At 34.2% G+C, this 72,089-nt stretch overlaps 1 protein-coding gene across 2 annotated transcripts; it reads left to right on the top strand.

Annotated features, from left to right (window-relative positions):
• Positions 1 to 27,507: 27,507 nt before the first annotated feature.
• Positions 27,508 to 53,953, top strand: LOC125812148 (protein ALWAYS EARLY 3-like). 2 transcript variants are annotated; one of them, XM_049491631.1, is made up of 21 exons: positions 27,508 to 27,678; positions 28,352 to 28,481; positions 29,466 to 29,564; positions 29,691 to 29,753; positions 31,445 to 31,522; positions 32,654 to 32,828; positions 33,305 to 33,564; positions 33,656 to 33,992; positions 35,284 to 35,361; positions 38,843 to 39,096; positions 39,178 to 39,234; positions 39,377 to 39,682; positions 39,762 to 39,940; positions 40,065 to 40,347; positions 41,042 to 41,269; positions 50,125 to 50,286; positions 51,267 to 51,410; positions 51,489 to 51,704; positions 52,587 to 52,691; positions 52,778 to 52,876; positions 53,665 to 53,953. In XM_049491631.1, the coding sequence occupies exons 2-21, from the start codon at positions 28,371 to 28,373 to the stop codon at positions 53,827 to 53,829; spliced, it is 3,399 nt and encodes a 1,132-aa protein (XP_049347588.1). In that variant the 5' UTR covers positions 27,508 to 27,678; positions 28,352 to 28,370; the 3' UTR covers positions 53,830 to 53,953. The 2 variants fall into 2 exon arrangements, with proteins under 2 accessions (XP_049347588.1, XP_049347589.1); XM_049491632.1 differs by lacking the exon at positions 27,508 to 27,678 and adding an exon at positions 28,053 to 28,074.
• Positions 53,954 to 72,089: the final 18,136 nt, after the last annotated feature.

Below are 72,089 nucleotides of genomic sequence, written 5' to 3'. Positions count from 1 at the left end.
ATTACTTTTTGCTTATGAACATTTGACTTTAATTCAAGAAAAATGGAATCTTGGTCTTGCTTCTTTTTTACTTCTGACACTAATGATGACTCAGCCCCATTCATCATCACCACTCCTCCTTCTGTGGAATCCATTAGTCGGACCCCCAAGCGTGCAAGTCTATGCACATCTTTCGCTAACCCTCTCTTTTCTTCCTCAACATGGGCGGTACTACCCATAGACAACCTGCTTAAAGCATCAGCAACAACATTAGCCTTACCTGGGTAATAAAGAATACTCATGTCATAATCATTGAGTAATTCCAACCACCTCCTTTGTCTGAGGTTAAGATCTTTTTGAGTAAACACATATTGAAGGCTCTTGTGATCTGTGAACACATCCACATAAACATCATAAAGATAATAGCGCCACATTTTCAAAGCAAAAACTACAGCAGCCGACTCTAAGTCATGGTTGGGTAATTATTCGCATGAACCTTCAATTGTCTGGAGGCATTAGCTATAACTTTGTCATTCTGCATTAGTACACAACCCAAACCAACTCTAGACGCATCACAATATACAACAAAGCCATGCGTACCTTCTGGTAATGTCAAAACTGGCAGTAGTCAACCGCTTTTTCAATTCCTGAAAGCTTTTCTCACAAGCTTCTTCACTATTTTGTGAGTCAACTTGGTCAAAGGACATGAAATAGATGGGCACCCCTCTACGAACCTTCTATAATAGCCAGCCAAACCCAAGAAACTCCTAATATCAGCTGGAGATGTGGGTCTAGGCCAATTCTGCACTGCCTTTATCTTCTGAGTTTCAACTTTAATTCCCTCTCCTAACACAATGTGGCCTAAGAATGCCACAGACTTAAGCCAGAACTCACCCTTAGAGAACTTGGCATACAACTCTCCATTTTTTAAAGTTTGGAGAACTATTCTGAGATGACTAGCACTATATTCTTCATTCCTTGAATAGATTAGTATGTCATCAATGAAAACGATAACAAACATATCTAAATAAGGTTTGAAAACTCTATTCATAAAGTCCATGAACGTAGCAAGCGCATTCGTCAAACTAAAGGACATGACCAAAAACTCATACTGACCATAACGGGTTCTGAAAGCTGTCTTTGGAATATCACACTGCCTTACTCTTAACTGATGGTAGTCAGATCTGAGATCTATCTTAGGGTGCCAAAGTTGATCGAAAAGATCATCAATTCTCTGAAGAGGATATTTTTTCTTGATGGTAACCTTGTTCAACTGACGGAAATCTATACACATCCTAAGAGAACCATTCTTCTTCCTCACAAATAAGACTGGAGCGCCCCAAGGTGAGACACTTGGTCGAATAAAGCCATTATCAAGGAGATATTTCAACTGTTCTTTCAGCTCTTTCAACTCTACTAGTGTCATTCTATATGACGGAATAGATATAAGACGAGTGTCTGGAAGAACATTTATACCGAAGTCTATCTCTCTCTCAAGAGGGACTCCGGGAAGATCATCTGGAAAGACTTCTGAAAAACTCTCTTACTACTGAAACTGACTGAATAGGAGGTATCTCAACACTAGAGTCATTAACTCGGACTAAGTGTGTAACACCCCGTATTCAAAATAGAAAAAAAAATGCAGATTTTGAGAAGTTGCAGGTGCAACCCACGGTTGCCATCCACGGACCGTAGGTCAGACCACGGTCCGTGCTGGTGGTCCGTGGTTCACCACTGCAACCCCTCCCCAGCTAGCTCAGAAAATTGGTTAAGTCTCGACTCACGGACAGACCCACGGTCCGTAGATCAGACCACGGTCCGTGGTCTGTGTCCGTGGATCAAGACCTCTTTTACCAGCCTCTGACACAAACTACGGTCGACCAGCACGGACCGTCATTCGATCCACGGTCCGTAGGTCTGACCGTAGATCGAAGGATAGCAGCCAGTTAGCTGAAAATTCTGATGGGTCAACTTCAGATGGTCATAACTTTTAGCACAAAATGAATTATGTGTCCCATGACCTATGGTTAGATATATAATTGAATTACCTTTCCAACGCCACCGAGTTTGCTAAATTCCGACCTCCGAGTAAAATGTTATGCCCGTTTTAGTGAAGACCTGTCGGGCAGACTCGAACTACGGACCCAATCTACGGACCGTAGATTGACCTACGGCCCGTAGGTCCAAACCGTCGGTCACTCCGACAGCAGTTAATTCAGGGGTCTTTTGGTCTTTTCCTATTTCGTTTAACCCCTAAGATACGTCGTTTAGACCCTAAATCATGAGGTTTTAATTAGTTTAAGCCTAGAAACATAACTAGAACTTACCTAAGTCAAATCATTAATCAAACTTAGAAGAATTAGAACGCTAAAAGGAGAAAAGAGGTCAAGAACCCTAGTTCAAGAACGCAGCAAGGTTCCATCAGTTCCAGCCCCGAAATCGAAAGATTTCTCCGTGGAATTCGTCACCAGGTATGTGGGATTTCACTAGTGGGTTCCTTTCCACCATTAGGTCCCTAGAATTCAGTCAGATTCTTGATTCCATGATTATGAACAGACATAGGGTTTCTAGAATTCGAACAGATCATCATGAGTTAGTTATTTAAATGTTCCAAATCAGATTATCATGTTATTGCTCAGTTTATCGCATGAATTTCAGAACCATAGCTATGTATTTCTTTAGTTCTTGAATTACACATGCTAGGTCAGATATTTCAGTATTCAGTTTTACATGCCTCAGTTTATGAATGCATCATTATCAGATTAATTGTTGCGTTCTCAGTTTGCATGTTCAGTTTCGAGCTATCCAGTATTTACAGAAATTCAGTCATAACCAGTTAACCACTTAATTCATTGGGAGTAGCATAATACCGAGTTGGACTAGGGTTTCAGCGTACCCATATACTCCCAGAACTACGAGCCACGTAGGTGTAAGTCCCCTCTGTGGGCAACATCAGTTTAGTGATCACGCCAGCATGCCTCTATACCTCTGGCAGGGTATATTGGGTCCTTTCGATGGGGCGTATACATCGGACTCCACATTTAGCTCATGTGGTTTTATGTCGGTTATTAGTAGCTCCCACAGTTCAGTCAGACTCTATTGCATTGACCATATTTCAGTACAGTCAGTATTCAGTCTCAGCATGTTATAAATTTGTTCATTGCATCAGTTAGCTCAGTATTCAGTATTTTTTAGTATCTATATCATGTTCAGATTATTTCATTGCTTTATTGCTTTGTTCAGTTATATGTTCTTTCAGCTTTACTCTATCCTACATGCTCAGTACCTTTCAAGTACTGACGCATACGTGCGCTACATCTTCTCGTGATGTAGGTTTAGGTTCTCAGTATCCAGATCACGCTTAGATCGGTTCTCGATCTTCAGTTCAGCAGAAACAGTTGGTGAGTCCTCATTCTTCGGGGACAATAGTCATGAGTTCTTTTCAGTATTTTAGTCCTTTAGTTTCAGTTTTGCTAGACTTAGCTGGGGCCTGTCCCAGCATTTCTAGTCAGTTTAGAGGCTTATTTCAGACATAGTTAGATTCAGCTTAGTATTTGAGTTTGATATTTCTTTTGTATTAAACTCTCAGATTTCATATATTCAGTTATAGTATATGGGTATTCCCCATCTTTTCAGATTTATTTATGATTTAGCTTCCGCATCAGTTTATTTTCTTTAGTATGCTCATGATCATGCCAGCAGGGTTAGCTTGGGATCACTTGTGGTCCTAGGTCCCGTGTTCGCGTCTCGGGGGTAGCTCGGGGCGTGACAAAGTGATAGACACACCCCTTTAGAAACTAACTTCCTTGCCTTAAGGTACGAAATAAACGACCCTTAGGCACTGTTGAACTGCTTTTCCACTCTAAGACTGGCTCATTTGGAAACTGAAACTTGACAACTCGAGTTCTACAATCAACTGAAGCATAACAGGCATGAAGCCAGTCCATACTAAGAATGACGTCTAAATCTACCATATCTAACTCAATTAAATTAGCCATGGTACTCTTGTGATTGACGAAAACGAGACAATCACGATAGACTTTCTCTGCTAGAATAGACTCACCAACAGGTGTAAAAACACTGAATGGTTCACTAAGTTTCTCAAGAATAACTTTATAATTCATCGCAACATAAGGAGTTACAAAGGATAAACTCGTTCATGGATCTAACAAGGCATAAACAGTAAAGTTAAAGACTTGGATCATATCAATGACAACATCTGGCAAATCCTCTTGCTCTTAGCGACTTATGATAGCATATAGGCGGTTTGATCCTCCGCCAATACCGAAAGTAGCCCCTCTAGGTGTAGCTTTATCTGGTGGAGCAACTGAAGAAGACTGGGCTTTATTGCCCCCATTACCGTTACCCTGTCTATTCTTTGGACACTCTCGTATGAAATGTCCACTCTGGCCACACTTGAAACATCTTGTGGAGCCCTCACGACAAGTACCTGAGTGGTTCCTACCACACTTAGCGCAGGCAGAAGGCTTAATACCCCCTTGTGCCATACTACCCTGGGAATAGGCAGGCTTGGCTTTGAAATTCTGACTATTGTAGTCACTTTTGTTCTTAGGTGCAAGTGCACTAGCAGATGATGGAGCAGGTCCATTCTGTTTCTGTTGGAAGGATGAATGGTTGGCATTACTCTTCTGCTACCCGGACTCATTCCCTGTCTTAGCTCTCTTGTTCTTAAACTATTTTTTATCCCTTAGCTTCTATTCCTCAACCTGCTGCACATAGACCATCAACCTTGATATATCCATGTCACCTATTAGCATTGCAGCCCTACCTTCCTTAATCAACAGACGAGACAACCCAGCGACAAACAAGCTCATTATACTCCATATATCCGCCACCATCTCCGAAGCATAACGGGATAATTGGGTGAACTTCAATCCATACTCATGAACGCTCAAAGAATCACGCTTAAGTGTGAGAACTCTCGTACCTTAGCCTCTTTCAGTTCTTGGGGGAAGAAATGCCACAAAAAGGCCTTATCAAAACAAGCCTAACTTGCAAGTGGTGCATCATCAGCTCGATTCTTCTTCCACTGATCGAACCAAATCCTAGCGACACCTTTCACTTGGTATGCAGCTAGTTCCACCCTCTCAGTATCAGCAACGCGCATGACATCAAATACCTTTTGCAGCTCCTCGATAAAGTTCTCTAGATCCTCAGTAGTACTTGAACCAGTGAAACTTTGAGGGTTCATCCTTAAGAATTCGTGGATCCTCGAAGCGTCAGCCTCTTCTTGTCGAGCCTCTCTTTGTTGCCCAGCTTGGTTGGTCACAATTAGGCTCAACATACGGATAGCCTCACAGAACTCAACATTGGTAACCTTTTCTTGGGGTTGCACTTCAGGTGCATTGGGTAACCCTTGCTCCTCAACATTCCTCCTAACAGGACGACCTCTGAAAACTTTTTGTGGAGGCATGATTATCTGAAAACACGTGCAAGCACGAATTAGAAGGAAACTTTTTAGAGATCAAACTCTAACGCACGAAATGAGTGTGAAAGAAGTGAGATAATTTTCCTAAGTGTTGCAGCCTCCTAATTATAGATATGGGCGTTTCACACCGATAACAAGGACTCTACAGACACGGCTTCATAAACTCCCTAGGACTCCTGAAATTTGTGCTCTGATACCAAGTTTGTCACGCCCCGAACCTACACCCTAGGCGGGACTAGCACTCGAGAACCATTGTTGGCCCTAAGCGAACCATTGGCCTGGCTTACTTACTCAGCAGAAGACTCTATGCATATTTATAATGATCAAAAGCACTATACTCACTTGAGTAATAAAATACTGAGAATGCTTAAAAAGTCAAACATTCAACTTGGCCAAAATGGCAACTCAAGTCTTAACATATGAAATGATAATGTAAAGACAACTGAACTACTAATTGTCTACGAAGCCTCTAAAACAAAGAGGGATGTCGGGACAGGACCCCTGATCATCCTAACAACTGAAAACTAGAAAGCAAAAGATAAAAGAGCCCTCCGAGTGCTCAACCTGATCAACGAGGCGTTGGATGCTGATCTTGGTTACCTGCGTCTGCATCATAGTAAGATGCAGGCCAAATGGCATTAGCACATTAAATGTACGAGTATGCGAGGGAAATTCTAAAATAAGACATAAGCTTGAAAGGAACAGAAGAACTTACATGTCTCAACTCAACTAAATATAACTGAACTCATTTCAATATAAAGCAGCTTAAAAACAAGTGCAATACAAAGAGAAGTTGTTTACAACATGATGTAAACTCTGTGTGTATGCAAAGATACAAATGTATGTAGAAATACAAATAACTATGTATATAAAAATACAATTTCTTCTGTGGGAGTTTCTCTAACCGACAACCATCACGTAAGAGCTATTGTGATGATACAACGTTTTGCCTCACGCTGCCAGGGTCGTCATATACCTTGCCGAGGGTATAGAACCTGAACTACTAAGTGGCTCCACTAGTCTATGCTAAAAAGAACTAAGGAATCATCTAAAAAGTATGACTATTTTCTACCCATGATGGCTACATGGTTTATAGCGGCTCATAGTTCTCTAAACTCTCCCATATATCGGTGTTCAATACTACTCCTAAAATATACTAGCTCTTTATGTTTTAAAAACATAACTTCTTTCTGTGATTTGAGATAATTGTTCAAAACTTAGCTCAAAGGCTATATTGGAAATCTTAGTTTCCCTTCTTGATTAATTGTGAAAGCATTTACTCTTTTCTGAAAACTAGCTCAAAGGCTCTTTGGAAATCAAAGCTTCCTTACTTGTTTAAATGTGAAAACATTTTAAACTCTTTGGGAATACATAGTCCCCATATACTTTTGAAGAAATAAACTTCAACTTTACTCTTTACTGAACTCAAAATTCAAGTCTTAAAACAAAGTTAAATCATTTGTAAAAGACTTTTGGAAGACTCTAAGAACTTTTCTTGATTTGGCTTTTAACTTCTCTTGACTTGACTCTTAACTTCTTTGACTTGACTTTTAACTTTCCTTGAATTGAATGATGGATTTCAAGGATTGAGATTTGTGATATGAAAGATCTCATGATGTTTAGGAGTGTTTTTAGATAGCTAAACATGAGAAAATATCAAGAACTCACTGTCTGAAAGCTGGTCCGCGACACGAAAATGTATTTAAATTTTGGTCGCGAAAATACTTTTTGAGGCAGAACGGTCCGTGACGCGAAATGATTATTTCCAATTCGCCTAGATTCGATTCTTTTTCTCCATATCTCTTTAGATTCAGGTACCCACAACATATACACAAGAATCTAACTCAAAACAGCTCTAATAATAGATCTTAAACTCTCAAAAACTCATCAATCTCATCCCAAATTCAAGAAATAAAACATGTTTGGTGAAAGGGTGAACGAACCCAACGTTGTGTGAACTCACATACCTCGTAGGGATCACCCCTTGACGAAATCCACAAGCAATTCTTGAAGATCTTGACGGTTCTTGCTCCTTCTCCTCTTCTTTTCTCTTCTGTCAAAACCCTAACTCTTTTTCTAATTTGCACAAACTGGACCAATTCAGTCTTGACTTAATTAATCTACTAAAACGAATTAAAATAATAGGGTATGGAAAAGACCAAAACACCCTTTAAAAATCCTGGTTGGACATTTCCTTATTTGAACAGCCCAACTTCCAATGGGCATAACTCACTCATACAAACTCGGCAGCGTTGGAAAGATTATTCCAAGATCTTTCCTACGATGTCTGGAAACACACCTAACTCATCCTGAGCTAGAAGTTATGGTCGTTTGAAGTTGACCAAAAACTCAACTTTAACACACTTACAAATTTCCAGATTTTTATATTCTTTCCAAAAATGACTATTTCCTCTTTTTAATTCCTTTCTAGTTTTTTCTAGTTTCAGGGTGTTACACTTCCCAATACCATTTTTATCCAGCTTGATCTGGAAAACAGGTAACTGACATAGTGTACTTAATTTTGGATCAAAATCACTTGAAGAACAGTAAAGTAGGTAATAAACATGAACAATACTTAGACTCTGAAGTCTTAGTGATAGTTAAGTAGTAGAATGAGGAAGAGATTATACAAATCAACAGAGTTCAAACAACAACATATCTTTTTAGATCTTATCACTACCTCGTGGAGGAAGAGACACTCTTTCCGAAAGATCAAATCGCTGGTCCCGATAGTTATTGTTGAGTAGTTAATCTGAACTGCAACTTTAAGAAATCAAGACTAAGATAAAATCAAAATGAACTAACCACATACATCCAGGTTAACCAACACTCATTCTAATACATAAATCTCTCCTGAGTAACAAAAAAAGGGCAGATAGGGATAAAAAGAAATTAAGAAAATGAAATACGATGCTACATTTACCAAGAGTTAAAAAGAGGGACAACCCATTTGAGTAGTAGATTTAGATTGATGGTGATCTACTATACAACTAAACGTTGCAACAACTCAAAATCTCAAGGAAAACAAATCAAGACATTCTTGCAAATTAAAGCACAAATAAAACTGTGGCAGAAATTCTCGTGACTGTGTGGTTCTCTATGGAAAATCACTTGCACATGCTTGGTCTTAGCAATACGCCATGTGCACAAGGAAAAATATATTATAACCACGCGTTTCTTGTTACCCATAAACATGACTTATGAGAAAATCAGTTATTAAGAGAATTCGAAGAACAACAGGATAAGAAACTACCCTTTCATTTACTTTCTCAAACACTTAATAATGCTTTCATTTTTTTTTCAACATTCTTGCAGAGTTAATTGTGGAGATCAGCAAATTCACCCATTTGACCATTATCACTTGTAAACACACTAAACTGATAAAGAGTTTTATATGAGGGGTGTATAAATGAAAATCCCTTCTTTTCATATCTATTTGAACTGATTAAACATGTCGCACAACAAATAGGATCAACGTTTTCAGTAATCAAAGGAAAGAAAAAAATCTACATCAAAGGCATGTTATATGAAGTATGTGAAATAGGATTGTAGAAATGAAGGAGGAACAAAGATTTGATTAGCTTACCATTCAAAGTAATTGTAGACACACAAAGAAGAAGTGAATATTTGATCACCCCTTACCGTTCAACTCAACTGTAGACAAACGAAGAAGAAGTGATTGACCCTTAATTAGGAATCAATTGATTTTTTACTATATCTCGATAAAAAAATTAATTTATATAACTCATTTCTATATAAACAACCAAGATGATTAGAACATACATAACATATTCAATGTGGCTTACTTCTATAAAATTCATAAATAAAAGGCCTAAGTCATTTGCAACCCCTTAAAGTTGTCCGCATAATTCACTTAGACAACCCAACCAAGGCTAATACATATTGAACACCTAAAATATTTAAAACGTGTATCTATTAAGCACAAAATACTGATGTGGCAAAAAAAGTGTTCTTTACTTTATACCCAAATAACATTTTCCTTTTTCTTTTTCCTGAAAAAAATACACTTTTTTGCTTTATTGACCCTTGACATTAATTAATAAAGAAACCAAAAAAAAAATTAACTAACAATATAAAAAAAAGCAGGACGTTTTCTTCTTCACAGGATGATGTCTCAACTATTTCCATCCAACATCACTCCACCATCTCTGTACTTTCCAGTTGCCTCTCATGCCACCCCACCCTTCCAACTTTCTCTCTCACCATCTCCAATTATTCTTCTATTTTTTTCTTTTTTTTTTAGGTTTCAAATACTCCAGCGAAACTCCATTTATTCCAATGTAAGAAAACTGAATCAATTATTTTTCAGGCAAAAAATTGTTATTATTTCTTGTAACTGTGATAAATATTTATTAATCGAAAGAAAATGATGGCAATGGTAGGAGGTGTTGCCGATGAAAGGGAATGAAAGAGTGGGGAGATGATTTATTTGCGTGTCGACGCCGACAAAAAGGGGAAACGGTCTCAAGACGGAGAAGAAGACGTACGGATGGTGGGGGTGTTAATTAAAAGAGTTAATTTTTATTTTCTTAAAATTCTTTTTGGAATATTTAAATAGAATATTTTTTTAATTGAATTCAACTGTCACGTGTCATTGTTTCAGTATATATTTGCGTTTGAGTTACAAGCAGTTTTGTTTTTCAACTAATTATCATTTTGTGTCTAATAGATATAAATTTCTTAAGGTTAAAGTGTTCAATAGGTACTCGTCCTAGTTGAGGTGTCTAAATGAATTATGCGGACAACTTTAAGGGGCCGCAAATGACTTAGGCCTAAATAAAATATAAAGGAAAGCTTCAAACTCTACCTAATTAGTTCATAGGGAAAATGCATAAGTAACCCCCAGCCTATGCCCAAAATTCCTGAGACACACCTAACCTTTACTAAGGTCCTATTACCCTCCCCCCCCCCAAACTTATTTTTTAATTAATTTTCTACCCCTTTTCGGCCTACGTGGCACTATCCTTGAAAAAATTGTCAACACGCGCTGGGCCCACAAGATAGTGCCACGTAAACCGAAAAGGGGTAGAAAATTATATATAAAATAAGTTTGGGGGGTAATAGGACCTTAGTAAAGGTTAGGTATGTCTCGGGGATTTTTGGCATAGGCTGGGGGTACTTATATATTTTCCCTAGTTCATATGATCAGCAAAATCCAGAAAAACTTGAAAAAAAAAAACAAATTTGTACTCTCTTGCAGAAATAAGTTTGTCTTTTGGAAACATTCTCTCTATCTCCACGAAGTAGGGGTAAGGGTCTACGTACACTCTACCTCCTTAAACCTCACTTATGGGATTACACTGGGTATGTTGATGTTGTTGTTGAAATAAGCACAAAAGAATGGACTCACACTAATATAGCTAAGGCAAAAGATAACTCAAACTCTGTTTTTCAAGAATCTTAAACCTCAATTCACAGCCTCGGGGGGGTAGAGTTATCTGATGCCTATGCTCATGAGAGGTAGCAAGTACCCATAAAATTAGTCGAGGTCCATGCAAGCTAGCTCAAACACCACAATTATCAAAACAAATAAAATCTTAAACTTGGATAATCCCTTGTAGAACTTCTACATAGTAAGCCTAAATCATTACCAGAATCCACTCAAACTTCCGTAAATATCAAATTCTTACGTTCATCTGCAACTAAAAATCCAGAAAATGAAGAATCAGATTGCTAACATTGACAAAAGTGGGGTAAAAAATAACTCGACCTTTGCTATTCAAAACATCAACAACAACTTCTTTAATCACAGAAAGTCTTTTAATTACCTTTAAATGCCTAACACTATTTTTTTTAAAGAAATTACTAAGCAATCTTAGTGAAAATTCCAAATTTTCCATTGCATCCAACCCCCATCCCGTCCCTGGACTATCCTACACCAGCTACCCCTAAATCCTCACCCATTGAGTTTTGTTACATGACAGATACAAACCAAGTAGTGTTACACTCCCAATTTCTTTCAGGACACATAGTATTGATATTTGCGAGTATGAAAGACGGAAGGATTAAACAGAGGAGATAACTCTTAAGAGAGACCTCATCAAGAACTTAAGAAAATTTGTGTGATAATTTAACAAATTCAGCGAGACTAATTGATGAAGGAAGTTTATTCACACTATATTCATTTTAGTGCACTTATTGACTTAATGTTTCTCTGTGAGGCCTCTATTTGAGGATGTAATAAAACAATATTTACCATTAGAACTAATTGAGCAGCTTGTGTTATTCCTCTGTATTTACCTGAATCACCTATGACTGTCGTGCTATGCAAGTTCGATTACGCTTTAAGGTGGAGGAATTTTTTGCAGTAGTCTTTTATTAAAACATCATTTACACTACCTAAATGAATAGTCAACATGTAGTGTTTCAATGCAGAAACAAAAAATCTACCTAATAAAGAGACAGATAAATCAAAGAAGCCACAGGTCGATAATTAGAGTGTCCTAAAGAGTTACATTTACAAAAGTTGAGGAGACTGGACACGCTGTCAAACTAATTCAACACTGATGTTGCATTGAAAGTGAAAGAGTCCATGTAACGTGGATACAATTCATCAAGTATACACAAAACAGTCAACAGCTAATTTCAGTGATGTCCAACAAAATTCATATAACATAGCCACCAAGTTGACCATAAAATCCATCAAAACACATTAATGAGGAATTCATCTTACTTCAGTTTTGAATTCCCCCGACTTTAAGTATCTAAGCCACATTTTTACTGAATTTTCTCCTCAAGTGTAGTAAAGTAGCTCAAAGAACAAAAAGCACAGTTACAACTGACAACTACATCGAGAAAGAGGCTACTACGGACTGTCAATTTTTACATGTGAATCAAAAAAATAAAAAATTAAGCTCGCATAACAACGGGTAATATACCAAATTCATATTAAATTTCAGGTCGAACAACATCATTTATCATGCCAAAACAGTCTAGCTGTGCAGCTTTTAAGCAATTTGGATACACTTATATCTAAAAATTGGCTAAACTATTGATAAACGTACTATCTAATGCTGGAAATATGACATAGTACAGTGAAAATTGATCAATTTACTACTATCGCTGCATTTTCAAACTCCTTGAACGGAGAAACAGATGGAAATGAACCAGCCAAGCTATGCCTAATGACACCATCTCTATCTTTTAACTACTTTTGTACTTGGCTTCCGATTGACGCTCAGCTCAAGTAAAGCACAAGGACAATTAGGAGTAAATTGAAATTGTATATTACCAGTGGTCATATACTCAGGAGCAGCACAACAGAAGGTACCCATTTTCTGTTGATTGGCTCAACTATGCATTGTAACTCTGTCAATTCATGGTATGGACAAATCATAAGAGGACAACAGAAATATTGTTAAAACTTGTAGAAGACTAAATTTTAAAGTTGTTTTACATACAACATCAAGCAAAATGTTAGATGATTTGAAATCCTGATATATAATTTTAGCTTCTGGGCTGTGGAGATATGTCAGTCCTTTAGTTGCCTCAAGAGTAACCTTCATTCGGAGATTCTATGATAGTGGTTGGAAATAAGCACTCCTCTGTTCAAGATGTACCAAAGGTTAATTCAATGACATTACAGGGATGATATTAGTGAATGTCCTCAAATTAGATGTGGATTCAAGATCTCGAGTTTATGGATTTCTATAATGAACTAAGTTCATAGTAAAATAAATTTCTTATACATGGTTTAGAAAAAGCAATTGGGTCCCCATGAATCTACATATCATATTGTGGATCCGTTCTTGCATCAAATATGCAGTTATGGTTTCACACGAACTATACTTACTTCTGAATAGATGATTTTCCAAACTTCCTCTCGGCATGAATTCGCACACCAGAAGCATGTGTTCGTTTTCTAAGCTGGCACAGGTACGCAATTTTTGCCTGTAGTTTAAGTGTACAGAGAAAACAATTAATCAACTTATAGGTGTGTCTTTGATATTTCGGGCATAGGTTGGGGGATACTTATGCATTTTCCCTAATTATTATCATGACTATATTATTATATTATAAGTAAAAGTGAAAATCTATTTTTGAAATAATGAAATTAACATCAAAACTAATGATTCAACAGACTACATTGACGCCCGTTGATTGAGCAAAATTAGAAAGAAACTCTTTCAATTGAGGGTAAAAAAATAAAAACAAAGAAGAAATATCTTACCCAAATCATGTGACTTTTTTTATATTTGTTTATTATTATTGTCTTTCCCGCAAATTTTCGTCACTATTAACTCATGGGAATCGTAAGAAAAAATACGAGTGTGAATTTATGAATGATTTGCTACAATTTGTTCACCAACTCTTTCCTATGCGGTACCTCGAATTTCGTTGAACTTTGAACTTAATCAACCATTGCAAATAACCCTGAGATTTTTTAAGAAGAAGAAGAGTAGAAAACTTTAAAAAATCGTAGTTTAAAAGTGAGAGGAAATCCCTCTATTTATAGCTAACAAATAGTAGTATGAATAAGTGTTAATTGTGCCTTATCGGAAAAGCTACAACCTTTTGAAAAAGTCATTACTCAACAAATTAATAGTAGTATGAATATGTGCTAATTGTGCCTTATCTGAAAAGTTACAACCTTTCGAAAAAGTCATTGCTTATCGGAAAAGTCACAACCTTTTGCAAAAGTCACAACTCATCGAAAAAGGCACAACCCTTTGGAAAAGTCACAACCCTTTGAAAAAATCACAACCCTTCAGAAAAGTCACAGCTCATCGAAAATGTCAAAACCCATCAAAAAAGTCATAACCCTTTGAAAAAGTCATAACTCTTTGAAGAAATCAAAACTATTTAATATGAAAGGGTATCTACTTTTAATATAATACAAATAATTAAATTAATAAATAAAATAAATTGAGTATTTTTAATTAGGGATATTATAATAATTTAATATTCAGTTTAGGAGTTCATGCTTTTAAGGTAGTATAGAAGATATATATATATAAAATTTGGTAATTTACTAAATTTTTGGGCCAATTGAACTTGATCTTTTAGGCTTTTTAAGTGATGGACACGTGGAGATTTTGAAAAAACTTCCTCATATATTTTATTCCAATTATAAATAATAAAAAAGATTACATTAGGAATTTTACATATAAAACATTTTTGTGCTCTAACTAAATTGAACTCAGGCATCACTTTTAAAGTGCATCTTTATTCTATTCACTCCATAGTTACTTAAAAAATTTACTATAAATTACAATAATTAATAATTTAAAATTTTAATTTAGTTAACTCTTAAAATTTTAACTATGCGACGGGATAAATGAATAACATATATTATTTGAAAATTACGTAATAGGTATTATGAATCACAATATCTAATTTTTAAAAATATATTAAAATTTGATTGACTCTCAAAATTTCACATCTCTCACATACATTGACAGATAGAGAGTAACATATATTATTTAAATGGTTGACTCTCAAAATTTCACATTTGTCACATAAATTGACAGATAGAGAGTAACATATATTATTTAAAAATTACGTTAAAATTACTATAAATCACAAAAATTTAAAATTTAAAATATTTAAAAATCAAACAAAATTTTAATTGGCCCTCTTAATTTTATCAGTGCTACATAATTTAAACAGAGAAAATTGTTAGGGTTTTGCCCTGATTTTCTTTCCTTATTTGAAGTTTATTTATTTCCTTAAAGAAAAGTCAAGTAAAAGAAAACACATGCGAAAGGCAAGACATTGAGAAGGGCTTGTTCTTGAATTAGATGGAACATTAGCGGTCTTAGGTGATTTATCATTGCCCCCAGGAGAGGATTACCATAAATACTTGAACTTTTTCTAAAAGGAAAATATAATTTTCTTCCATATTTGGTTTATTCTTTCCTTAGAGGAATAGTTTGGAGATCTATAAATTGAAGATCCCTATTCTCATAGCATCACATAATAGAATCCACAATGTAGTCGTTTAGTGAATTTTGTTTATGGGGAGATTTAATCTCTCAACAGTTTTAATATTTTTCTTTATATTAGTTTTCATATAATAATATTAGTTTTTAGTATAAGTTTTTGTCATCTAATTTATCAATCATATTATTTGCAATTGTAAGCTTCCGCATGATGCCCTAATCACCCTTCAGAACCCAACAAAAATAACAAGCACGGGCTCTTTGTGTCTAGTATATATATATATATAATGCCATGAACTTATTGGATTATTGATGATAAAAAGTTTAAGGAAATTTACGTTCAAACAGCTAGTTTGTAAGTAGCTCATACTTATAATGGCTTCATGAAATATGTTGAGTTTTGATTCGTTAAAGATTAAGCTTTAAAAATAAGTTGTAAGGTAAATGAATTTTTTTTTTGAAGCTAATAGAAATTTTCTCCTTTTTACTTAGATCAAATTTTAGGTTCAGTCAGTGTTTTTTATTAATAATGATAAATTAAGAAATTAAATGGCCAAAGGCCCCATCTGAAAATAAAAAAAGAGACTATGGTTCAACGCATGATTCGATCCAAAATAAGAGAAGAAAATTTTCTAATATATACAATAGTCCGATCTTTGTTGAGGAATATCCAGTACTCCTTCTATAAAAGCTTAATCCTAGCCTGTTGTAACATAATTATAATATCTGGCGTACATTGTTTATACTGTTGTGTTATGAGTTAGATAGATTTTGTCTTATGAGTTGGAAGATTTGAATATCCCTCAAGAACACTTATGAACAAGATAAATATTCAAAATAAAACTCTTAATGATTTTGGCTCAGATCTTCACAAAATTTGAGATAGAGATTCCCGTTGATGTAGGAAACAATCCCCAGCGTTTCTAAACAATAATCAATCAAAGCTTGTACCAAGCTCTCAACACTCATACATGAGTTTCTCAATGTCAATATTCAAAAATAGTCTACCTAAAATGAGAACTCAAACTAGCTATTTATAGTTTTAGGTAATTATTACAAAAGTGGCCCAAAATAGGAAATGGGCAAGCTGGGTCGCCCTCGTCGAATGGACTCATCGAGTCGCCGGTCAAGTTGGCGAGCTGACTCTTCTCTTGGGACTTCTGGAACTTTAGGCGAGCTTGGAGCCCTCGCCTAAGCCATTAGGTGAGTCACCGAAGTAACCTCCAGCTCGCCTAATGTGCAACTTCATCCACCACCTTCCCTTCAACTTTCGAAGTGATCTTTCAAGAACCTCTAATTCATGAACAAACCCTGCATTTTTTGAAGGCCCTGAGCATGACTTCGAGTGAACGGTCTTGGTGCAATCCGAATTGCATCAAGGCTAAAATTCACAAAATGAATATAAATCTGAGTTGTTCTCTCTTAATTCACAACAAACTGAAAAGAGATTGTTTGTCTTTGTTAAATATCAATGGAGTCTCGAGTAGAATAATGTAAACAAGAAAAGAATAAAGGAAATAAAAAAATAGTTTGCTTGTTATAAAAAAAAACTATAAAACAAGTTACCACCAGGAAATAGTTACATCATCACATCTAATGGTCCCCTTCCAATTAACTACAACTTCAAAGAAGGATGACTCATCCATTTTAACCAATAGATACCCGACCACTCACCTTGAATAACAAGAGTACCAACAATTTTATGAGAGGGCATAATTGAGAATGATTACCTTTTCGGCCCACTTTATACGAACCTGCCTTGAAGAAATAGTAATTATGTCCGCCTATCATATAAACAACGAGCAGTATATTAGTGCATCGACAATACCAAAGCTAGCAAGATGATAAATCAGTCAGAATTCTTGTCCAAAATGAAAGTAACAAAATGTTGGAAATCTTATGAAAAATACTTCAACACGAACACTTGTAGGGAATTTTCATAACTTGAGGCGTGTCAAAATACATTATCTTTAAGGATATTTCACGCGGTATAGGTGTATCCCTCAAAATTCAACAAGCTCTTCTTATATAAAACTAGAAGCACAAATATTAACTAAAAGAAAACCCAACACAAAAAGTATATAGGAGGAAGAATTTCTCTTAAACATGTATGTGGTTCTCTTCCCATTGATACAAGATGACTAGATTTATATCAAACTCACAAGGCTAAAGCCTCCAACTGTCATAAAGACAATAATGGGCTAATGATTAATGGGAGAATTAATGAGGCTAATGAAATGTATGATATAGTTGGCAATATGAGATTATTTTGGGCTTTTTCTCACAAAAGGTTCACTTTGTTTAGTACCATAATTGTGGCACCTCTCATATATCATCAATGACTTCTTTCCAAATAATGTTCAAGAAACAACATCACTTTTTTATTTATTTTTCTTAATAATATAACCTCAAATAAGGCACTGTGAGGACCATCCTAACCATTTTTTAAGGCATCTCAAGTCTATAATTATTGGTGACTTACCAAATGACACACTACATAGAATACTAGCGAACGCGTCCGTCAAAGATGTCGTAATAACAAGCATCTTATCAAAGCAATGGCTACATATATGGTTCACACTGCCACATCTTGTGTTTGATCACCTGTTCTTCCATCATGTTGGGGCTTCTGCGGTTAGCATAATTCGTAAAATTCTAATGCAACATATTGAAAATATTCAAGGATTTCATCTTATATCGGAATCACACGCACTTTTACAATCAAATGTGGATTAATTCATCATTTTTGTCTTGAAACATGGTGTCCATAATCTCACTCTGGAACCCTAAAAAAAATTATTTTAACATTGTCTATCATGATGCCCCTTGGGGTTGTCTATCATGAATTTTTTGGTGTGAATCAAAAAACTTACAAAGAACCATATTTTACATTTATTTTAACGAATTAAAGTAAACTAACAAACTATATGTAATTTTAACAAAAAAAAATATAGTTGCATGCTTTAGCAAAAATCTATGCAAAAGAGTACCAAAATTTCATTAAAAAGAAGTTAAATGATTTTTGAAGTAAAAAGACTAAGATGTTTATTGAATTTGAGTGATTAGAAAACAAAATATACTAGGTGAAATAGAAAAAAAAAAAAAAAAGAAGAAATATACATAAAGATAGTAAATTTACTAGCTAACCTATTGAATTTGGTTGTCCAATTCTTTTTGTTTTTTTCCAAAATCAGAAGAGCCAATTAATACTGAATCAAAATCATAAAAATAACATGAATTGTTATTAAGAGACTCAATCCTCAAACATGGTTTACCATAATTCCATTAAAAAAAGTTAAATGAGTTTTGAAGTAAAAAGATTAAGATATTTATTGAATTTGAGTGATTAGATAACAAAATATATCAGGAGAGGTAGAAAAAATAATATAAAGATAGTAAATTTACTAGCTAACATATTGAATATGGTTACCCAATTCTTTTTGTTTTTTTTCAAAATCAGTAGAGTTAATTAATACTGAATCAAAATCAGAAAAATAGCATGAATTGTTATTAAGGAGACTCAATCCTACGCTAATTAATATTGAATCAAAATAAGAAAAATAACATGAATTGTTATTAAGGAGACTCAATCCTACAACATGGTTTTGAACAAAATTTGGAACGAAGTCCGCCAGCAGAGAATATAGGAAATGAATAGTAACAACTAATGAAGAAATGAACCTGCAATACTAGATCATTTTTACCAACACAAAACTTACTAACAAAATGTGAATCCGATCACCCAATATCCCATAGTTTTCATCTCATTTAAAACCTGAGACATTATGGTTTACTCCACTTTCTTGATCACTAATCACGAATCTTGAATCTCATTCAATATCACATAATAATTCTTCTTAAGAACGAGAAGAAGAAAAAGAGAGCATTACCTGGGGTGGGTCTACATGAAAAAAAAACCCAAAACCATTTTCTTGGTGTTGTCGTCGGAGAAATGGCAGAAGGGTTTATGTTTGAATGACTTGATCTTTCAAAGCTGAACTAATTACCCAACGATGTCGCCGGAGAAATGACAGAAGAGTTTTTGTTTGAATGACTTGATCTTTCGAAGCTAAACTTACCAAATGTTTCCACCGAAGAAATGACAGAAAGGTTTTTGTTTGAATGACTTGATCTTTTGTAGATAAACTTACCCAACGCTGCCGCCGTAAAAATAGCAGAAGGGTTTTTGTTTGAATAGCTAGATCTTTCGAAGCTGAACTTATTGTCGCCAGAGAAATGGCGGAAGGATGTTTGTTTGAATGACTTGATCTTTCAGAGCTGAACTTACCCAATGCTGCTGCCACATAAATGACAGAAGGGTTTTTGTTTGAATGACTTGATCTTTCGAAGCTGAACTTAATCGACGTTACCGCCAGAGAAATGGCATAAGGGTTTTTGCTTGAATGGCTAGATTTTTCAAAGCTGAACTTACCCAATGCTATCGTCGGAGAAATGACAGAAGTGTTTTGTTTGAATGACTTAATCTTTTGAAGCAGAACTTACCCAACGTTGTCGCCAGAGAAATAGCAAAAAGGTTTTTGTTTCAATAGCTAGATCTTTCGAAGCTGAACTTACCCAACGTTGTCGCTGGAAAAATGGCAGAGTAATTTTTGTTTGAATGACTTGATCTTTCGAAGCTGAACTTACCCAATGTTGCCGCCAAAGAAATGACAGAAGGGTTTTTGTTTGAATGACTTGATCTTTCGAAGTTGAACTTACCCAACGCTGCCGCCAGAAAAATGGGAGAAGGGTTTTTGTTTGAATAGCTAGATCTTTCAAAGATGAACTTACCCAACACTATCGTCGGAGAAATGACAGAAGGGTTTTGGTTGAATGACTTAATCTTTCGAGGAAGAACTTACCCAATCCTACCGCCGGAGAAATGACAAAAGAGTTTTTGTTTGAATGACTAGATCTTTCGAAGCTGAACTTACCCAATATTGTCGTCAAAGAAATGGAAGAGGAGTTTCTGTTTGAATGGATTGATCTTTCGAAGCTGAACTTACCCAATATTATTGTCCGAGAAATGACATAAGGATTTTTGTTTGAATGATTTGATCTTTCAAAGCTGAACCTACCCAATGTTGATGTTGGCGAAATGACAGAAGGAAATTTTGTTTAAATGGCAAGATCTTTCAAAGCTAAAATTACCCAACGCTGTCATCAGAGAAATGACATAAGGGTTTTTATTTCAATAGCCTGATCTTTTGAAGCTGAACTTAACCAATGCTATCATCGGAGAAATGACGAAAGAGTTTTGTTTGAATGACTTAATTTTTCAAAATTGAATTAACCCAACGCTATCGTCGGAAAAATGGCAAAAAGATTTTTGTTTGAATGACTTGATTTTCGAAGCTAAACTTACCCAACGCTGCCGCTGGAGAAATGGCAGAAGAATTTTTGTTTGAATGTCTTGATCTTTCGAATCTGAATTTACACAATGTTGATGTCGAAGAAATGGCAAAAGGGTTTTTGTTTGAATGACTTGGTCTTTCGAAGTTGAACTTACTCAATGCCGCGCCAAAAAAATGGCAGAAGGGTTTTTGTTTGAATGACTAGATCGTTCGAAGTTGAACGTACCCAACTCTGCCACTGGGGAATTGGCCGAATGAGTTTTTATTTGAGTGGCTTAATATTTTGAGGTTGACCTTACCCAACGCTGCTGCCTGAGAAATAGTACAAGGTTTTTTGTTCAAATGGCTAGATCTTTCGAAGCTGAATTTTACCAAATATTGTCGCTTGAGAGATGACAGAACGGTTTTTGTTTGAATGAGTTGATCTTTCGAAGCTGAACTTACCCAACGGTGTCACCGAAGAAATGACAGAAGGGTTTTTGTTTGAATGACTAAATCTTTCGAAGCTGAACTTACCCAACGTTACTGTCGGAGAAATGGCAGAAGAGTTTTTGTTTGAATGGCTAGATCTTTCGAAGTTGAACTTACTCAACACTATCGCCGGAGAAATGGCAGAAGACGTTTTGTTTGAATGACTTGATCTTTCGAAGTTGAACTTACTCAACACTATCGCTGGAGAAATGGCAAAAGAGTTTTGTTTGAATGACTTGATCTTTCGAAGCTGAACTTACCCAACGCTGTCGCCGAGAAATGACATAAGGGTTTTTGTTTGAATGACTTGATTTTTGAAGTTGACCTTACCCAATGTCGTCGCCAGAGAAATGACAGAAGACGAGAGGAAAAACGAGAATTTGAGTTCGAATTTGCAAATTGTACGCCAAATATAATTCATTTGATAACACTTATAAGTTATATTATTAAATTAACTTTATTAATTATATTTTAATTTATAAAATTATTCAATATTAAAAGTAGTATCGAATGAAAATTTGTTGTGATATGTTAAGATAGATAAATAAAATAATAAAATAAAAATTATTAAATGACAATAATACCCACATTGACGATAGCATGTGTGCATAATGACTTTATTAGTAATAAATATCTATATATATATAATAAAGAAGAAAAATGCCACATTTCAGCGTCACAAATATTTAAAAAATTAAATATTATATAAATATTTAAATATTTAAAAATACACACTTTTAAATAAAAATAGACACATGTCATCAACTTACACAAATAATAACAAATGTCAGCATTTTTAAAAACAGATTTATTCATTTTTAAATACAATTTATAAATTAGTTAAAAAATTGATTTTTTTTAATCTAGGACATATTCAATATTTTTCAAAAAACCAAATTTTAATTTTTTTTTTTAAAATACAACGGCAGTTACATATGTCTTCAAAATTTTAAATACTATATACCTAATTTAATAATTAAATATTATATATTCGAAATTTTAAAAAAAAATACATGTTTAATGTTTGAATTCTTTTGGACTCTTATTTTTATCTTAATAAAAATATATATCTTTTTTTAAAAAATTTAAATTTGGACTCAAGGTCCGTATTATTAATTAAATAATTGGGTCAAGCACCATTAACAAAAGGTTCATCCTGATCGGCCCAAATTGGCAAGACTAGGTGGATAAAGACGCTACCCTAACACTAGAGTTTCCTAAATGAGCTTTCCTTTTCCCTTTCTTTCTCTTTCCTCTTCTCTTACTCAGCTCGCCACTTTCCAATGTTTTACGTTGTTCCCTTTAGCTCCAGCATGATGTTCCTTATTCTTTGGGTGATAAACATCCTTCACGCCCGGCTTGTGATGGATGCTGAAAATATCAGCTCTCAAAGGTGTGCCTCGATCTTTCCACGTGGAGTTCTTGCTTCTTCTTCCCCACTATTTCTTCTTTATAGGTGTGTTGTTCAATTAGAAAGCCTGAGTTCATGAAGAACTTGCAAGAGAGTATGAGCCTTGCGCTTTCTCCATGCAAATATGTGTAAGTGACTCGCTATTACCTTCTTCGTTGTTACCTCTATTCCGATTTTGATTCTCTCTATTTTGCGGGTGAAGCAAAATAGGAGAAGATCGTGTAGCTCCCTCACTTCATCTTTTTGCTGGAAGCTTGTTTTGAAATCAGATTTGGCCTCTATGCTCTCGCCTTTTGCTGATTTCTGTGTCACTTTTTGTTGGATGTCATAGCTTATAAATAGGATAGGTTCCATCTCAGATCAAAGAGGAATAAAGTATTGACAACAAAAAGAATTAAAATAACTAGAGTGAAAAGAACAATGTCAATTATTTAAAAAAAATAGAGGATTAAAATATTACATTAATTTTTGTAGATATCTTTTTTCATAATTTTTAGCTCTTTAAATATTCTTTTGTGGAAATTTGTCCAAACATTTAAATATTAATAAAGGTAAAATAAAAATAATCAAATGATTTGATCAACACAAACAACTGCGAATTATTCTGAAGTTTTTTTTCTCCTTCAAAATACATATTGACAAGAATACTTTTCAAGATAAATTTATCTCAAAATATTCACAAAATAATCTCTCTATATCATTTTATCACTCCATATTTTCTACCATTTTAATAATTCTCATATTATTACTTTAATCTATCATTCATAAATCATTTTTTACATTAATTTTAATTATTTATATTTATTTCACATAGAAATAAAATGTCATTGAAAAAATAATCACATACCAAAAGTACTACTATATTTTATGTAAAATGAAAAAGTATATTTTCAATGAATGGTGGGGCATTTGAATATTATTATTTAAATTTTTTCCAGAGAACAATATTTAACCAGAAATTATCGTCCTAACCAAGCCACCACATTAGTTTAAAAATCATGGGATAAGTCATAAGTACCCCTAGACTATGACCGAAATTTCAGAGACACCCCTAAACTTAACTAAGATCCTATTACTCCGTGAACTCATTTTTTTCGTATTTTTGTGCACCCTTTGTGCTGATGTGGCACCTTCAACCACCCAAGTTGGTTGTGTTTGCACACACTCTCCCGCCACGTGTGTAAATATTATTTTTTCAAAAAAAATAAAAAAGACTCTTAATTTTTTTTAAAAAAAAATATTCTTATTTTTTATCTTGTTTTAAAATTAAGTTTATACACATTTTTTTACCTACATTCATTGTTTTTCTCTTTTATTTGTCTATTGATTTTACTTTCTTTGTCTTTCATTTTGATATGATTTCAAATGTCTTGTATTTAAAATAAGTTAATTTTGAACGAATATCAAAATAAGTGAAGAAAATCAAATAAAACATAAAAAAAAATTAAAACGTTAAAATTAAAGGACACTTTTAAATTATTTTTTAAAAAAAATACACATATTTTTTTAAAAATAATTTAAAGTGAAAATATAATAAATTAAATAAAAAAAGTTTAAAGTGAAATGAAATTAAAATAAATATTTTACAAAGAAAGAAATAAAAATAATTAAATATATATAAGTTTTATTATCAATAAATATGTGTACTAAGACCATCTCCAACCCACCTCTATTTTACTCTCCATTCTCTATATTTGGAGAGTAAAATAGAGAATGGGCACTCCAACCCACCTCCAAATCAACCTCTATTCTTCAAATTTAGAGAATTGAATAGTAGTTCTCCAAATTTAGAGAACTACTATTCACACTCTCTATTTCACTTTTTCATTATTTTATTATTATTTCTATTACTTTCTAATTAACATATTATTTTACATATAATTCTATTAATTAAATATCTAATATTCATAATTCTTTTTAAATGTAATATAATATTTTTAAAAAATATTATTTAATATATACTATTTTAATTTCAAATTAATAGTATTTTAATTTTTTTTCTAATTTTCGTGAATAATAAAATTTTATTTTATTATTAATTTTCATTATAAAGCATACGCAAAATTAAAATGGCAAGATGAAAAAATTTAATTTAAAAATACAATACATGATATGATAATTTAAATACAAGATAACAATACAATACATAACATAATAATTTAAATACAAGATAACAATACAATATAATACATAACATAATAATTTAAATACAAGATAAAATACAATACATAACATAATAATTAATTGATCACAACAATAATTTAGAAATTCGGTAGGTCGTTTTCAGATTTAGCACTATTCGGAAAAAAATTAGGATATGATTCCGAGAATTGTTGCGATTGTGGTTGCGATTGCGATTGTGACTGCGGTTGTGATTGTCGATTTCTTTTTTCAAGTATTCGTTGTTGTTCTGGTTGCAGGTAATCACGAACATTTGAATCACTAATAGTTTCTACTGTAGAGGTTTTTGGTGAGCGATATTTGAGATCACTAACACCTAGCGATGTTGTGAGACTTCTGCACATTGGTGAGCAGCGTGGTTTCTCAGGAATGTTAGGTAGTCTAGATTGCATGCACTGGAAATGGAAAAATTGTCCAACGGCATGGGTTGGGCAATACGCAGGTCGTAGTGGATCACTAACAATTATTCTTGAAGTTTTTGCTAATTATGACTTTTGGATATGGCATGCATTTTGGTTTGCCTGGCACCAATAACGATATTAATGTTTTAGAGTCATCACATTTATTTTTCAATCTTGCTAGCGGTATTATGCCTCCTGCCCATTATGTTATTCAAGGAAAAAATACGATATGGGTTATTACTTAGCCGATGGTATATATCCTAAATGGTCTACAATAATTCAAACTATTCGTGATCCTCATTGCCAAAAGAAGAAATATTTCGTGATGAAACAAGAATCGTGCCGAAAAGATGTTGAACGTGCATTCGGAGTTTTGCAATCACGTTTTGCAATTATTGCAGAACCGTCACGTTTTTGAAGAAAGGAAGTGCTACATGATATAATGACTACATGTATTATACTGCACAACATGATAATTGAGGATGAACGTGCTCTCAATGCACCAATTCAAGATGACATAGAGGCTCCAACTCCAACTATAGAAATGGTGGTAGATGAAAATCTCCGGTTTGAACAATTTTTAGCTAGACATAAAAAAAATTAAGAACAAAAATGCTCATTTTGAACTCCGTAATGCATTAATAGAGCATTTATGGGAGCAACGTAATAATTTTGAAAATTGAGTGTTTATGTAATTGTATGTCACTTTTATTTGAATTTGTCCCCTAATTTTTTTTATGTCTATGAGCATTTTTGTCCTTAATTTTTTTATGTCTAGCTAAAAATTGTTCAAACCGGAGATTTTCATCTATCACCATTTCTATAGTTGGAGTTGGATCCTTTACGACATCTTGAATTGGTGCATTGAGATCACGTTCATCCTCAATTATCATGTTGTGCAGTATAATACATGTAGTCATTATATCATGTAGCACTTCCTTTCTCCAAAAATGTGACAGTCCTGCAATAATTGCAAAACGTGATTGCAAAACTCCGAATGCACGTTCAATATCTTTTCGGCACGATTCTTGTTTCATTGCGAAATATTTCTTTTGTTGGGAATGAGGATCACGAATAGTTTGAACAATTGTAGACCATTTAGGATATATACCATCAACTAAATAATAACCCATATCGTATACTATCACAACTGTAGTCACAACCACAATCACAACCACAATCGCAACAATTCTCGAAATCATATCCTAATTTTTTTCCGAATAGTGCTAAATCTGGAAACGACCTACCGGATTTCTAAATTATTGTTGTGATCAATTAATTATTATGTTATGTATTGTATTTTATCTTATATTTAAATTATTATGTTATGTATTATATTGTATTGTTATCTTGTATTTAAATTATTATGTTATGTATTGTATTGTTATCTTGTATTTAAATTATTATGTTATGTATTGTATTGTTATCTTGTATTTAAATTATTATGTTATGTATTGTATTGTTATCTTGTATTTAAATTATCATATCATGTATTGTATTTATAAATTATTTTTTTTCATCTTGCCATTTTAATTTTGCGTATTCTTTATAATGAAAATTAATAATAAAATAAAATTTTATTATTCACGAAAATTAGAAAAAAAAATTAAAATACTATTAATTTGATTAAAGTAGTATATATAAATAATATTTAAAAATATTATATTACATTTAAAATAGAATTATGAATATTAGATATTTAATTAATAGAATTATATGTAAAATAATATGTTAATTAGAAAGTAATAGAAATAATAATAAAATAATAAAAAAGTGAAATAGAGAGTGTGAATAGTAGTTCTCCAAATTTGGAGAACTACTATTCAACTCTATAAATTTGAAGAATAGAGGGTGATTTGGAGGTGAGTTGGAGTGCCCATTCTCTATTTTACTCTCCACATATAGAATATGGAGAGTAAAATAGAGGTGAGTTGGAGATGGTCTAACTAATTATAAAGTTACTAATAAAAAAATGACATGTGTCCAATTTGTGCACTTATCACTTGCCTTCAAGAGAGTGTGCACACTCTCTATGCCATGTCAGCGTTTATGGTGTATTTATTCCATTTTAAATTAGTTTAGGGGTAATAAGACCCTAGCTAAGTTTAGGTGTGTTACCGAGATTTCGGTCATAATCTAAGGGGTAGAAGCCTTGTACCAAAAATCATTATTATACCTAATTAAAAACCTAAAACTCATTTCCGTAGTTGTAATTTCAAAAGTTTCAATATCCTATTTAAACATTTCAAATCTTAAATCAGAAAAAAACAAAAGTTATTTTAAATTGAATTCGAAAAAGAAAAGTATAGTAGTAGTATAATTATAAAAAAACAATTTTTGCTCGCATAAAATACAAATACAGAGTTTCGCGGCTATTACCCCCAAAATATTTTCATCTTTTTCTCCCCATTCTCTCTACCGCAAATTTCTGCAATTTCTCACCCGCGCTTCAAAATTCACCGAATTCTCCCATTTGTATCGCAGCTCATGGTTCTGAATTTTGTTTGAGAAGCTCAAACAGTTTTCATAGGTAAACAAACTCACCTTTTCTTTTTCAAATTGGTGCAAAAAAAGGGGGGTTTTAACTGTGATTTTGAAAGTTTCAATCTTTTCTTTCTGGGTCTTTCAAAAAGTTTATCAGATCGCCGTTTTTGTATCTGTTAAGTGTTTGTTGTTAATTCTGTTGAGTGCCCAGAGTTAGTAATTGTATCTTTTGAGCACATAGACATAGAATTGATAACCCTTGTTCATCATGCAAGAAAATTTATTGATCTTATGAATTGGAATTATTGGTAGGCATAATTCCAGATATTTGCTGGATTTACTAGGTAAAAGCAAGTAAGTTTTTTTATTTTTGTGTGTGCAGAATAAATTTGTATAGAAGATGCTGTTTTAAACCTATGGAAGAACGGTAAAAGTAGTTAAGGTGCAGCTACAATTTAAAGCTGTTAATACAAATTATGCATGCATATCTTTGAAAACCATTTAGAAGGACTATGTGAGTTTTGAAGGTTAAGAAAAAGTTATTAGTTGTTAATAAGCCACTTGTTTGCTTATATAATATTTACCATTTTTACTTGTATATTGATCAACAAACTATGCTGTGGACATCATGCTTATTAGCGATGTATTTTATCACTTCCTAAAACATGTTATAAGCAGAATCTTACATTGTGCTTACCTGATTCTGCTTTTTGGTATAGGTTTTTCAAGATTTTTGGCATGGCTCCAGCAAAAAAAATTAGAAGCTTAAGCAAGAGACAATCTCTTACAACTGACATCTCTCCCAGTAAAGATGGCAATGGGGACAATGCAAAGAAAAGCTTGCAACGGGTGAGTTTTAGTATACTTTTGTTTGCTTTTGTAATATTCCACGATGAAGCATGTTAGTGAGTTCTTTAATGTTTTTTTTTTTTCTTTTGGAATCTAGGATAAATTAGTGTCTTCTTGGAAATGATAACATGCTCTTTTTATGTTTGAGAAGTGGTGCCTCCTGACAGCATAGGTGGTGCATGTTACCTTTGCCATAGTAGAAACTTGAAAAGAGATAGGTAGTGCAAGGAGAGAGATGAATGATTTCATCAAGGATGTTAGGAAGTTGCTAGAAATGTGTCAGAGAAGTCAAGACAATTTTCTGCTTGTTTTTCTTTGAATGGAAGAGGAAAATTTGGAATGATAAGACGATGTCTGGTATTAACTTTCAACTTTCCTTAAAAAATATTGTAATTCTTTCATCACACTATTTTTATGGAAGTTATTTTTGTGGGGGAAGTTTTCAAAAAAAATTCTCACAACTTTCCTCTTACATAACTTTCCAGCACTTCCCTTTTTATTCTTGTCAACTACAAGTCCCGCACAGGTTGAGGGAAAGAGTTGTTGTTTCCTTATATATACTTGGGAAATCCTATCCCCGTGAGCTAGCTTTTGGTGTTGAGGTAGGTCCGAAGTCCATTGGTTGTTGTTGTTGTGTTTCTCAATGTTGGGACCCTGCATTATGTTTATCAACACTCCAATGTCCAGTCATGGGCATGGGGGAAGTGTCAAATCCGATTGAAGGAATGGATTGTGGTTTCCTTTTATGGTCTGGGTAGTCCTCTCCTCCCATAATGAACTAGGTTTTGGAGTTGAGTTAGGCCAAGCCGCAAAGGTTCATTCTTCACACCAAATGGTTTCTTAAAGAAAGTGGTAATAGTTGAGTTGGAAAGGAGAAATATTTCATCTAGTTTCTTAGGTTTGATGTAACGTACTCTATGAAGGCTGGGGGAGGGCAAGGAATCATGTTTGCATTTTGACACGGTTCTTTGTTCAAAATTGCAGAAGAAGAAATTGTCTGACATGCTTGGTCCCCAGTGGAGTGAGGAAGACCTGACACGCTTCTATCAAGCATACCGCAAGTATGGAAAAGATTGGAAAAAGGTCAGTTCAATTTCAAAGTATATCCATTAACTGAAGTTTCTTGAATATACCCTGTAACTTGCATATATTTTCTGTTGATTGATCTCTGATGCCTTGCCTCTAAGATCTGCTTTGTACTTATTGCAGGTTGCATCTGCAGTGAAATCCCGATCTGCAGAAATGGTGGAAGCTCTTTACACGATGAATAGGGTAGGCTCTGAATGCCGAAAACAAAGTAACACATGCCTTTATAATTGAATCCTCTTAGCTTATGATATCATCTAGCGATGTATCTTGATTGACAATACCTCTCTTCATCTTCTTATTCATAATCCTGCTGATGTATACCTGGTCTTAAATGTCATCTATACTGATAGCATGGTGAGAGAGTCCATTTTGTTGGAACCTTGTTCTGATACTTCACGTTGTTGGCTTGTGAACATTTTATTCAATATAAGCTTTTTGAGGAGCAAAATACTCCAATAAGTCAGATCTTTTTCACAAAGAAATTTGGGTAGGGTTGTCTATTTTTGAGGGGCTATTTTCATCTGTTGTTCAGTTTCTCTAGTACTAGTAGGCTATCAATTAACATCGCTTGCGCTCTGCCACAGATCCTTTGATTCCTTCTTACTCTTGGAAATAATTTAACCTTTTCTCTTACATGGTCATCACTCATAATTGGTAATATGGTGATATGTGCTTTGCTACTAGTATCATCGATACCTCTGGATGTTATTAACATGAGCTGCAATCTCCTATCTCCATGAGTGCTCTGTACATTATCAGATAGTCTATTGTGTACGCATGATTTGCTGTTTTGTACTTACCAGCTGCATAGAGTTCACTTTTCAGGCGTCCAATGTAGGGTTCCATGAGTACTTTGAGATTGCCTCGTATCAGAGCCTTTCACACACACAAGTTTCTATTTTGCACCTTGTAAAAATGACATCTCCACTAAAGAATAGAAGGAAAGGAGGAGGATTGTGTTAAAATGAAAGACCATAGTTCCCAGTGTTTGCAGTAGGATCTAGGATGCTGTATATCCTTCAGTAGTAATATGAAACTTAAAGTTTTTCCTTGTTTCTTTTTATAAATAAATATGACATTTCTATTCTGTTGTAACTAGCAATTTAACATATTTAATTGATTGAGTTTCCTTACCGTGTTTTATTATCTTATCATACTCTTCCCCTCTTTTTCCGTCTGTTTTGAGCAGTTTCCAGATTCCATTGCTCTGCTTTTTTTGTGTGTGTCATCTTAACCAGCTTAGTTTGACTTTTAGTGGTACTTTATTTTCCTTTTCTGGATTCTGATATGGAACAATGTGATATTATGAATAATTGATATTAGTTGAAAATTTGCATCAAAACTGATCCTCACATTTGTAAATCTGCATTAGCAATTGGTGATATGATTTGTTCATTTTCTTTTTGGTGCTGTTATGTTGCATTAGTACCGTGAAACAGCCCTCCAAACTCCATTGCAATTGTAAAAGAAAACTTTTTCTGGTGAAGCACATTCAGTTAGAAAGCCAATCTCTTTTTTTTTTTTTTTTGGAGAGCACAACAATCATCTTCTTGACCAACATTTGGTCTAAAAAAGAGTAATCACTTCACTTATGATCATTTTTTGCCTTTCAGTTGGCTATATACATAGAAAACATGGAATGCCATGTCAGTCATCATAAACCATTGTGTTTATTAAAAAAATCATCATAAATCATGGTCTTGTGATTTTTGCCTGTAACAAGTCAACTACAATTTGATGATTGTTTCTATGGTGTTATTATTATAAATTTTAAATTTAGAATAAACTCCACTGAGTAATTAATCAGTATTGAATATATTGTACATATAAAATGATGATGCAATTCATTATACTTCATTGTACTGTATTTTCAGGCTTATTTATCTCTTCCAGAGGGGACTGCGTCTGTTGCTGGGCTGATTGCCATGATGACTGATCACTACTGCAACTTGGTAAGACTTAAGACATATGGAGTTTCCCCGTCCACCAGAGTTATATATTTCTTACATATTTGTTTCAAGCTTAAGGAGTAGTGTTGCACATGAGATACTTGAAAGCTTCATGGCATCTAATGGATGGAATTCCTAAATACTTCAATTGAAAATGTAGCTTGTCTTGAATAGGAAGGTCTTTGCAAGCTGTTAGGGGTTGTTTGATACCGAGACGAGTTATTCAGGGATTAATAATGCAAAGATTAGTAATGTAGGGATTATAATGTAGGAATTGTAATGCGGGGATTATATCTTAGTAGATGTTTGGTTTGTTGTATTAAAAATCAGGACATCAATTCATAAAGCAACAACAATTGTCTTTTCAGGCTGTGGATTGTATTTTGAAGGGATAGAGAATAATAATGAGCATTGTTGTCTCTTCAAATATTGTTATTCCACCATGAACTAGATATAAAGTTATCCAAAATTGTGGTACAAGTCAATACATGTATTAACTAGGGATAAGGGTTTGAAAAATACCTCAACTTTGGTCGAATTTGTTGTTGCGATACTAAACTTTCATGAGGACCTATTACCTCCCTAGACTATTTAATACCGTATTTTAAACATATATATTTGTCCACGTGAACATAAAAAATAATGCAAAATTATAATTAGTAATGTGTCCACATGGACACATATATACCTTTAAAATACACTATTAAATAGTTCACAGGGTAAAAAATACGGTATTAAATAGTCTAAGGAGGTAATAGGTCCTCATGAAAGTTTAGTATCGCAATAGCAAATTCGACCAAAGTTGGGATATTTTTCGGACCCTTATCCCTATTAACTAATATGAAGTTGAAAAAAACCTACCAAACATAAGATAGATAAATACCAAATTCTATACTTGAATTATTTTCTTAGTACCTCATACCAAACGAGCCTCTTGTTAAATAAACAGCAGGAACGATAATTCTAGGCATCAGGTCGTAGCAAAAGCATTTTTCTTACTGTCGGCAAGAAAACCTTTTTGAAAAGAGAAGTGTTATATTTGTTCATGTTTCCTGAGTTCTAGTGTTTAAATATTGTAGCTGAGTCTTAATTTTCAGTATTTGCTGGTGAATTAACTTGACTATTGGATGTCAGGCAGCAAGCGACAGTGAGCAAGAAAGTAATGAGGATGCTGGAATGTCTCGAAAATTTCAGAATTGTGCACGGGTTAAAGTTCTCCCTAATGCATCTAAAGCATCTGAGATGACATCCTCAGCATTAGCAGCTAGTCATGGCTGTTTAACTTTGTTGAAGAAGAAGCGTTCAGGAGGTGCGTTGTCCCTTCTACCCCCCCCCCCCCCCCCCCCCAAACTACAACAACAACAGCAAAAAAGTAAACATTAAAATTCAGTATTTAGTATTATTCTGACAAAAAAGAATATAATATCTGTAAAAAGTCTTCCAGCTGGGCCTATATTAGAATCTTTCTTGCTTGTTATTCTTGCATAGAGTTTATTGTCACCAGTGCATTGTACTTTCATGCAGTAGTAGCTTTTCCCAGGATGTCATTTTGTTTATCTGCCTTCCACATTACCTATGTACAGAATAAACTGAGGCTTGACATCTTTGAGGGGCAGTTTCACCATTCAGACATGGATGCAAAAAAACTATGTTAACAAACTAAATCTTTCTTTTCATTTATTATCTGTAACTAAAGATAGAAGCCTACTCTCTTTTTCTTTATCTAAAGATTGAGTACCTGTCATGTGATTATATTAATGAATTTTCTATGGAGTTGCCTTTCAGGAAGCCGGCCTCGAGCTGTTGGAAAACGAACCCCACGCTTTCCTGTTTCTTTTTCTTACGAAAATCCCAAGGGTGAGAAATATTTTTCTCCAAGTAGGCAAAGTTTGAAACTGCAGGCAGATGACACTGATGATGATGTGAAGATAGCATTAGTTTTAACAGGAGCTTCACAAAGAGGTGGGTCTCCTCAGGTCTCTAAGACACCAAACCGTAGGACGGATGGTGCTATGACCTCACCTATTGGGACTGCTGAAAGAAAGGTATGACTTTACTTTCATTTCACATTGTGACTTATCTGCATAGACTTTATGTCCTCAGCAGATCAACTATTTGATTTTTTCCCCCAACTAGCGTGTTAAAATGGAAATGGGCAATGTCAAGCTTCTTAGTAATGAAGTGGATGGAGAAGAGGGAAGCATGGAAGCGGACACTGGTGAGCTGATGCGGTATAAGAATGAGTTGGGGGAAAGTGGAACCGTTGGTCGAACAACACAAAAGCGAAAAAGACCTTACGGTAGAAAGTTGGAAGTCGATGATAGTGGTGACAATCATTTTGATGATATCAAAGAGGCATGTAGTGGTACAGAAGAAGGTCAAAAATTGGGTGCGGCGAGGGGTAAACTTGAAATGGAGGCCACAAATGAAAAGAATTCAAGAAAGAGGAGCAAAAAGGTTCTTTTCGGGAGAGGTATTACAAAGTTTTGTAGATTACTGTTCTTTAGAACTTCCCATTTTAATAATTTAACAGCATTTTAAATGTTCCTTTGGTCCTCTTTGATTGTTCTATTTTATCGTTTGCCACTAGTTAAGAGGGGGAAGGAGGATGGATTTTTGGAAACATAAGCGAAGTTGAGTAATAAGATTTGAACATGCATCCAAGTTTGACAATAGTGCTGAGCAGTAAGTATGAGGTGTTACTACTGCACTAACCTAAACTAGGGCTAATGCTCTTCGAAGGAGAAAATGACAGTTTTTGTTTCATCACAATGACCATTAATTCTTACAATGTCGAAATACATGAGCGTATATAAGACCGTATCTGCTTTGTTTTAGCTGAAGGCTATGTAAACCTCAAATATTATCTCCTTAACGCCCCTTTCCCTTTTCTTTTCCTATCTAGTATAAAGCCCATGTTATGTTGTCCATGCTCTAGATGTCAGCCTGGGCCCCCATCCTCACCTCATGAACTTGCTTTTGAGGTTGATTTAGGCTGAGGTCCATTTCTTTTCACATGTCATGCCATAAAATTGAAGGCAACAAGTTACTTACAGAAGCAGCAACTCAAGAATTGATCCACAATAGACATACTAAACACTCCTCCGACAATGTTTAACAAGTTCAAAGTGGTTGGGAACTTCAGAATGTGAACAGCATCAGAATAAGAGTCAAAAGCCAAAGCAGGTTTTCACTAATAACCCAATCAAAATAAGAAAAAAAGGAAACATAAATAGGTTTCCCAAGTGCTTAATCATCAAACCAAGTTTCCCAAGTCTACCTTCAAAACTCGAAGTGTCTGTTACTTCTGTGCCATTGTAATGATAGTAAGCTAAACTTTATGATTGCCATTCTTAGGGATATTTTCCTTTTCTGGCTTTACTATGGCAGGCTATAGATGAGAACATTTCCTTCATAACATTAATCTTTAGGGAGGTACTTTATCAGTAAAGTCTTAGACAGCCAGGAAAAGGTAGAGAATGGATGGACTCAGAATTACAAGTTTCAGCAACATAGGGTTAGGACATCATGGAAGTTCTGTTATATTTTTGAGATACTGTTCCTTTTGTCATTAGCTTGACTTTGTTTTTCAAGTTGTAAAGCAAGAGTTATTTCTGAGTTCTGTTATTTAAATGCAAAGTAGCTTGCTACTTTCGGTTAGTAATTTGACTTTAAACCTCTTATTATGTGATAGAAACTGTTATATCTTGGTAGACCGTGAAAGTAGAGGTTATATCTGCTAATTTACTTTTTCCTTCATGTAGATGAAAGCTCCGCTTTTGATGCTCTACAAACTTTGGCTGATTTGTCTCTAATGATGCCAACAGCAGAAAATGAAGATGGTAAGGGTACAAAATTCTGTTTCTAATAGATCTTTGCATGAAAGCTTGCTTGATGGCTATTTGAGATATGCTGGGTGTTGATAGTATCTCTCTATCCCCCTTTCGTATTCTCCCTGTCTTAGCCTAATATTTTAGCTACTTTGACCTCTATGCATTCAGGTATTTTCTCTTGTTATTTGAAACTTCCGATCTTTGAATTAACTCTGTACTTAGAGGTCCGATTTTTTCTGTGAATTATTTACTGAAAAGTTAAATTCAGTTAAAAATTGTGTTAGAACAGTGATTTCTATTTAGATTATCTTTGCACATTTGCTTTCAGACTATGCTATGCTTCTATCTCTTTCCTTAATAATCTTCACAGCTGCTTGCCTGTCCCTGTATGAGTTCACTTACAGAATTTATGGCCTGTCTATTGTGTTTCAAATGACTAAGAGGGTGTTTGGATTGGCTTCAAAGTTTGTCAAATATACTTTTAAGTCAATTTTTGACTTCTGGAAGTGTTTGGCAAATATAAATGTAACTTAAAATTAGTCAAAAATGACTTAAAATAAGTTAGGGAGTGTTTGACTAGTTCAAAATAACTTAAAATAAGTTAAAAATGACTTCAAAAAAAGTTAAAAACCAAAAGTAGGCCTCTCCCTACTTTTTATTTTTTGACTTAAAAGCTACTTTTTTAAGCCAATCCAGACGGGCTCTAAATTACTCCAATAGGTCTATGGAAACCAAAACAATGACTTTACTTTTGATGGAAATTCTAATTCTTTGGGCCAAACACAAACATACGCATGGGTATTTTTCTTTTTTTGATAATTTAAGTATTTTTATTTATATACCAGCGCCTAGAAAGTGCTTTGGAAAGATTCAAAAGTTACTGAGCATATTCGGGATCTAGTAACACAGTATCCTCTATACTTTTTACTATGTTCAACCTACTCCAAAATTCAAATTCTGTAGACCTTTGAACTTCACGTTAGCTATATTACTTCTCTGCAGTGTTTCGGGAAGCGAGAAGCGGAAAAAAGTGACGAGGGCTCACTTCACAGAAGTGTGAAGCGAAGCACACACTTTTTCCAAATAAAGCAGTATTTAGTATAAAAATAAAAAATATTAAAGAACTCAATAGAGGTAATATATTCTTAGATTAAAAAGTAAATAGATAGTCAATAATCCTCATAAGTCATAACATATAAAGCAAATAAATAACCAAATCACAAAGGATCAAACTCCTATTCATCATTGTGACATTATACAACTTTCTACAAGCAAAAGTAGAAATGTAACTCAGTAACAGAACAACAAAAAAACTAAGGAAAAAAATATAGAGACAGAACAGAGTAGCAGCCAGCAAAACAAAAAAAAAGAGAAAAAAACAGAGCATAGCATTACAAACAGAGCAGCAGTAACTCAGTCACAGAAGAACAAAAAAACAAAGGAAGAAAAATATAGAGACAAAACATAGCAGCAGCCAGCAAACAAAAAAAAGAAAAAAACAAAGCAGCAGCAACCAAAGAGAAGAAGAGAAAAAAACAGAGCAGCAGTCGACCGACGAGAAGAAGAGAAGAAGAGAAGAGGAGGAGGAGAAGAGAACTAATCTATAGAGTGTAGCAGAAGTCGACCAAGGAGAGAAAATAATTGGAAAGATGTCCCAAGTATATTTACAGATTTTAAAAATAAAATAAAAACCTTAACAGAAATTTAAAAAAAACCCTAACTAGCGCTTATCTCATTTAAGCAAGCTTTTTGTTGCCTTTGCTTTAAGCGCGCTTCTCGCTTGGCCTACTGAAGCACTCATTTTTTCAGCAGCGCCTTGCTTCAGAGCATAAAAGTGCAATGCTTGCGCCTCACCTCGCTTCGTGCTTTAAGCACGCTTTTTGTCGCTTTTCACAACACTGTTTCTCTGTTAAATGATTCCTATCCGGTCAGCGTTGTTATAAGCTATCACTTTTTTTGCTTAATGTGATGTGAGGGTTGTCTCTCCTTGGGTTAATGCCATGCACTGTAGTGAATTGTGCTCTTCAAATAATGAAGCACAAAGTGAGTGACCTCAATGAGAAGCAGTCGGTTCTTTGAAACTCAACTTTGAGTTGGATTAATATTAATGTTACTGTGTATTTGATATTGAATTAGTTGTTTTAGTTGAAAGTCAATTATTACAGTACTAAATTCATATATGTTTTGTATTTTCTGATCTTCTGTAAATTGTGCACTTCACTTCTCGCTTTTCACTTCAAGCCCAGTTGACCTTGTCTCTTTTTTGAGCGCTTTTCACTTTCAAAAGTGTCTATCCATTTGGCCCATAATATGCTCATAGGAATAGTTCTCTGGGCATCTTAGCATTTTCGCACCTTCTGTCCTTCCAACTAATGATAACTTTGTTCAACCCTCTTGGCATGACTGACCGAATACCATATATATTTAAGAACATGCACCAAATATCTCAAATCTGTCTGCAGTTTATGATATATAAGAAGGTAATTAATTTATTCCAAAAGCATCCTGTTTTTGCGGTTAAATGGATGTTTCCTTATTTAGAATAAACCAAAAGGAAGAAATTATTTAGATTGTGATATTCTACCTAATGAGCTCATCATCATTTGGCTGGAAAAAAGTGTTGCACATGCTTAGGTACTTCTGATCTGTTCTGGAATTTTTTATCTTTTCAAAATTTCTGTACAAGTAACTAAATAATAGCGTGTAGGGATGTGGTTTACAATGTCCTGACATCAATTTGTATGCAGACAGTATATTGTTGTATAAGCTTACTTTTTAACATTTATTCACGGGTTACCATGTGCTATATCCTTAGGTAGGAGAGAAAATAAATCTAAGGCATGCTTGCGCTAATTCCTAAAATAGCTGGTAATATTGGATGGATCTAGTAGCAATTTTTGCTTTTTCTTAACTTTTTTTTTTTGCAAGTTTGAGGTTACTGATTTAGGATTTTGATGGTAAGTATATCACTAAGTATATGGATTTGGGATGTATTAGCCAGTATAGAAGAACCTGGATATCGTAGACCTAACTGTGGATTCATGGACAATGAAACAAGATTTTTGTTTACTATTCCTTGTCATGATAATCTGCTAGTCTGCTCCTTGGTGTATTTCTTCTGTGTTGTAGAAGATGAGTATTTTCCGTTTTTCTTTGTTTGTGCTCTCTGTTTTGTCCAAATAGCTAGTGGAGGGTTTACTATCTTACAATTTTTCTTACCTTGAAAGTGTATGACTAGCGTTTAATTCTTCCATCTTGTCATAGTTGTGACATTGCTATTTCTTCCTGCTTGTGATTTCAACTTCCTTTCACTTCTGGTGTTTGGGTTTGTTTTTCTCCTTGACTGTTTCCTTTTGGTTTCAGTTGAAGTGTTGGATATGCTAACTATCCTGTATCTTGATCACACTTCATGTGTTTCCATTTGATTTTCAGTTTGTTATTCTGTCTTGACTGTGAGTATATTAGATTCTCTCTCTGTTTTTTTTTTCAGAGTCAATGATCCACGTCAAGGATGAAATTGATGATCATGTCGATGAATCTGGCTCCTTGGAAGCCATTCCAGCACATAGACAAAGAGACAAACGTGGATCGATGGGGGTTAAATCGAGATGGAGTCAACCTTTATCAAAGTTTGAAGTTGCTTCCAGTACGGTATCAAAGCATGGTAAAGTTACATCTACTGATGTTAACGCTGGTCCTGAAACAAAGCAGGCGAGGAGGGCACAAAAAGCAATGTCGTCTAAGGTATTAGAAGACAGCATTGCATCCCTGTTCAATATTCTGATGTATAAATGATATGTAACACTTCTGAGGATAATCATGCAGGCTCGAAAAGCTGAAGGTCATGTTAACTATGATGTTACTGAATCTCAGGAAGCTGTGGTGATTTTCTTACTTTTGTCTAATTTAAGTGTTGTTTCGAGATTTAGACATGTTTGAACCACAGTGTTGAGCATTTTGCCAGATTGGATACTTTAATCAGCAGCACTGTTTCTAATTTTACTTGGTATTTTTTCTCCTGTAGGCAAAAGAAGCATCAAAGAAGTCAACCAATAAGGGTAAAAGATCCTATCAGGTCTCACCTAAATTAATCAAAGATCAGGAGCATTCATCATGTGCAGATCCAAGAACTGAACGAAGTGATTCAGCTCAATCAACTGCCCAGATCCCTGTGGAAAACCAGGTGAACTTGCCTACTAAAGTCAGAAGCAGGCATAAGATGGACCTGAAAAAACCTCAAAGGCAAAAAGATTTGAAGATGTCTGATAAAAGTTTGGATGATACTAGTGCATCCTTCACTGCACTTCGTGACAAAGCTTTCAGTCTTAAGGTTAGTTATTCACCTTTGTCCATCTTGCAGTTCATTATCATGACATGAACACTAGTTAACTTGCATACGTTGCATGCAGAAAAAGATTTCCAGTTGCCTTTCCAACCATCAGGTACGAAGATGGTGTACGTATGAGTGGTTCTACAGTGCAATTGACTACCCTTGGTTTGCCAAAAGGGAATTTGTGGAGTACCTGCATCATGTTGGATTAGGGCATGTTCCAAGGTTAACTCGTGTTGAATGGGGCGTCATAAGAAGGTATACCTCTCAACTTTCTTTCAATTTGGAAGTCACTCTATTGAGTCTATTCCCTGGGCACTAAACATTTGGGGTTTATTATTTTTATGTTAATGATGGTCCATTTGATCCTTTCTTGATGTAGTTCTCTTGGAAAACCACGACGATTCTCTGAGCAATTCTTGAATGAAGAAAAGGAGAAACTTAATCAATACCGGGAATCTGTCAGATCACATTATACTGAACTTCGTGAAGGTACCAGGGAAGGGCTACCCACAGATCTTGCAAGGCCTTTGTCGGTAGGGCAACGTGTGATTGCGATCCATCCAAAAACAAGAGAGATACATGATGGAAATGTGCTGACAGTTGATCACTCTAGATGTCGTGTTCAGTTTGACCGACCAGAGCTTGGGGTTGAATTTGTCATGGTAATTCATTATTGCTTAAATGTGCTCATATGATATTCTACTATGTTAGTCTATAGTTCCTCTTAGGTTCACAAAGATCGGACAAGATTAGAGATGATTACGAAGGTGCGAGTAGCACATATATGGATATAGTGAGAGAAGGCTGGTTGTATTTGATTGAAGTGTGCTTGAATAGAGAAGACAGATACATTATGTAGTATTTTCTAAGACAAGTACAGCTAGTTTGGGATTTTAGGAGTAGTTTATTAATTGTTTATGTTCCTTTCCAAGCTATCCCGTAATGTGAAAGAAATAAAATTAGGAATCAGGTTATGTTATAGTGAGTCCAAATGTCTGTACTCACACTGGGGTGCCATCCTCCAGATATGGTAAACCTAATCTTTCTTCTGAGGATGCTTCTGACAGAAAGTAAGAGAAAAAGAAAGGCATTACTAAATTAAATTGATTACTTAAGTCCCAACCAAACTGAATTATTGAACTCCTGCGTGTCGTCTCTTTTATTCGTTGGAAGACAAATGTTATCTGTCCTTGTAACTAGCTATTCTACTTGTTCATAACATTTACTGTGTGTATGAATCAGTATTTCAGTACAGTACTTATAAAAAGAATCGGTATTTCAGTACTTTGTGTTTTGGTTCTCCACTGGTTGGTTTCTGGACCTGATGACTAATTAGAACATTTAATGCTCTGTCAGGACATTGATTGCATGCCTCTAAATCCATTTGAAAACATGCCCACATTACTTACAAGGCATGCTGATGCTGTTGATAAGTTTTTTGAGAGCTCTAATGAGCTCAAGATGAATGCACGAGCAAATGAGTTTATGCAATTTCCGGCTGGTGACAGCCAGGAGAATGGCGACATTTCCTTTCATTTCTCCCCGCCAAATCATCCCATCAGTAATCTCCTAAAGCAGACAAAGGTCAGTGGTTCTCCTCTACTCTTCCTTAAATACCTTTTGTACCTCATATATTTCAGATTCAATGATTCTCAAGAACCCATAGAAACTTACATTGCAATATGTCCCATCCAGTTCCTAATCAAAACAATTAAGACCTCCCTAGGAATTATCCGACTTTGTTGTAACTTGGGAAAACATAACTGAAGAATTTACTTATCAGGAAGAAAAAGCATAAGTGAAGTATTAACTCTTTTCCTCCAAGGTATAACAAATTCTCGATAAAAACTATGAACATAGATTCAATGGAGCATGGAGTAGTTGTAACTTGTATCTGTACTAATATCAGAAATATTGGCCTTGTGGTTCTTCTAGCTTTTGGAGTGTGCGGTAATCTATGTTTAGTATTTTGTGTTTTGGTTTGTCCCATTAAGTGGTGGGTGGAGGTCTAGTAGAGCTTCCACCTACCAAGCTTGAAATATTAGAACAGGCTGAAGTGACTTTGGGTAAAAGTTCAAACAAATTAAAGTTAGGACTCAGGAGAGAACTTTTTATCCAATTTCTAATCAAAATTATGTGATGTTTCCTTTCTTAATTTATGCCTTTTGTGATGCTCCTTTTTCTCATGCAGTTATTCCTTTTCTTCAATCTCCCCTTAAGTATTCTTTTTATGACCTAGAAATCCGTTTGGGGCCAACCCTTTGGACCAACACAACTTTCGAAATTCGGGAACAATGGATCCACCCCTCTACTCTTCTCCACTTAATACCAAGCTTAGTCCCATAGGGCTCGAATCTCTTGACTTAAGTCCAAAGCCCCTCATCCTTTGTCACTTGGACTAAGCCCTCAGCCCCACTTCCATGTTTTTATACGGAAAAGGGTCAAAAATACTCCTAAACTATAGGAAAATGTTTAAAAATATGCTTCATCCACCTTTTGGTCTAAAAGTACCCTTCTACTCATATTTTTGGTCTAAAAATACCCTTCCATTCACCTTTTGGCTCACTTATACCCTTAAAACTAACAACCCCCCCCTCTCTTTATTTATTTATTTAAAGTATTTATTGTGTGTCTCTTTTTATTAGATGAAATAGAACCCCCACCTCTATTAGATTTTCCCCCATAATTTATTCAAACCAAAACAATATACCTCTTCAAGACTCCCACTAAAATATTTTTAAAAATCTAATAATTTTTATATTTGTTGTAGTTTTTTTAAAAAAAAATATTATTTTCAGATTATGAAGAAGGATATTATTTTGACTTGGATGAATTATAGAAAAAAATCTTTAAAAAAAACTTTTAGAAAACTACTATTTTTTTAATATTTGGTGTAACTTTTTTTTTTTTTTTTTAGTTTTTTGGGATCATGGAGTTATAATTTTTTTTTAGATTTTGTTTGTGTATGATCTGCCCAACTGTCTGTGCAGAACTTGCTGCTCCTCTTATTTATAGTTCATATATAGTTAGTAGAAAGCATTACTAATAGGCAGGAATAGGAGACTGAGAAGGAAAAATCAACCAGTCGAAGGAAATAAAAATCGTACAACCTAGATTTAAAAAAAAAAAAACTTTTTTAGAATTTTTTCCCCATAATTTGTTCATAATACCAAAACAAATTTAAAAAAAAAACAACAAATACAAAAAATGGAAATTGGAATTTTAAAGAGTATATTATTTTGACTTGAATAAATTATTTGGAAAAAATTTAGTTGAGGTGGAATTTTTATTTCATCTAATTATAAAATGACACATAATACATATTTTTTTAAAAAAAAGAAAAGAAAAGGAAAGAAAAGCAAGAGTTGTTAGTTTTAAGGGTATAACTGAGCCAAAAGATGAATGGAAGAATATTTTTAGACCAAAAAGATGAGTAGAAGGGTATTTTTAGACTAAAAGGTGAATGAAAGGTATTTTTAAACCTTTTCCTATAGTTCAGAGGTATTTTTGACCCTTCTCCGTTTTTTATATCACATTTTCATAATCATTCAAAGAGTCTATTTACACCCATCCAAAATAGATGTTTGTAGTGCTTTTGTGGTGAATGAAAAACTCCACAGGATCAACTGAAACATTATACTCCCTCCCGTCCACTTTTAATTGTCATGGTTTCCTTTTTTAGAGTTAAACTATAAGAATTTTGACTAACATTTTACGATTTATTTTTTCATCATATTGATATGCAAGAAATTACAATTTATAGTACTTTTCATATAATTTTTGAATATCTAAATTTTTTGTTTAAAATATCGAACTAACGTTATATAATTTAACTTTGAAAATTAGTCAAATTGACTTTCGAAAAGCACAACATGACAAATAAAAGTGGACAGAGGTAGTAGTTTGTAAGTGTGAGAAATATATGGGAAAAATATTATTGAATTGTGTATCTAAATAGTTACATTGAAACCCTATTTATAGACACTACATTGGAATCCTTTTCCAACTAGGATTCCTATTCTTATTCCTATTCCTATTCCTATTCCTGTTCCTATTCTAAGTAGGAAATACTTATTTATATTCTAACACTCCCTCTCAAGCTAGTGCATACAAATCATATGTACCTAGCTTGTTACAGATGTAATTAATACGAGGACATGTGAGGGACTTGGTGAAGATATCTGCAAGCTGATCATTTGACTTCACAAATTTCGTAACAATATCTCCCGAGAGTATCTTTTCTCTAACAAAGTGACAGTCAATCTCAATGTGCTTAGTCCTTTCATGAAACACTGGATTTGATGCGATATGAAGAGCCGCTTGATTATCACACACAAGTTCCATCTGATCAATTTTGCCAAATTTTAGTTCTCCCAGCAACTGTTTGATCCAAACTAGCTCACAAGTTGTTGTCGCCATTGCTCGATATTCTGATTCTGCACTAGATCGAGCAACCACATTCTGTTTCTTACTCTTCCACGACACCAAATTACCTCCTACTAAAACACAATATCCGGATGTCGAACGTCTGTCAGAGGGTGATCCTGCCCAATCAGCGTCTGTATATCCAATGATATGCTCATGTCCTTTACCGGGAGCTGACTTTATATATCGCAGAATACGAACAACTGCTTCCCAATGACTATCACAAGGGGAAGTCATAAACTGACTTACAACACTCACAGGAAAAGAGATGTCAGGTCTAGTCACTGTGAGATAATTCAACTTTCCAACAAGCCGTCTATACCTTTCAGGATTACTAAGTGGCTCCCCCTGTCCTGGAAGGAGTTTAACATTCGGATCCATAGGAGTGTCAATAGGTCTACATCCCATCATTCCTGTCTCCTCAAGAATGTCTAAGGCATACTTGCGTTGAGAAATAACAATACCTGATCTAGACTGAGCAACCTCAATACCTAGAAAATACTTCAATCTGCCAAGGTCTTTGGTCTGGAAGTGCTTAAAGAGATGTTGCTTCAAATCGATGATACCATCTTGATCATTACCGGTGATAACAATATCATCAATGTAAACAACCAAATAGATACATTGACTTGGTGCAGAATGTCGATAAAACACAGAGTGATCAGCTCCACTACGAGTCATGCCAAACTCCTGAATTACTGTGCTGAACTTCCCAAACCAAGCTCGAGAAGACTGTTTCAGACCATAGAGTGACCTACGCAATCGACATACAAGGCTACTAGACTCCCCCTGAGCAACAAAACCAGGTGGTTGCTCCATATAGACTTCTTCCTCAAGATCACCATGTAGAAAAGCATTCTTAATGTCCAACTGATGAAGAGGCCAATGACGAACGACAGCCATAGATAGAAAAAGACGAACAGATGCTATTTTAGCCACAGGAGCGAAAGTGTCACTATAATCTAGCCCAAATATCTGAGTATACCCTTTGGCAACAAGGCGAGCCTTAAGTCGATCAACCTGACCGTCTGGACCAATTTTGACTGCATAAACCCAACGACAACCAACAGTAGATTTACCTGCAGGAAGGGAGACAATCTCCCAAGTACCACTCTTATGTAGAGCAGACATCTCATCAATCATAGCCTGCCTCCATCCAGAATGAGAAAGTGCTTCACCTGTAGTCTTAGGAATGGAAATAGAGGACAAAGATGACACAAATGCATAATGGGGTGATGATAGACGATGATAACTTAAGAAGGTATAATGTGGGTTAGTATTTCGAGTGGATCGTATACCTTTTTGAAGTGCAAGCGGTTGGCTAGGAGGAGGCAAGTCCGCAGTAGGAGCAGGGTCTGGCGCATGACATGAATCATCTGGGATTAGGGTTGGACGTGGACGGCGATGATAAGTTTGTAGTGGTGGCACTACAACTGGAGATGTAGAAGTAATCGTAGATTCCTCAAAGGTTGGCATAGGTAAAACCTGAGGTATAGGTAAGACCATAGATACATCAGGATGATCAGAAGATGTATAGTAAGGTTGAGACTAAAAAAATGTAACATCAGCGGACATAAGGTATCGATGAAGATCATGTGAATAACAACGATACCCTTTTTGAACTCGAGAGTAACCAAGAAAGACACATTTAAGGGCACGAGGAGCTAATTTATCTTTCCCTGGGGCTAAATTATGAACAAAGCATGTGCTCCCAAAGACACGAGGGGGGATAGGATAGAGATGTGACTGAGGAAACAATATGGAATGTGGAATCTGATTCTGAATAGAAGAAGACGACATTCTATTAATTAAATAACAAGATGAAAGGACTGCATCACCCCAAAAACGCAGCGGAACATGGGATTCAATGAGGTGAGTGCGAGCAGTCTCAATGAGATGCCTATTCTTTCTTTCTGCTACACCATTTTGCTGAGGAGTGTAAGGACAAGATGTTTGGTGAATAATTCCTTGGTGAGACATAAACTCCTGAAACTGGGATGATAAGTATTCTAAGGCATTATCACTACGAAAAGTACGAATAGAAACACCAAATTGATTTTGTATTTCAGCAAAGAAACTTTTGAATATAGAAAATAACTCAGAACGATCTTTCATTAAGAAAACCCAAGTGCATCTCGAATAATCATCAATGAAACTAACAAATAACGAAATCCTAAGGTGGAACTGACCCTACTAGGACCCCAAATGTCAGAATGAACTAATGAAAAAATAGACTCTGAACGACCCTCAGTACTACGTGAAAATGTAGCACGAGTGTGTTTCCCCAGTTGACACGACTCACAATCTAATGTGGATAAACTAGACAAACTAGGCACCATCTTTTGCAGTTTGGATAGACTTGGATGTCCCAAACGTTTGTGAATTAGATCTGGGGAATCTGTAACGGAGCATGCTGTTAAGGAATTTGAAGAGGTAAGATAGTAAAGGCCTTGTGATTCATGTCCTGTTCCAATCATCTGTTCCGTACTGCGGTCCTGCATGAGAAAAAAATCATCAAAAAAGGTTATGCTACAATGTAGGGCTTTCGTCAAACGACTAACCGATGCTAGATTAAAAGGAGAACCAGGGACATAAAGAACAGAGTCTAGGGTGACAGAAGATACGGGTTTGGCTTTTCCAACCCCTTTTGGTTTTGTTTGGATCCCATTGGCTCAGTGTTCTTAAAGGCGAGCGCCTCTCGCCTTTGGCGACAAGGCGAGGCGAGGCGAGGGGTTTGCGCCTATTTCAGGCAAGGCGTGGCGAGATCAAAAAGGCGAGCCAAGGCGAGGGGTGACGTGGAATTGGCGATGCAATAGGCGTCGCCTTTTTCTTCTTTTTTTTTAGAAGTCTGAATTTTAATAATTAAAAAGCCAAATAATCAAATTAGGGTTTTTTTTGGGTATTTTTTCAAACTTATGACGCGACTGCTGCTCCTCATTTCGCGACCGGAGACTTGAAATCAATCCCTCGACTGGAATTAGAGTTCGCGACTGCTGCTGCTGCGATTGGAAACTTGAAGTCGACTGTCGCGACTGCTGCTGCTGCGAGTTCGCGTCTGCTGCTGCTGCTCAGCTTGAAAAAGTACAGAGAAGAAGAAGAGGAGGAGTTTTTTCTTGAAAAGTACAGTAAAGTACAGAGAAGAAGAGAGAAGAAGAAGAGGAGGAGTTTTTTCTTGAAAAGTAAAGGAAGTACAGCTTTTTTAGTATCTTTTTTCAAAAAGTAGAGTCTTTTCAACTTTTCTTGAAAAAGAAAACTAGAGACAAAGAGTTTCTCTAGATAAGTGTGTCCTTTTTTATTTATAAAATAAATTATACTTTTAATATTTATTATATTTTCTCTCTTCTTTAACAATTATACTCCTCTTATTTTGTATGTAATTATATCAAAATATGCAATTCATTATTATATATATTTCATAAATATTTTTAGTAATATTTTATTATATATATATATATATATATCACTTATTTGGTATTAATTGGCGCCTCGATTCAAAAAGGCGAGCGCCTCGCCGCTCGCCTCGCCGCGTGGCGAGGCAGGCCCTTGTCGCCTTTTGTCGCCTCTCGCCGTCCAAAACACTGCATTGGCTAAAGTAATAGCTGGAAGAGATTGTGAATAAACAATATCAGACAATAGTGATTTATTACCAGAGATATGATCAGAAGCCCCTGAGTCTATGACCCATGATCCAAGAGTGCTTGCCTGTGACACACAAGTAAATGAATTACCCGCAACAGAAACATCAGGTTGTGCAACCGAAACTACTTGTGGAGACGTTTGTTTATTTGCACGATACCGAAGGAACTCTTTATATTCCTTTAGAACACTAGGATCATAACTGGGTGGTGGACCATGCAAAATATAACATATGTCACGAGTATGTCCAGGTTTATGGCAATGACTACACTTGGATCGAGGTTTTCCAAAACGTTGTTTACTTGCGCGATTTCGAAGGAGCTCATTATATTCCTTTAGAACAATAGGATCATAACTGGGTGGTGGACCATGCAAAATATAACATACGTCACGAGTGTGTCCAGGTTTATGACAATGACTACACTTGGATCGAGATTTTCCAAAACGTTCTCTCCTTCGTCGATTCTCCATAGACTGGTATGTATGCTGGAAACTGACAGAAACTGCTACAGTGGTCTGAAAATATTGGAAGCTGCCGGAATCTGCCGTAATCTGCCCACAGTGGCCTGAAAATTCTGATTTTACCAGAAACTTGCCAGAAACTGCCCTACAGTGGTCTGCTTTCGCCGGAAACTGCCTGTAAATCACCGGAACCCTAATTCTGGTGATCGGATCTGGAGAAAACTGACTGGGTTCTGGTCGGAAATACTGGACGACCCTAACAGAAGAAAACTGCTCGAAAACAGATGACCGGAGCAGCACTCACGCGCCAACGCGTGACTAGATCTTGCCGGAAAACTTCCACCTTCGAACGGCGCGTGGAGGCGCGTGAGGGGCTGTTTTCCGGTGGATCTAATTGGGGTTCGGTCGCCTGAGCTTCCCGATCCTCGTGATGGTGTTGTCTTTCGCACAACACCTTCAGAACGAAAGATGACACAAATCAGTCCCAACCGTCGTCGCCGGAATTTGACACGGTGACTTGAAGTTTCTCACCAATGCTCTGATACCATGTGAGAAATATATGGGAAAAATATTATTGAATTGTGTATCTAAATAGTTACATTGAAACCCTATTTATAGACACTACATTGGAATCCTTTTCCAACTAGGATTCCTATTCTTATTCCTATTCCTATTCCTATTCTTGTTCCTATTCTAAGTAGGAAATACTTATTTATATTCTAACATAAGAAATAGAATGTAAATTGTTGCAAGAATACAGGTGATTGTCATACAACTTTCAAATGTAAATTGTTGCAAGAATACAGGTGATTGTCATATAACTTTTTGTAACACATTAATGTAGTACTTCTGTGCCAAGTTAATTGTTCTAAGTTGACTTGGGGGGGTTTTAAAATTATGAGATTTAGCCATCAAATTATCTCTGATATACTTGGCTTTTGAAACAAAAATATAAATATTTGATAGTATTTCTATTTTAATTCAACATACCTGCCCTTGTTTTCTAAATTTTGGTAATTGAGGTGAAATACCACACCAAAGTAGACCACATTGTCAAAGTGTTTTCCCGTATCATCTGAAAGCTTAAATTGTTAGAGAAAACACACTTTCAGTTACTTAATTGTATCTTCAACACACAATGTCCCCCTCATGTGCAAGGTTTGATTCTTTTTTCATGGACCAAACACATGGAAATTCTTTTTGATAATGGGTGGCAGTGAGACTCAAACTTAGGACCTCTATGATAGAGAGACACTGCTTAATTATATCGTCAGTACCCATAAACAGAAAGGGTATATTTGTAGATTTTCGATTTAGAAAGCTGAACCTTAAGTTGCTTTACCTCAGCACTGAAAAAACCGACATTCAACTTGGGGGTTAGTAGATTTCATGATTGCCAATTTTACCCTGGATTTCAAAAGCTCTGTTGTACTATATAGTCTATATTGATATATACCTTGAGAATTCCCTTTAGAATTTTGATCGTCACTCCCTTCTCGTTTTGTAAGTGACATTTTATTTTACACATAATTTTTGAAAACTAGTAATTTGTGTTCCTCAGCATTAACGGTATGCTGACTACTCCAAAATGTTATCAACGGTAACTGTGGACCCAAAAACTAATTACAGAGATCCTAAAAAGTCTACCATTTGATCTGCATCCTCTACATTTGCTTCTTTACACCAGAAATGAAAATATGCAATACATATCCACTTAATTTTCTGCATAGTATTGAATCTATCCTCAAAACACCTTCTATTCCTTTGGGTCCACACTGTCCACCAAATACATGAAATTGCTCTCCACCATCTCTTTTGAGACTTGCTGCTCCCTCTCCTTCAAGAAGAAAAGAGAGTTTTGTAGGCTTATCTATGTGTTCTCCCTCCACATAATTTATGAGTAACTTGATGGCCAGGTGGCTTCAGCAGAAGCTGATATGCAATCTAAATCTGGAGTCATGGAAACCACCACATATCAACAGATCGCATATTCAAAGCCTTCTGCTGTCTGTCAGATTCAAGCAAAGGAAGCTGATGTTCAAGCTCTTGCAGAGTTGACTCGTGCACTAGACAAAAAGGTTACAATACTAATCCTAGTTTTTACTTCATATGATCCATGCATGAAGATTATACAAATGAAAGCTAGCTCTTTCTTTCTCTCCCTACATATGCTCGTATCTTTGTCTGCTTATGCTAGTCGTGTAGACCTAAATAACATGTTCACTCTCCAACTTAAACTTATAGATGAGGTGGTTATTCAATTCAACATGGTGTCATGGTGATACAAATCCTATAGTCGAGTCTTACTTCTCGTGCTTGAATCACGCAAACGAATTAGGCTTGCATGTGAGGAGCATCTTGCAGACCTATATATACTAAATAAACATGTTCCCTTTCTAACATTTTAAAGTTAAAGCTAGTTAGATGAGATTGTCGCATAATTCAACAATATCTTTTTATTCAACCAAATAAAAAAACTTTATGAATAAAACTAACAGGCATTTATGTCCGAATTACCTATATAAGCTAATGAGGGAGAAATATCTTCTTCACTTTCCCTCCCTGAACTTGAAGGGCTTATTTGCATAAAAAGAAGAAGAAATTGTTGAAGGGATAAGCTTTCATGATCTAGCTGGTTAAAGCTCTATTTACTTTTTGAAGACGAAGGCTGAAGCAGCTTTATAGAACTTAGTCTTATAGTTATATGCACATCTATAAATTGTTCGAAAAATGTGGAGGTATTGATTGAGCATGTATTTGTTGTTGCAAAAGCTGTGTTTACTGCTCTGTTTGGAGTGGGGAAATTTAAGGTAAGAGGGAAGCTACCCTGAGCAGATGCTGCTACCATTTACCAAACTAATGACTAGTTTCTTCTATTTTAGAGTTGTACTTCTTCTTGTCTTTCATTTTTAGTTTCAGCTGTCCTTGTTTTTCAATGTATGTGTTTCGGAATTTGTGTCAATAGATGCATTTCTTTAGTTGACGTTACATGTACAAAAGGCATGCATATCTTGTGTCAGATGTGCAGTGAGCTCATGTCATTAGGTTGAACGTGTAGGATGCAGTGGTTTCAGAGTTGAGGCGCATGAATGATGATGTCTTGGAAAACCAAAAGAGCAACGACTGTTCTCTCAAGGACTCAGAGCCTTTCAAGAAGCAATATGCTGCCGTGCTAATACAGTTAAATGAAGTCAATGAACAGGTATGCTTATCCTTGAAAGTAGAATTTAAATTTTCTAAGGTTCACAAAGTTTGCTATAACATTAATTTGCTTTGGCAGGTTTCTTCTGCTCTATTTCGTTTGAGGCAGCGGAATACCTATCACGGAAGCATTCCACTTGCTTGGCCAAGGCCAGTTCCAAATTTTGCTGATCCTAGTATTGCGAGCACTTTTGATCGTTGTACAAATCAACCGCAGGAATCAGGATTCCTTGTCAATGAGATAATAGAAAACTCAAAAATCAAATCCCGTACTATGGTAGATGCAGCCGTGCAGGTAAACATTCAACTGTTATTTCTGTTGGGAGCCTTCTAAAAGCATTTTTGGTGTGACCCAATCCAGTTTTAAGATCATGTTTGAAAAAATTCTAAAGCGGGTTATGATTAAGCATAGCATGTTACTCCCCCATTTTATATGACACATTTTCCCTTTTAGGCAGTCCCAAAAAGAATGACACTTTTCCTTATTTGGCGAACATTTAATGACACTATCGAGTATCAACATTTTACCCATGTTGGGTCCCACTTATTGTTGGCGTAATGCCAACAAATGTGTACTCTTGTATTTAAAAATTCATTTATTTTAAGGATAGTTTTGGAAAATTGCAAAGTCTTCCCATATTTCTTAAACTCCATACCCAGTCAAACTACATCACATAATTTGGGATGGAGGGAGTACTGTTTATTAGCTTCTTCAGAAACGTCATTTGCATGGTTGCCAGGTTGATTTATTCCTTAATTTACTTCTGCAGACTGGGAATATTGAAATGTATTTCTTGAAAAGATGCAGTAGTAGTATGAGATTTTGCATAAAGGTGGTTACTATTTCATTTTGGTATATATAACCGGATCAAAATATTTTGAGAAAATACATCAGGGTCAAAGTTAAGAGGAGAAAAATTGGACCTCCAGTAACTCTTTTGAAAACTTTTGAAATTAGTTCACTTAAATCCTTTTACTATTTCGTAACCAGGTTTAATATTATCAGACAATTGGACTTGATTTTCAATGTAATGCCTCCAGAGTTTTGCATCACTAAGTTCATGTTGCATTGTGTCCTAATTTTTATTTATGTTACTCTTATCATGTTTGTGATCTCATCATTATCGTCCGCATGTTGCTGTAAGATTATTTAGGACTGATTAACTTCCCTGTGTAGGCGATGCTTTCATTTACTGGTAGAGACAACACCACCGAGAAGATTGAGGAGGCTATTGATTATGTGAATGATCGGATTCTACTAGATGATTCTTGCATGCCAACTGTAAGATTATTTACCACCTCATGTTTGTGTAGTGGCTATTTTGCTTCTCTATATCAATTGATTTTTAGTGCATTGATCTGTTGCAGCCACCTGATCTTAAGTCAAAGAATATGTCAGATAGAAATGAAGCAGAAATTCCTTCAGAACTTATCACCAAATGCGTTTCTACTTTGCTTATGATTCAGGTAAATACGATTGGTTACCTTGTTTATCTTCCTGTATTCTGTTGGCAAGTTCTTTAGTTCCGTAATTCCAGCACATTTTTCAAGTTTTTTCTGTGCCCTTGGACTAGCTTTTGTGATACGATTATTGCTTTAGAACATTTGGCATGGAAATTACCTTTGCTTAGGTAATGTACCATGTCCTTCGCGACATTGGGTTCCATATTGAGTTGCCTCTTTTTTGAATGACATAAATGTTCCATAACCTCCAGAAGATGTTTCTCATCTTAATATCTGGATTACAGAATTATCTTTATCAAACTAAGACAGCAATGTATTGTGATTTTGGATAAGTGATAAATAAAGGGAGAAGGAGAAACTCAAACAGATTGACTGAAGGAGCAATTCCTCTTCCCTCACCTAGTTTTATCCCTTCAAAATTGCCAGATAGCCTCAGAGGAGGAGGATGTCCAGTGTCCTTATCTATTATAATGTAAAAGGGAGAAAAAAAGATGATCTCTAGTCTCTGTATGTGTGCTGCATTATCATGATCGCCAGTATACAATATATTTGTTGTGACCTCCCATCTTTGTAAGTCCACACACGGATACCTTGGGGATGAGTTTACACTATGTATGTCTTGCTAATCAACTCCAAAAGGATAACCCAACCAAGTATTTTATGGCAGCACATGATATCTCCAAAAGCACATTTGGTTATTCAGTTCATATCTCTGGTCACCCATACAGTTGTCATTATTTTGCATCTTTTATGCTTGACACAACATGATTATCTATTGTACATGATTGCAGAAGTGCACGGAACGACAGTTTCCACCAGCTGATGTGGCAAAAGTACTGGATTCTGCTGTAGCAAGCTTACAACCTTGTTGTTCACAGAATTTTCCAGTGTATGCTGAAATACAGAAGTGCATGAGAATCATCAAGAACCAAATTCTGGCATTAGTACCAACATAAGCCATGTATTATCAACACTTAATTTGCTCTTGTAAATTCACTTTGTAGATAACTAACTAACCTTATTCATGGGTAAGTTCTCAGATTAATGCAAGCTCAATTTTACTGCCTCTCTTCCCATTGTCCTTCACTGGTGATTTTTGTACCATCACCCCCCACCCCCAATAATGGAGGGCTTAGTCTTAACATGATCTGGTCCCATAGTGGTCTGGCTGAACTAGTAGCTACAACTACTAATTGGGTTGGAAGTAGAAAGAGCCATGGAAATGATGAAATTTTGGATTATCCTTGAATTTTTGCTTATTTTGTTTAGATTATCTTTCCATTTGGAACACGTTTGTTTTGCCAAAGAAAATCCCAACCACATTCTCTCACAGTCCAGCTAAGCTGCAATGAAAATACAAGAGTTTCCATCAAACCCATCATTGTTATTGGATTCTTCTCATAAGATATAAATATCTCAACCTCATCTCTCCCACGTTTTAAAACTAAATATTACTCCCTTCTTTATTTCTACTTGTCCAAGTTTAACGTGACACATTTTTTTAAGAAGTAATTAATAGAAGGGAAAAGGGTCAAAAATGCCCTTAAACTATGTGAAAGGAACAAAAATATCCTTTGTTTATAGTTTGTCTCAAAAATGTTCTTACCGTCAATATTTTGGCTCAAAAATGCTCTTGCAGTCAATACTTTGGTCCAGAAATGCCTCTATAGTTACAAAATGGGTCAAAAATGCCCTTTTTTGAATAAATATATTATTTTTTTCTTTTTAAACACATCTTCTTCCTAATTAAAATATTATTAAAGAACACTATTCTTGTTTTCTTTCTTCTAAAATCACTCTAACAAATAAAAATGTAGGAAATATTTTTTTCTTCTTTATCTCATTTTATCAATTAAAATAGAATAATTTCATGTACCCTTTCGACAGATAATATATGTTATATATATAAGATCATAGTATATCCATCATTAATTTATATTTATATAACGATAGAAAATAATGATAATAAAATAAGAAATATTTTCATTTTTTATTTTTTTCTGAATTGAAAATAAACATTTGCTAATTTTTTTAAAAAAAGAACATTATTTGAAAAAGAATGTGTCAAAAAGAAAATAATATATTTATTTGAAAAGTGAGCATTTTTGACTCATTAAATAACATTAAGGGCATTTTTGGATCAAAGTATTGATGGCAACGACATTTTTTGACCAAACTACAAACAAAGGACATTTTTATTCCTTTCGCATAGTTGAAGGGCGTTTTTGAACCAAAGTATTGACGATAAGGGCATTTTTGAGCCAAACTATAAACATATGACATTTTTGTTCCTTTCACATAGTTGAAGGACATTTTTAACCCTTTTCCCTTAATAGAATGATATCACAATATTACTCTTTTGTATAATAAATTCAACATTTTGAAAAATGCAATGAAAAAGATTATAGTTAATAAGAAGGGCAAATGAGAACTTATCTCATGATTTTTTTAAAGTAAACAAGTAAAAACTGAATATCTATTTTTAGTAAAATGGACAAGTAAAAATGAACGAAAGTTCAGTTTGGTCATTTTGTTTAATTTACTGCACTTAGGAATCGTTTGATAGAGCTAGTAATGTATATATTCGTAATGTGAATGCATTAGTTATGTTACTTACGATAAGATTATTTCTTATATGATTTTTGATTTGGTGTATTAAAAATAAAAAAGGGTCAAAATGTCCTTAAACTATGTGAAATTGATATATGTTCTCAAACTATGTGAAATTGAACAGTTAATAGTTTGATCCAAAAATGCCTTTATTATTACTTAATGGGTTTAAAATGTCATTTTCGTAATAAAAATATTAGTATTTTTCCCTTTTAAAATATATTCTATTCATAATAAAAATATTACTATTAAAGAACTCAATTTTTGTTTCTTTTCTTTTAAAAACACTTTAACTTATAAATAGGGATAAGAGTCTGAAAAATACCTCAACTTTGGTCGAATTTGCTGTTGCGATACTAAACTTTCATAAGGACCTATTACCTCCCTAGACTATTTAATACCGTATTTTAAACATATATATTTGCCCACGTGGACATACAAAGTAATGCAAAATTATAAGTAAAAATTAGGCAAATGACATAGTATAAGAAAGAAATTACTTCATTTCCCTACTCTTTCATTAATTACCAAAAATCCCTTTTTTTAGTGTTTTTCGGATACATAATATAGCAGTGTGGATACTTATTATAGCAACGCGGATACTTTAATTAATAACGGGCGGATTCTTAAATTATTAAGTTGTTAGCAACACGGATACTTAATTAACGGGCGGATGCATAATATAGCAGCGCAGATACTTTAATTAATAACGGACGGATACTTAAATTATTAAGTTGTTAGCAACACGGATACTTAATTAACTGGCGGATGCATAATATAGCAGCGCGGATACTTTAATTAATAACGGGCGGATACTTAAACTAATAAAGCATCCGGTTAAGTTGAATTGGGGGAAAATAAGGGATTTTTGTATTTTAGTAAAAGAGTAGGGAAATATTGAGAATATGTAAAGAAGTGTTGTGTATTTAAGTAATTTTTTCAAATTATAAATAGTAATGTGTCCACGTGGGCACATATATACCTTTAAAATACACTATTAAATAATTCAGGGGGTAAAAAATACGGTATTAAATAGTCTAGGGAGGTAATAGGTCCTCATGAAAGTTTATTATCGCAACAACAAATTCGACCAAAGTTGGGGTATTTTTCAGACCCTTATCCCTTATAAATAAGCAGAAAATAGTCATTTTTCTTCTTATTTTCATTTTAACAATTAAAATATAAAAACATCATTTAATTTACCTTTTCAATTGACAATAGGTTATATATACAAGATCATAGTAACTTCATTATTAACTTTTATTTAGATAAAGATAAACAATTTCTAATCAAATAGAAGATATTTTTATTCTTAATTTTTTTCGAATTGAAGTAGGATAATTATTTTCTAATTAAGAAAATCATCTTTAGGAAAATAATGTGTTTAAAAAGAAAAGAAATAATATATTTATCTGGAAAAAGGATGGGCATTTTGACCCATTAACTAACAATAGGGGTATTTTTGGACCAAACTATTGAATACAAGACTCTGTTTAGACCAAACTATTAACTGAGGATATTTTTGTTCAATTTCACATAGTTTAGACATTTTGATCCTTTTTCGTATTAAAAATAAACGCATTGCATAACTTCTATTAGAAAATATTTGTTTACAACAAATACCCTCTACACTCATTTAGCTTTGGAAAATGAGAAATGTTTTGAGAGCAATTTGAGGGTAATTATATCATTAATCAGTCTAATACATGTGTTGAAATTCTTTTCATTACTAGTACATGAAAAATCGTGGTATTAGCAATACACAGTAGAGTGTATAACTAATGCTACATCGTTTGATAGAGTGTACTAGAACAAATAATGCATGCATTAACTTTGTGTATTAGTAGTACCTTATTTGGTACACTTTTTCAATCTATGTATAACTAAATAACTAATGCTTGTATTAGTTACATGCTCTATTATGTATTGAGGTGTGTATTACTAAAACATGAAAGTTCAAGGTATTAGTAATATAAGGACTTTTAATGCATGCATTAGCATAATTAAAACACACAATAATCCCTACAAACTTTTTTTACATTTTTTTCCCATTATATTCGTGAAGAGTAATTCTTAAAATAAATATATTTTCTAGAAATTATGCAATATAATGCATATTATTTATAATATACCAAATCAAATAATTAATATATAAGAAATAATCTTTCCATAACTAATACAAAAATAATTGATATAGTCATTACTCATACAAGCATGACTAATACATTTTATTTATCATTACTTTTGTACACTATATCGAAACGACCCCTTAGTGTGTAACATCAACCCACTAAATGGACGTAGAAATGTGTCTTAAGTAAAATGTCATATCACTAAAACGTACATAATTATTACTATATGTTGAATAAATTCTTCTGATAAAGATTTATAGAGGTCTTTTCATGGCCTATAGGACATGAGAGACTCCCTAATGAAATTTGAACTTAATCATTTAAGAAAATATGAAATAGATATAAATACTCGTTCATCAAATCAATAAATACATGTAATATTTTTATACAAAAGATTATGTATTTAATTCATAAATATAACTATTTTTTGCGTTGTCGATCAAATATGTAACTTGCCCTTTAAATATAAGGACACGACCAAATCGTCTAAACCGACAGTTTGGTATTTAATCTAAAGTACAAAGTAAGGTTATAAGAAGATTGTTGGGCCTATGAGGTGAGGTTGGGCCTGGGCCCTAGTGGTAGATGTTTGTTGAATGGGAGCATTTATGAATTAATGTGGGCCCTTCAATCAAATTACCAACAACACCGACAAAATACGGGTAACACTGTTGTCCATCAAAATAATAGTCGATAAATATAATAGATAATAGGAAAAATTACAGAAATCTCACTTTTTAGTTTACTTATTACCATTATCCCCTATAAGTTTTTCAAATCTCCAAAATCCCTCATTTTCACGCATCAGATTAGTATATCTCGCGCATCAGATTAGTGTATCATGTATAAAATGTACATAAGATTAGTGTATCATGTATAAAATGTAATGTATCTTACTTAACGATTAATGTATCTCGCGCATCAGATTAATGTATCAACGCTTATATTATTGTATCCGTTTGAGGGATTTTTGTAATTATAAACTTTTAAGGGATAAATTGTAATTTTGCCTTAAAAGTATGTGATTTCTGTAATTTGCCCAATATAATATACATGTTTTGTATTAGATAGCCGAGAGAATGACAAAAATGACTTGTGCTCATAAAAATTTTGATCTTTTAAGTTTATCACAAATTAACAAAATGGTTTCTTAAATATACACTTAGCAATTTTAATTTCCTAAGTTTGCCAAAAGTTAATATTTTTAGTATTTTTTTAAAAAAATTGTTAAACTTTACCTATTAAATATGACTTATGAAAAAGATAAATTATAAAGTCATGGTAAGTCCTAAAATATGCAATATAAAATACTACACTAGACACTTAAAAAATAAAAAATAGCATAAATTATTATACCTCAAAAACTAGACTACACTTTAAAACAAATTAGAAATGACAAAAACTATAAAAATATTAACTACTCCCTCTGTCCCATTTTATATGAGGTACTTTGACTCGGCACGAAGTTTAAGAAAGGAAGGAAGACTTTTAAAACTTGTGGTCCAAAATGAATGATAGAAATTTGTGTGGCTGTAAATCATTTCATTAAGGGTAAAATAGACATTTTGTAGCTAAATTGTTACTTAAAATAGAAATGTGTCATTCTTTTTGGGACTGACTAAAAAGGAAAGTAAGTCATATAAATTGGGACAGAGGGAGTACTAAAAACAAGTGAAATATTAATGGACGGAAATCGAGGGATACTATTAGAAAGTCAATGATTTTTCATAATTTATTTTACGTGATAAACGAATAAATCGGTTATTTTCGTGCAAACATTATGATTATGTTTTAGTGATTTTAAAGAAAATAAAGGGGGCTCGTCAGTTTTCTTTTTTATTTATTTATTGTGAAAATTATCGGACAAATGTATACTTTTAAAATCATAAAACTGTAGTTGAACAATTAAATAAAAATAATGAAGATATTTATTTTTATATCGAGTTTTATACGAGATTAATGTATTTTATCTAGTTGATAGACTTCCTCAAATTTTGTATTTGAGAAACTATTTTCTAACATTATGAAGTTGATCATTTTTCCTTGATTTTGACCTATAATTGACAGACGTCTCTATCCTTCACTATTTGATCTTTTTTATTTTGGAATGTGTACCTTTAAATGTAAATTCTCGCTTCCCCTCAAATTCAACATATAAAGTTGGATAAATATTTTTTCGGAGATTAAAGTGTTGACTTTTGCAAAAAAAAGGATCAAAACGGTTAAATGTGTACTTAAAATATTATTTTTACTAACTTGTGGCAAGACTGTTAAGTGTATATTCAAGATACATTTTTTGTCATTTTCTTTAAAATAGTGTGTATATTTGACTAGCAAATACAATTATTTTTAACAATCCAATTAAATGTGTAACAATCACGACCAAAGAGGCACAACCAATTTAATAAATGAAACAATCTTGGAAGTTAACCCACCTCAATGAGATGGTTTGCCCTTCAAATAGTCCGATCTTCAATAATTATCTTTTAAGTGGTTTGATTTTAATTTTAGCTTTAAAAATTAAATATATGTCTAATGGAGTATAGATTCTTAACAAGTGAATATTATAATGTAAAAATATAAACTTATGCTCTATGAAAAAGTTATTTATTTTAAGGGTAAAAAATTAAAGGTCAAAACAAACTTAATGTCTAGCGGAATCAAAGACACATCGAAAAACAAATACAATGAGGGCATCACTAAAGTTAAAGTACATTAGTCGAAGCAATGTCGTACAACATTATTCATCTAATTTTTTTTATTAACATCCATAAAATTGATGTACTAACACATAAATATAAAAATTAAATGTACTTTATTTTGAATAATTTTTTCTACACGTGTAATGTGTTAGTATGATACAATTGAAACATTTTTTTAATTGTCGAAGTCATAATACTCTATTATACGAGTATATATTAGTCGAAGTTAAACAAACTATGATTACCAATTTACCATACTGTAGAATACCGAAACTGAACTTTAAAATACCAAACTATACCGAATTAAATTGATACGATAATGGTATAATGTTTTAAAACCGAATATCAAAATTGTAATTTCGAAACTTTTAAATACCATACCATGCTCACCCCTATAGGTCATACATATAAGGTCATAATAACTCATCATTAGTTTTCATTTTAGATAATGATAAGATTCTCTTTTCTAATAAAAAATACTATGAAATATTTTTATTTCTTAATTTTTTCAAAATGAACAAATATAATCTTTGATATTTTAACCTTAATTCCCAAAAGTAATTTTCATAAGCCATTCTTGCGTGACTAACCAAAAATTCCATTAAATTTTTCATGTTTTGAACCACTAGTACAACAACTTTTTTGCAACTTTGAAGATAGAGGTAGTAGTGGGTATGAAAGGGAAAAATAAGAAGATCTCGGATTCTAGGGAAAAATAAGAAAAGTCTCAGTCCTCCATCAGAGGTTTCGAATTCGATTATTGGGTATGGAAAAAATCACAGTGAAAAATAAAAATAAAAAAAGTCGACACACCCATCACTTGTTCAATTTTGTGATAACTTAGATAGCCAAATTAAAAAAACACATTTATATATTATATCTTTATTTTTTAAATGTCTTATAACTGTAAATATATTTTTTAAACGTCCTTAAAATAAAATAAAAAAGTAATGTTACATACAAATCTAATATCATGTATTTTTTTTAATTGTCTTTATTAGTGATCAATTATTATATGCGTATGATAATATATGACATTTAAATCTTATTTGGTTGTTGTAGATTTGAAAAATACTCAAAAATTATTTATCTCTAAATCTCAAAATTAAAGATATTTATAATTTAAAAAAAATTAAAAACATAATACAATATTAATAAGGTGGAATGTGTGAAACACGGTAGAATACGAAAAGTTAAGAAACTTCATCTTGTTGTAAATATTATTTTTATTATATAATTGTGGATGGCCATAACTTTTTTTATGTTCCACCTTTACAATAGTTATAATCACATCTTCATTATATCCTCATTAATATCCCAGAACCCTCATAATCTTTCCACGTTCTCAAAGGTTAATGTCATATTTATGACCTCCTTTGAGTTACTTGATGTATTCTTATTAACGAACATCTTATGAATACGTCGTATAGACTTGAATATTTGGAACTGTATGACAAAAATTAATAAGAAAATCTTTCTCTTGCCTTTTACATTTTTTGTTTATTATATTATTTAATATTGTTACTGTTTTAATTTAATTTTATAACATATTATTAACACTGAGTCTCACAAATTAAAAATAACAATACTGTTGATAGAATTGTTTTAGGAGAAAGTTTGAATGAGTTTATTCACCATTATTCATACTTTAAGGTATGAGTTATTTTTACCTATTTTTAGACATGGCTATTTAGGAGTTTTAGCCTTTTAGGTGTGATTATTTTTATTCATTTGCGTATGGTTGTCAGTTTGATAATTAATCAGAGAGAAAAGGTATTTTAATATCTATAACAACAATTTTGAAACTGATATTTTAATCAAGGAGTAAGTTCTGATTTATTCTATCTTAAAATTTTGATAATGACTATAAAGTATTGTCCTAAATTAATAATTCTTGAGTGATGGTTGTATAACTATCAGCAAGATAATTTATCTAATTGATTAATTCATGTTAGTACTGCTCTATAATTGTAAATGTTTGGTTGATAATATTTATTTTTATCTCTAATTCATAATTCACTTATGAATATAATCAAGAAGTGGTATTATTATTATAGCTTCGAGGTGAGTCTCATTATATTTTTGGCATATAATGTCAATGGTTGAGGGTAAGACAATAGATTTAAGTCTATCTCATCAAGGGAAAAAACATCGACTTGAGTTTCAGTGTGTCATGATGATAAGATGTTGGGTTCAAATTCCATCTTATTATGACATGACACATCTTTATATGGGTAAAACATTGAGTTCAAATACCAACACACAATATTGATATATAATATAACTAAAGCAAAATAGATATTTTTGATAAAAAATTGTGAAATCTGTCCCATTGAATTTGCTCTATTCTCTAGTGTGAATATGATAAGTGTATAATAAGTTTAGAAGAAGATAAGTGGTTGAATCTAGAACAGGAGCATGCCAAAATGATAATGGTCACCATTGTGATAATATAAAACAACGAAGATTATGAATTCCTTAAAATGGTCCTTTAAAAGGTGAAGGTAATTTTTCCATCATTTTGGTATGAAGATACTGGGCATGCCATTATCGTGCAATCTAATTTGACAAGTCTTATAAAACCTCCATAAAAAATATACAAAGTGGTGGAGCACTTTGTAACACACCACAACTTCTAGAAAAGATCGTAATCATTTATCATTTATCATAAGCATATCAATTTGGATTGGGTGATGTCCTACTTGTTCATGTGTGTTAAGATCCACTACCAAAGGTAGAAAGTGTATTAGATGTGTATTAGGGTCATAAAGGACCTCTAGTGCAAATTCGAGTTCAAAACTTCTCTACCAATTAAGTTTTTCTATGAGATCTTAAAGGAGTCATCTTAAGAGGACTATATCTCTCAATATATGAGAAGTTAGGTGATCCACAACCTATCAAATTAAAGGTTTATGTGTCTTGTTTCCAATGCCATCAACCCTTTGTTAATCCGAATCTGGAGTAAAAAATTATGATTATTTTATTAGAATATTTTTGGATTGGAGAGTTTGGTGATTGTCGAACTGCATTGCCGAAATGGCTAGAAAATCTTCAAAAAATATTAATTTTGATGATCCAAAGCTTCACTTTGGCAATCCGCCAAATATTTTGATGACAGGCCCCCCAAATTGCCGAGTCGATCAATGTGATTCATTAAACGGTCTTATTTTTCTTCGATTTTCTAGGTCATCTTATATTTTTAAGAGGGGTATTTGTCACGACCCAGACCGCCGTGATTGACACCCACACTAACCCTCCGGTGGGAGAACCATTACTACAACCCAACCAAGCAATTTAACAAAAACTAAGTATTTAAAGATATGGAAACATGTTTAAATGACTAAGAAATACGGAGTTTCCATAAACTCCAAAGGTCTAATAAAACAACTAATGCGGAAATTCAATCCCTAGAACTGAAAGTCATTATACCAAAACTCTAATTTCAACAAGTCTAAGAAAAAGGGGTACAACCCCAATCAGGCATAAGAAATATCTAAAACACTAGTTTGAGTCCGAAGAGAATGGACTAAACAAAAGAGGACCCATGACAACTTGGAAGAACTAGCTCACCCTTGAATCCGATCTCAATCAGTTATCTCCTAGCTGAGGTCGATCAGTAACTGCCTAAAGATGCCATGTACTCAACAAGAACGAGCAAGTGCAGTATCAGTACACAACCACATAGGATCACGCGACCACCCCAATAAGCGACATAGACAAGCAATCACAACACAATAAACACATATATATAATACATAGATCAATGTTCATTTCAAAAGCAACATACAGTTCCCAATATCAACGACAAATAGGCATGAATGTAATCATCACAGTGGTCCTCTCATGGAACCCACACCCAAATTGTTAGTGTGTCAAAACGTGACACCCGATCCAATATATGTGTCGGAACTTGACACCCAATCCAATGTATATGTCAGAATGTGACACCCGATCCAATATATGTGTCGAAACGTGACACCCGATCCAGTCAGCACAACCACAATCACAATCACACTCATAATGAACAATACTCATAGTCATACAATCAAGTAATGGGTTCATGGCATGTAATCATTCATATACATATACTCATTTACATTAGATTCGGTTTACATTATTTATTCTCATATATGCATGCATACAACGAAGAAATTACCAGTATATATCACACAAACAGGAAATCAAACCATAACCTACCTCAAAATCAAGATTGAATCCTCCTAAGACAGTTGGGTCTTCCCTTTTCGGGTTCTTTTCGCTTGATTTTGGTCTATAAACGAGTAATTTACACAAGGATCAATAAAAAAGGTCTAAATTACCCAGAAAATAACACAATTATTAACCCAAGACCAAACCTAGATCTTAGTTCAATTAGGGCTTTTACCACCATCAACTTCAGGCCAACCCCTCCCCCCAATGATAATTACCCAAGAATCTAAGTTCTACAAATCAAAAAATGGATTAGGGGAGTAATAATCTTACCTTTTGGGCTAGAAGTCATGGGAATCTGTCAAGAAATAGCCTTGGGTCGTCTCTTAGCTCTCAAGAATGAAGGTTTGCAGAAAATAATGATTTTGGGGGTTTTCCTCGATTTAAGTCACGACTGTCCCGCCACAGCGGCCCCGCCCTGGCGGAACTAACCCCGCTCTAGCGGCTTGCACGGAGACAGAAATTCAGAATTTGAGTTCCAAGCTCCCATTTCGCAACACACCTTTAACCCTTGACGTTCAGAAATTACCCTTTCACGCCAAGATCAGTTTCAGGAGTTCTAATCGCCCGAATTCGATTTCGTAAAGCCGTACAGGCTCCTTAACGTCTTAGCTATCCACTTATGTGATCAAATTCATAGTTAAATCCCCTATTCATTATCATATTTCCCTAGACCTCACCTGGCTCAGATTTCGTCCAAATCTGGACTAGGCTACAATTTTCCAAGTCACTACTCAAAAGTTTTCTGGCTCAAATTCTTTCCCCATTGGTTTTTTCCTAACGACGGGAACATGTCGTTACAGTATTCTTGCCCTTTTACCTTCTATTGAATTCTCCAACTCCATCTTATAACCTAATAACATCTTTATACACATAAAAACTCCCAAAAATCTCTAATTCCCCTTCTCCTAAAGATCAAGAATATCAAGAATGAGATTTTTTCAATTTCCCAAGATATAAAGGCTTCAAATTCAAGATTGTCTTAAAAAACTTAGGTTTTTCAAGATAACTCATCTCAAAGTTCAAGAACAAACTTTTGTGATTCTTTCTCAAGCAGTAAACTAGGATTTCATCTTCAAGCTTCGAGTTAAGAGATTTTACATATTTTCTCTTTTAGGTATGCAAAATGTCAGCTATGGATATTTGTTCTCATAGGTAGTGTACCGGCGTGGTACTTGTTTTCATTGTACCGGCATGGTATCCGTGTCACATGTTACTATACCGGCGTGGTATCTGTTCCAACAACAATATGTGTCGGCATGACACCTGATCCTAGTCCTCACATACAATACAATCACAACCACAATGATAATGATAACCCATTATAAATTCATGCAACACATTCATTACATGCAATTGGCAAAATTGTTCCTTTCATATAATGTATTTTCAGTTTCCCTAATCATATAGCATGTATACACTACTAACAACCCAGTTAATATGGACATATAGAATAAACGAAAAAATAACAACCATCACCTACCTCGAATCAAGCTTGGAAACTCTAAAAAACAAGAGCTTTATTTTGCTACGAATTCTACCTTGTTCTTGGTCTAAAACAAAAATAAAATAACACGATTAATGAATAATGGACTAACAATACTCATATTATAACCAAATCTTTAATCTCAGCCCATTCACGTGATCATTCTATCCAACAAGGCTCTTTCCACCATTAATTCAAGTAAAAATCATTTCCCCAGAGCAACAACTGTAATGATCCATCTCGATCATTATAAGTAGGAAAATGGTGAAAAAATTTGGGTCAGAAAACTTTTCGGATAGTGACTTAAGAATTTTAGGTTAGGTCAGCCTCAGACAAAATCTGAATTAGGTGCGGTTTAGGTCGTCTGGGAATGGGTAGGGTGCAACGTCCATGCTTGATTGTTATTTGTAGTCAAGACGTTAAGAAGCTCGTAGGGATTGAAAAAGTTAATTTCGCCGAATAGAACTCCTGGAATCAAATTTGCCGTAAATGGATAGTTAGGGACATCAAGGAAAGAAGGTATGTTATAAAATATGAGTTTTAAGGATTTTCGAGTCACTGAAGTTTGCATATTCTGATATAGAGGGAGGCGTCCGTTATAACATGTATATGTAGACCACTATAGCGGGGTGAAACAAAATTTTATGCAAAAATAGCCCTAAAACCTCTTATTTTATGCACTTTTATTCTTGGACTTGAGAGGGGCGATTTAGGGATGTATGCACTTAGTTTCCCATGGAATTCGTTAGTAAAGGTAGGTTTGTTACTCCCCAATATTGTAAACTAATTCCTAAACCTTAGAATATAAGATATTACTCTTTGGGGTAAGTTTTGGCATGATTTCATGGTGGGAAAAACCCTTGGTTGAGGAGAATGATCATGAATTTTCTGGAGTTAGAATTTTGTTATAATCCGAATATTAATAGGTTATTGTTGATTGATTGTTGCATTTATTTACTATTTTAGACCAAGAACAAGACAGGACACATCAAAAAGGGAAACCTAGAGTTTAGAACATGATTGATTAGAGGTAGGTGATGTTTGTATGTTTCCGACTATATATGCATGCATGTCTACTGTTTTATAGTATCATTTGTACAATGCATGTTAGGAAAAACATATGAAGACATGTAATCACAACATGTGGATAATCTCATGCAATGAACTGGTTATGTGACTTGTGGTTTCAAGTGTTATTGTTCTTGATGTTTGTGATTGTACAGGATTGTATGTGTTTAATGGTTGGATCGGGAACCATGTCTGGTTAAGGATATCCCTATGGTTGGCTTGGATACCATACCTGATATCTACTAATGGTTGGTTTGGGTACCACACTCGGTATGGAGATATTCATATATGGTTGGCTTGGGTACCACGTGATGAGTTGGGAATTTTGACTCATTTAGGGCTTAATATTCAAGGATTTAGTGTTCTTAATGCCTATTTTATGCTCATAACTAATGTTGAAATGTTAATATGCAACAATGAAGGCTAAGAGGGTAAGGCAAGGACATTACGAGGCAAATAGGAGCGAAAAAGCTGAAAAATTAAAGAAAAGAAAAGCTAGTACTCACCAAAGCCACTCGGTGAGTCACCGAGTGGTCGGTGAGTCACCGAGTGGACCTTTCGCTCGCCTAAAGTTCCAACATGCCAGCCCATGAATAAAACTAACTTGGCGAGCAATAAAGTGACTCGGCAACACGACAAAGAGATCGACGATGCCGACCCAACTCATCGAAAGTTATAGAATGACTAGGTGAAAAGCCACGCCAAAGGGCGAGAAGAGAAGCGCTCAGTGAATTGCCAACCAGTTCGGCGAGCCCGACTTACTTTGTCGAGTTGACTCCATGTTGAAATGGGAACATATAAATGCAATTTTCAAAAAAAGAGAAGGAGTTCCCATATTGTTCATTTTTGAGTTTTTACATTCCATAACATTGTTTTTACACTTTTGAGTAGAGATTGTGAGATTTTTAGCTTAAATTTCAATATTTGGGAATTGCAGATCATTGTCAAATCAGATGGAAAACTTCGTCGGTAATGATTTCTTGTTTTTCACTATGATTGGCTAAAACCCCTATTCTTGGGAGTGTGATTTTGTAGTTGAATGCACTAATTAGCTAATGGATGTTGTTAGTTACTGATTTTATTGTTGTTTTGAAGTGGGTTCAAGTAATTGTTCTTGTTTTAATTGAGCAATTGTAGTTGTAAATGCAATTCTAGCTTAGTACTCTATACTTTCTTGAGAAATAAGTCTTAGAGTTGAACTATTAGTTCATGATTGTATTGATTGCATCGTTAAGAATCTAGCTTGAGAAAGTGGGTTTGATTGCATTCTTACAAATTCAGCTTGAAAACGTGAATTAATTAAGGAATTGGGTTGTTCGATTGTGTTTCGCTTGTTGAGGTTCGAAAGAACTCACTTGATTCGCAATAGTTGATTGAGAAATGCCTATTGCACTCAAAATCCAGCCTACCTACTGAGATTAAACACGTTTGAGTAACTAGTAATCACCCATTACGCGAAATTAGCATTCAACTTATCACACTCCCAAGGATCTCTCTCTATTTGTTTACATCCTGTTTTAGTAGTCGTAAATTGGTTACCCAAATCCCCCCATATTAATCATTGAAACTTTGTGATTTACTTTAATGTTAGGAAACCACTACTGCTACAAACGATTAAAACACAATTTTACTTCTTAATCGTATTCTCTACTGTATCACTCCCTGTGGAATCGACCCCAACTCTTAGTTGGGTTTATACTTGTTAGCGACCATCTACACTTAGAATTGGATGAAGTGTAATTGAGCGTTATCAACGTCTCAGTCAATTCCATCAGCTTTGAAATGTTGAATTTAGTCTATGAGTGTTGTTGTTTTTAGTTTTAGAGCCTTTATGTGGATTTGAGCCCCTGAGTTGAAAGTTTAAGTAAATTTAGGTCAAGAGTTGACTTTAGTCAATCTTTAGAGTTTAGATGCTTAAATTGGATTTCTGACAACCCCATTGGATTCATAGTGTGATTTTAGGCCTACGTGAGGTCTCAGATCAATTTTCAAAGGTTTCGAGGGCATTTTGATCTTTTTGGACAAACATTAATTAATTGTGACTTAAACGGGTGCCAATTAAAAGAGAGTTCGAATCCGTATTTTAATTGTTTCATTGAGTCCAATACATCAAACTTAGTATGTTAACATATTTGATTTGTGTACTCAGAATTCCAAACAAAACCCGAGGGCCCTTATGGTTAAAAAAATTATGCCTTGGTGTTGCTGTGTTCTGCTGCCTCATTTGTGTTTTCATAACATTGCCTGCATTCACAAAGGGTAGGGTGGCCTAGCCTTTACATTCGTAGAAGGCTGACTCATTTGACCATCTCATTTGCGGGGCCTGGACCGCGATCACAGAGGGTTAGGGTGTTGACATTCGCCTTCTCGGAGTAGTGGCTGCGTTCACGAAGGGTTATTCAATTTGATCTCTGCGATCGAGGAAGGGTGAACGCATTCGCAAAGATCAATTTACCTAACAATTTAATGAAATTCTCAAAATGTGATTTCTTCCCATTTTACCATTGTTGGACCATGGGAGCTTTAAGGAGGAAATTTTAAAGAGGTTTTCAAGAAAAAAATATTGGATAAGTAATTTTAACTCCCTTCCTTCATTATCGCTTATGATGTCATAATTTTAACATCAAAACCTTTGTTTCAAATTCAAAGTTGTGAGGGGGGGGGGGGGGGGGGGAATTCTCTTGAAATTGAGTTTTCGATAAATCAAAGCTTTAAGGATGATTTCAACTCATTTTTTTTATTCAATTTCAGTTGTGAGTTTAAAAAATCTTTGGGTATTTTATTTTTTTTTATAAAAAAATTAGAATTTTCTTTAGCCCTTGGGGTTGACTTTTTGGGTCGATTCGGACCCGATTTTCAAAATAAGTTTTATGAGTATCGATGTTCATGATTTCTTATGGGGATTCATGTGATTAGATTTTATGAATTTAGAGGCCCATCGTAAAGAGAAGACTTAAGTGTTGAGTTAATTTTTTATTCTCTTTTAAGGCAAATACACCTCTTTGACCTTTTGCTAAGTGTATTGAACTGTGTATTTCTTGTTGTGAGTTTGCGAGTAATAGGGAATGGTAAAGTTCCTCGTATGTTATACTCCTTTGTTATCAAATGTTGTCTGAATGTTAGTAATGATTTTGTGGGGATAAAAATGAATTCGTTAATATGATAACGTGTGATGTGCCACAGGGATTGAATGGTCATTTTGACTCTCTTTTGTGATGTGCCATCATTGTGTGTGTGATCAGGTATTGTTGTGGAATTTATCATCCTATAATTATGCATATGAACATGTCCATTTGCATTGGTTCGGAGATACTATTATGAGATTTGGGTAATTGATATGTCAATGTGAAATGATACTGGCAAATGAGTTATGCCGATGGAAAATAGTTTCGGCAAGTGATGTTTATGCAAATAGGAAATAGTTTCGGCGGATGCATGGACTTTGTGAGTTCTCCATGGATCACGTGATGTCAACTTGCATCACTCTATATGACATTCACATCACATTGCATTACACCCCTTGATCATTATGTGACTATTATGAGTGAGTTGTTATGTTTTGTGGTTATTTAAACTTGAAAGGTTGTGATCATGTTATGCAGACTCTAATATGTAGATTATTATGTATTACTTGTACTGTGTTGTTCTTGTTGAATGTGAAACTTTTAAGATGAGTTGGTTCTGATTTCTATGCAAGTTGTAAAATTTGGAGGTTCAAATGGTGTCAGGGTACTTGTGTTCGGACTTCGGTATAACTTTAATTAGGGTCAATTAGGGATGTTTGCTATGTACCGTTGTTGATTTGGTACTCACTCCCTTGATTTCTACACTTGTGTAAGTTACGAGTCTCATCTTGATCATCCCTCTTTACATCTTTGTCTGAGGTTCATTTAAGGAGTTTATGAGGTAGTTGTTTGTCACCCCGACAAACATCACATACATTTCTTTTTATTATTTTAGTATTGTAGACATTCAGACTTATGTTTTCTTTCAATATGTTGTAATACTTAGTGGCTTGTACACACGACATCCGGTTTTGGGAAAGATTGTGCTATATTAAGAGTTCTGAAATGTTATTTTATGTTTAGTTCTTCATTTTTTTCGTACTTCCGTATCTAACCTTGTCGAGGGTTGTTTAGGCTAATATATTTTTGTGGGATAATGCAGGTGTCATCACACCCGATTTTGACACTAACATCCTTTGTGGTTTACGATAGTACATTAACCGTAATGTCATTATTCAAAGTTTAAATTTATGATGACACCTACCCCAACCATTCAACATGTAATTCAACCCTTCACCGAACACAACAACAAATACTAAAGAGAAAGAAAAAATATAATACAATATAATTTTTAAAACCATCTTTTGTAAATATAGATATTGAATGAGGAAATTAACCAAACCTAAAGCCTAGTTTCACCAACACAAGATCTTTTAAAGAGAGCATCATTGTTCACTACTACAAAATTATCTAGAATACCAAAAAATTAAGAGATAACATAGATGAATTCATATTATTGCTTTAGACACAAGTAGCTCACCAAAACTTTGAAAGAGACACAACCTCAGACAATAAAAAAAAACTTTGAGGTTTGTTAGTGCTAAGATCTGCATTAAAAGGATGTAACAGGGACTAGTATGAGTATCAAACCATGTGTACTCAATAAGAATTAACAATTATATCGTAAAAAGTATGTTACGAACCATGTCAAGTCAACACAAAAATCTAATAATTCATTAAGAAAGTATAAAAAGTTGCCCAGAATCATGTGATAAGTAAATGCAAAGCACAATCGAGATCGATAATCTAGAAGCATGTAATGCCCCACAACTTCTAAGCAATGATCTGAACCATCCTTTAAATGTGTAAAGGTTTGGATACGATGATTTCTAAGTTGCATATAGACGTCAAGGTTCCTTCCTAAGTATTTGAAGTATATTAGATATGAATTAGGGTCATAAGGAACCTCTAACACCAAGCCAAGTTCAAAGCATTTCTATCGGC

This window comes from Solanum verrucosum, unplaced genomic scaffold (genome assembly GCF_900185275.1).
Source record: "Solanum verrucosum unplaced genomic scaffold, falcon-dt-bn FXZP01000115.1, whole genome shotgun sequence".
NCBI classification, from domain to species: Eukaryota; Viridiplantae; Streptophyta; class Magnoliopsida; order Solanales; family Solanaceae; genus Solanum; species Solanum verrucosum.
Note: the sequence above shows the minus strand (reverse complement) of the source record. Positions and strands in the feature narration are given on the sequence as shown.

Bases quoted from the DNA above. Each gene is read 5' to 3' on its own strand.
- LOC125812148 (XM_049491631.1), top strand. From the start codon at position 28,371: ATGGCTCCAGCAAAAAAAATTAGAAGCTTAAGCAAGAGACAATCTCTT. The intron at 29,754-31,444 runs GTAGGCTCTGAA...CTGTATTTTCAG, and splicing joins CTCTTTACACGATGAATAGG to GCTTATTTATCTCTTCCAGA. The intron at 51,705-52,586 runs GTAAACATTCAA...TTCCCTGTGTAG, and splicing joins TGGTAGATGCAGCCGTGCAG to GCGATGCTTTCATTTACTGG.